General features: G+C 33.8%; 1 pseudogene; it reads left to right on the top strand.

Moving 5' to 3' along the window:
* The first annotated feature begins 40,023 nt into the window (after positions 1-40,023).
* Positions 40,024-42,809, top strand: LOC149564533 (uncharacterized; annotated as a pseudogene).
* The last annotated feature ends 29,280 nt before the right edge of the window (positions 42,810-72,089 follow it).

The raw sequence follows: 72,089 nt of genomic DNA, 5'->3' as shown, positions 1-72,089 counted from the left end.
ATGAGCATGATCATATCATCTGGGTATCTAGGAAGCTTCATAGGGAAGCCATCAAAGTTGCAAGACAAAGATAAGAAAAGGATGAGAATTGTATGAAATAGAAACCAAATTTGCTGATGGCTGCCATCGCTTCTGGGCTGAATCTCCATTCTGGGCATCCTTGAAGTTCTCTACAAATTCTCATAGTGAAAGCATCATTAACTCTGACAAATTTTGCATAACTATTCTGTAACTATAAGAATGGGTAAAACTCATAACTTTTAACATCATCAGGAAACTCTTCAACTCTAGGGAGTTTTGGCCATAATTGGAGGGAAGCCAACATGTATATTAGGAAAGAAGACATGTAAAAAGAATTGTAAAACTTAGCTATAGAAAGAGCTCTAGCAAGATGCTCACTGACCTCATGTGCCCAGTCTGTACATTGCGTATCCAAGCAGATAACTTGCACTAAAAAGAAAAATTGTTCTACAAAATTAAAGGCTTCTACCTCACCTTTGAGTCGATGCAATAGAACTAGGATGTCCACAATCTCTGGCTTGAGGTCAGTACCGAAAAGGGTTTTAGGAACCTTACTCTTTGCTCCCCTTGGTTTCTGGAACCAAGAACTCATGATCTCCCTCCTCCAGACCATCTTCATTAGAGAGAATTCTGACATGGCCCCTCCCATTGTTAAGTCAAAAAATTCTTCTCTCTCGAGAATTTTTAGACAATTCACGACTGCTTTCCTGTCAATTGAAATCAAAACTGATTGATCGGGCAAGAGAATCTGCTTTGTGTCCAAGTTGTAATGGTTGATGCACTCTAGAATCAACTCTGGGGCTTGTACTACTACAGGGAATCTGGCTGCTTCCACTAATCCACTTCCTTTAAGTTTCTCTATGATAGGATGAACGAGCTCTGTTCTCAATCTCCTTTGAAAGTCTTGCATGTCATAGAAATGGAGTGAAGTATCCGTGATGGTTGACCATGCAGACTTAATTCTGCCCAATCCATCGAAACTCGCGAACCTTACTGCCATTTTGCTTGATGCGTGGTAATAGATATCAACAATTGAAAATGATATAAGAAGCACACTCAGCAGTTTGAAAATTATTGGAAAAACTATTCAATCAAAATAGTATCATCATAAAGCGAGAGTTTGAAAGTTTGTTACATTGCTCTTTATAGCAAACCCTAGATTTTCTTGTTAAATTTCATAAATTGCACCACACGAGCGAATTTAAGGTTGAATCCGTTGGATCGGTGAAGGTAAAAATTCTAACAGACTTATCTTTGTCTTTTCACTATTCCCATTGGCTTCAACGGTAACTTTCATTAATTACAGTCTTACCTCCCATTTTAACCCTTCTGTAGAAAAATGGAAATGGAGTACTCCCTAGAGAAAAATCTGCACGATCTAATTCTACTTGAGATAACCCAGAGAATTTGATTGATCTGCTCTCAATTCATTCCGAAAAACAATCCACGATCAATCCACATACTCACCATGCTTACAGTTGCGATTTCTTACCCAATGCAGAAAATCGCCTATGAGGGTAGAAAACCCGCAATGGAGAAGCTGATTTCCAATTTTCCACTGATGCCTTTCCTTTGCTCACCTTACCTTAGTTGCTTTATTTATATCCTTTCAGAAAATCCCAAAGTGACTTCGTCGTGGAAAAGGTGGGACCCATCATGTCGATTTCCCTTCTTGTGAAAGCCTTTGTGGAGAATTGACTTCTGACTTCGAAACCTGCCGCATAGAGGTTCTCTCCTCATTTTTTTCCGATCATCCTTCCAATCATTTCATTGAATTCTGATCGATCCAGGTGATGAGATCATGATGATGTATGAAGGATGTTTCAAAAAAACACAAATTACTTCGCACCGATTAAGTTTTTGACTGCATATACAAGGCCTTGTGGAAAATAACCTCCGGGGTGCGAAATTCGCCAAGGAGAAGGCAATACTTGATTTTTTGCCAATCCAACTTTCTTTGTCCAGATTGGAATAGACTGCAAGTAGATCATATCAAATAGCACAATCTGAGAGTCTTCATCAGGTAAGGATCTAAACTACCCACATGACTCATGATAATCAAAGAAAACCCATCTAGCTATGCATCGCGAGGGAGAAGGCCAAAGGTTAAAACCTGATGAAGAAACTCATCACCTAAGAGAGTAAAGACTTATTGACCCAACTAAATAAAACAAGCCACAAGGTACTCCACTTTGTAAAATTGGTACAAGGTGAAAAAGTGGAGCAACAATACTTCATATGCACTTTTAGGCTCAACTTGAGATATTAGACATAAATCCTCATTTACTCTATTCCTTTTCATCACACATTTGTCTTTGCTTCAAATTATTTGCTTATTATGGTGATTCTTTGTCAAATTCTTGTTAGGGATAGGAGTTGACATCTCAATTCTTATCTCTTCTCTTAGTTCAAATCTCCACTCTCCTTTTTGCTCAACAACACCATTTTGTAAATCATTGATAGTTTGAAAGAAAACTTCAGCATTCTAGCTAACAATTCTATAATTATCTTCTTCTTCATCTAAATTATAATCTACCATCTTTTATTTAGTTCCAAACTTTTCATCTATTCTTACATTAGCACATTCAACTATTGTCTTAGTTCTATAGTTGAAACATCTGTAAGCCTTTCTTTTTAATGAATAACCAAGAAACATACCTTCATAACTTCTTGGATCAAACTTACCAATGGCATCATCTCTCTTAATGCGACATTTTCTCTCAAATATTCTAAAATACTTAATATATGGTGAATGACTAAACCATAGTTCATAAGTTGTCTTGTTCATACCTTTTTTGATTTATACTCTATTCAGAGCGTATACTGTTAAAGTGACTACTTCTCTCTAAAATGTCTTAGAAACATCATTCTCAAATAACATTGCTCTCATTACTTCTATTACTAACTTATTCCTTCTTTTACAAATCACATTCTACTCAAGAGTTCTAGGTTCAGATAGTTTCCTTTTGATTCCATTCTCTTCATAAAATATGTTAAACTCTCTAGTGGTGAATTATCCTCCTCTATGAGATCTCAAACACTTTATCTTAACACCAAATTCATTCTCAAGTCTATTCTTAAATATCTTAAACTTATCAAAAGCTTCAAATTTATCTTTAGGAAATGCTACCCACACCATTATAGTGAAATCATAAAATACCTTTCACCATAGAATCTTTTTATTCTAGAAGGACCACTAAGATCTGTGTGAACGATCTCTAGCTTCTTTGTGGTAGTGAACTTCTTGCTAGGAAATGATACATTCTTCTACTTAGCCAAAATGCATTCCTTACAGCATTAGTAGGCTTTTTAATCCTAGGAAAGTCTCTAACTACAAAAGTGCTACTAACCTTCACAATATTATCAAAGTTTATGTGACAGAACCTTCTACGCTACAACAAAATATTATCCACTTTAGCTAGCAAACATGTCATTTGAGTAGGATTCAACTCAAATACATTACCTCTAGATCTAGTGTTAGTTCTAATCATCTTACCATCTCTGCCTTTGATAATGTAGATCTTCTTAGTGAACTACAAAAAATAACCCTTGTCCACCAACTTTCCAACACTGAACAAGTTCTATTTCAATCCATCAACAAAATAAACATCATTAATGTTAGTTTTACCATCAAGAGTAATGGATCCAATTCATGTTATATGATAGGATGAATTGTTACCAACTCTAACCATACATCCATCATGATTCTTGTACTTAACAAACTTATTCATATCACTATTCATGTGATGTGAACAACCACTATCAATTATCCAATAAAATTTGTTTTCCATTTGGGAAATTAGATCTCTTTCTTTTCTAATTTCTTTATCAAGATCATCTTCCTTGATAGGCACAAATCCCAATTCATCATCACTTTAACTTTGACCCTTTTCATCAAATTCTTCATCTTCATTTGCATACAAACAATTTTTCTCTCTACCTCTTCAAGGCTTGAACTTTCCCTTATGATTTTTCTCTCTTTTAGGAAATTTAGATGCATAATGACCAAATTCATTACAAGTCCAATATGTAAAGGTTTTCTTTGCATCTTTTTCTCTTCTTACAAGAAGGGCTATTCCTTCCTCAATCTTCTTGTCTTCATCAGATCTATTTCTACCACAAAAATCTCCACGTGTGCTTGTACTCCTTATTAGACAAGGTTGAATTTTTAGGGCACTAAAAGCTATTTTAACTCTTGTTAGATCTCTAGATTGTCTCAGATATGATTTTTCTAATTCTAATCTTCCAAGAAACATTTCCATTGTGAAATCCTTAGTGCAGAGCATTACTAACTAAATCATTTGAGCTATTTCCTTTAATGGTGGTGTCAAACTTTTCAAGATCTTCCATATGACTTCATCATTGTCCTTGGTTCTACCATGAGACCAAATTCATGCAAAAATTTTTGATATTCTACCAATATAACTTCTTATAGATTCATCTTCCATCATTCTAGCATCTTGAAATGCACATATCCAATTCTATAATCTCATTTTCTTTGCATGGTCATCACCTTCAAAAGTAGATTCTAATGCTTTCCAAATTTCATAAGATGTTAGAAGTGACTTTACCTGACTGTATTCATTCTCTGGAAGAGATTTTAGTAGAGCTTCTCTTGATCTCATGTTACACATGAATATCTCTTTCTTCTTCACTGCATCCTTCAAGATTTTCTTCTCCAATGATTATATGCTTACCCTTTGTTAAGATCTAATATCTAGGACCCATGCACAATAGATGAGTCATCATCTTCTCCTTCCAACTATCATAGTTGGCTGAATAAAATCTAGGACTATCCTTTTTGAAAAGATTCAGTTGATCTTCCAAAGCTGTTAAACTTATCCTTCAACGGCCTAATTCTCTAATACCAATTGCTAGAATATATAGTCCATGATATAATTGAGGTGGGTGGTGGGGGGGGGGGGGGTGGGTGAGTATGAATAAGTTATCCAACTATTATCACAAATATCAACCTTAAAAAAACGTAACCATATAAACTGAAACCACAACAAGATACTCATACACAATAACACTAGATATGTTAACTAGGGAAACCATTGATTAGAGGGAAAACCTTGATGGGGATGGTACCCACAAGATGATGTACTAATATAAATGTTCCTTGTTAGAGGATAGAACCTATTAGGAATCTATGAATACATTCAGCACATATAAGTACTTGTTAGGATAATCTGGACTCCAGTTAGGAGATTCTAACCCTGTTAGGAGTTGCGGAAGACAACTAGACCCACTGCCCAAACAACTTCAAGGGAAAGACCAATGAACCCACTGTCCAAATGATCTTTGTTTTATTCTTTGCAAAATAATAGAAATGAAATGTACTTCCTTGCTCTTCTTTTTTCCTATCAATGAGACCTCTACTCCTTTTGATCTTGTAACCAGATCACAAAAATTGCATCTAATGATCCCTTGGATTTCTTACATGCATTCAGCAAGCACTCTACTCCTTTTGGCACTCTGCACTTCATACAATAGTCACAATACTTGAACACCCATTAAAATCAAGGAAAATATCTTTCCTTTATACCATATCTTCATAATAATTCCAAGAGATGGCCTTGAGGCTTTCCTAATTAATTATAATAAGATAATGAATGAATTACAATTATAATAGCATTGTCAGCTCACGGTCTATATAAAACTTCACACGTGTGATACTAGAGCTTGCACACTCACTGACATCATCAATTGAATGTCCTCTATCATTTCCTAGCTATGCATGTCTTCATTACATCTCAGATGTAAGATAGCCAACAAACATCAAGAACTACTTTCCCAATACTCTATCTTAGAATTTCTCTCTATAAATTAGGTACAACTTTCACACGTCTTCAACTCAGACTCTGCACACTTGACCATGCCATTAGGACACTATGCTAAATATGTCCATAACTAGGCATCACTAGATAATCAAACCATTGTCCATACCATTGAGATCTTTGTCTTCTAATCAACTAGTCTTTATAGAAACCATGCTATGAAAAACATAGTCATGAATGCAACATGTCAATACTCTCCAATACTTAGAATATTCCCCAAATGCAGTATGATCAACATTCATGCTAACAATGTTCTTTATGGAATTCAAAAATGATGAATGTAGTAGAATTATTCTAAGTCACATTCATGAAGGAATTTTTTAGGTTGTTGAGTTGTCATTTTGCATGATGTTGAATGACAAGGATCCTTTTGAATCCCTCTCTTGAAAAGCTAATCAAGGATTAACTCCAAGGTTTCAGGTGATCTTGCGACCTATGAAAATCTGCTCAATTGAAGATAAATGTGTATATTCCCGAGGAGGCCTTTGTTGGTTCAAACCAATTTTGGATAAGTTGTTTGATCTATTGCTAATTGAAAAGTAACCACAAAAGACATATAATTTTGGTATTCTCTATTTTATGATGAATGTAATTTATCAATGCAACTATATGAATTCCTATTTTAACCAAGCATTAGAAAAACAAATAAAAAAGATAGGTTAATGAGAAATTAAAGAAAGTAACTTGAAAGGAAAATTCCTAATGAACATAAACCACGGTAAAAATACATCTGCAAATATAATCATCAAAAAGATCAGGTAGAAAATCAATGAAATTAGGAGCAATGCTTCCTCAACTCCACTGATACAAAATATGTTACATGTTTCAGAAAATCACAAGGACATGGAAGGTGCACTCATATGAGATGATACACTATACAAGAATAATAGGTGATCTTTTCTTCAATTTGTTACTTAAGAAAAATTCATTAACACAAGGCAAATGCCTAAACTAAAAGGTCACAAAATCATAACAACACAATAAAACTATTGGCTCCATTATTATTCATGAATATGTATTGACAAAAATAACACACTCTAGAAAGAATAACTACACTCAGAAGGAGAGCACCAATAGCATATATTATTGAATCAAAATAATGGCCTTGAGTACATATTACATCCATGTATTTATAAGAAATCATCTCCTCCCTTTGTGTTAGGAGTGAGACTTCTTAAAATGAAAACTCATGCAAAAAACTAATAAAAGAAATCTGATTATATCCAAATTGACTCTCTAAATGGTGCTTAGTACACTCCTATATTTAGGTCCAAATTGTGATTGCCACCCATCACCCAAGCAATAATACCACAAATTGGCTCTTGTTAGATGGGTGTTGGACTTTTTCTATTGCAAATTATGATGACAAGGGCATTAGTTGCAATTGTAATGGATAAAGCTATCATAATTTGGAACAAGACAAGGGCAAGAGTTTATCTTCATGCTGTCCCAATTACGACAGTAGACCATTGCAATTATGATAGCTTAAGTTTTAAGTCTTCCATAGGACCAATGACTATCTATCAGAGTTGGTCATCACAAGTGTGAAAATAGTGTTGTGAAAGCGATGACTATCTATCGAAACAGTCTGTTGCAATTATGATGGGTATGTGACAACAATGTTGTGAGAGTGACGACTATCCATCAGAACAAGCTATTACCAATTGCAACAACTTGCTATTTTTTTTTTTTTAAAAATGGAGGTAAATAATGAATAAGTATTCCTAGATTCTCCACTAGGACATCACAAAGAGGTTCAAAGCCATCTATGATGGTCTAGGGAAGCAAGAGAAGGATATATTCTTGGATGTATCATGTTTCTTTATTGGAGAAAGAAGTGTGGCCATTGCAGCATGGGACATTGAGTTTTATAGAACACCTAGTTGGGGAACTCTTTTCAACAAATGTCTTGTTGAGGAGGACAAAGGTGGTTAGATTAAAATCCATGATCACTTGAGGGGCATGGGGAGGGACATTGCAAATGAAATTTGAGTTGTACATTTAGTTGTTATTATATAAATTAATGATGTCTTATAATATTTTTATTTTAATAATTTGTGTTAAAGGAGAATTAAAAATATTAAAAATTTAAAATATTATATTAATATGTAAAAATATGTATTTAACAATATACTATAAATATTATATTGTATAATATTATTATAATACTTTAAAAGCTAATTATTTACAAATGTACATAAAAATAGATAGATGGATGTGTGTTGTCATTTATGGCAACATATGTTTTTGATATTTCATGTTGTTATCAAAGTCAAAAAAATGTCTGAGTGTTAGATAGTTTATAGTAGTACAACAACAGTTACGGTCTATATGGACAATAGACTTCAAGTTAGCTCATGCTCAATTGAAGATCGATAGTTAATAGTGTCATCATGAAGTATATCAATGTGCATACATGTACAGACAATATGACACAAGTTAAATCCAAATTACCCATTCAGGTATTTAATAGAGAAGAACAAAGCATATAAGAAAATTGAATTGTACAACTTAAAGAATTATTTTGTTAACAAAATAATTACTAAGTCATGATGGGCCAACATCCTAGATGTTTACTCAAAGTTAATTTATAATTGGTCAAGCATGTGAAAGCATAAAGGCTAATTGAGCATAGATTTATTAATTTTTGAGATATAAGTAAAGATCATACCTTGCTTAGATAAAGTCCGAAGTGAATGTGATGCAAATAATTGTAAAGAAATCTTAAATGATATGTGAGTCATATGTGATGTGAAATCTGATGTATGATAAGATCAAGTGTGAGATAAAGTAGCAAAAAAGTATTGTATGTATACCCATACTTGTGAATAACTTAATTCTATATTGCATGTTAGTGTAGTGAGCTCTTCTTTCATACATTGTGTTTGGTTAAAGGAACTCCTAATAGGCTTGAGGATTTTCATAGGGCCTAGTCCTCTAAAAAGGACTCAAGACACTATATGTACTTTATAGACTCTTAACAAGGTTAATATCCTTAACATGATTCTTTTGTTTAGTGGATCATCTTGTGGGTATCATCCCCTCCAAGGTCTTCCCTTCTCCAGGGTTTTCCTTATTAACAAATAATGGTGTTATGATTTCTCTTTGTGTATGGTTATATTTACTATTCAACATTGTTATTTTACTTTCATATGCAAGTTACAAAGTAATTAACAATATTCAGTTGTGGGAAAAAGCTTGTAGAATACTCAGAAGAGGCTTAATAGCTTGAGTAACTTACCTATAGATATGTAATAGTTCAAGATAAATCTTGAAGAAGCTCTTGAGTAGATTGACCTTCTTATAGAGAAAAGAGATAACCTGAAAGATAGGTATACAGATGCAAAAGTTTACATTAGCAAACTGAAAGACAAGATTGATGATCTAAAATTTGATAAGGAATCAAATGTGTAGACTAGTGACAATGATGAAGTAGGAATTTTCAATAAAGAAAATGAGATTTTGAAACATGAGTTGAAAATTGTTGAACTTTAGTTAAGTCTTAAGAAAGGTGATAGTAAGAATGAACCAAATCTCAAAACTAAAAATGCAAATCTTAGATCCCAGTTGACTCAAGTAAAATCTGAATTAGACTCTATTTAGATAGAACATGCTGAGGTAGAAAAGTACAACATTATTGTGAAAGGATAATTGACACAGGATAAACAATAGTTAGAGAAGCTTTATTCAAGTAGTGAGAAAATTGATGAGATAATATTTTATCAAAGACCATCCTATGATAAGACAGGTCTTGGATATCTTATTAAGAAATCAGCCAAGAAAAATGAAGGTAAAAAGGAACCAAATCCAAATGTAGAAATCCTTAAGCCTAAAGAAAATTATCAAAGTAAGATCGAATCATCTAAAGGAGTTGAACTAGTTGATTTGTTTGATAAATCCGATGAACCAAAGATAATAGAGAAATTTGATGAACCTAAGCAAGTTGAATCATCCAAGGAAGCTAGACATGAATTTAGAGGTAGATGTTTCATATGAAATGAAGTTGGTCATATGAAGATAGATTTAACAGGTAAGTCTTTTAAACCTATTACTAAATTCTATTATTATAATTGTCATGATTATGGACATAAAGAAGTAGATTGCAAGAAACCTAAATTTGATGGTAAGAATGGCAATAGTAGAATTTTTAGGAATACAAACCCTCTATGTAATGAAAGATTGAAGATCACAAAGCATATCCAATGATGGTGAAAGATTTGTTGGTGTAGATAATTATTCACTATTTATACTTACTTAAGTTTACTTAGATTAATGCATATTTTTATTTATTTATTAGCCACCTAGGAGTATGTGTACTCTTGTGAGTTGTCATGTTGACAACACATGAGTCCACACCTCTTTTATGCACATGGTGTCTACAACACAAGAGTTAGCACACTAATTAAGCAAATGGTGTCTACAACCTTGTCATTCTTATCGATTCATCTAGAATGATGGATAAGGCATGTGCTTAGTTGTCATGATGCTTATATTATCTCCTAGTTCTTTCTAGAAATATTCTAGGTGCTTCCTGAGAGGCCTTTATATATAGGCACTCCTAGTGTGTTTATATATCATATATTGAACAGGGCAATGTATTAGTACATACTCTAATTAATTGATCATATCCATTTTTAGTCTATAGTTGTGCTTGTGTTTGAGTTCTTAGTTCTTAGGTGAATTTTCCCTTTAGGAAAATTCTTACATGGTATCAGAGCTTGGAGATTTTCTCATCACATAGCCATTTGAGACCATTTTTGCTTTAGCACCTCAACTTGAATTTAGAGTACTGGATAAATTAGGAGTGTCTATAGCTAGATCTAACCTCACCATTGCATTTTAAATGTTGATTTAGTGAAAATTGACTATAAAGTTGCCTACCCTAGGCCAAAGTTGATTGTGAGGCAAATGATTTTTGCAAATTGAAACTTGGACGCCCTGATTTGTAGCATTGGTGAATATTGAGGCTTGTTAGTGCAAATCAAATATTTCCATCGCATTTAGAAGGTCAAAAAACCTCCAGATTAGATTTTGTTTCATCCAAATTAGAAATCTAAGGCAAAATCTAGAGGCATTTGTTTTTTGGAGGTGCGACAGTGATTCTGAAAAAAATAATAGCAGTAGTAATTTTCAAATAGCAATATCTCCCTCATATAGACTCCTTTTTGTGAGCCATTTTTTTTTTTTTTGGGGTAGAATTTCATGATCTACACATTGGTGCAGGTGGTTTGATATCTCTATTCTTAAATTTTTTTGTAGCTCACAAATCCCATTTTTTGCCACTTAAAATGCTTAGTATGCACTCATCTGGACTCCAAATCAGGTTTCATTTTTTTTGAAAGTGTGTATTTTTTTGTCTACTCTCTAGATCTGAAATTAGATTATAGGTTCTATAGACAAAAATACTACTTTAAAAAATAGGCCCTAAATTGGCAAGTGGCTATCAAGTGCCTAAATCATACATTAATGGGGGTTCTTTGATTCATTATTCTTTGATTCTTTGGAGGTTCATTGATTGATCACATGGAGGAGTTTTTTTTCACATGTTAGCATGGAGTTAGACCTAGGTTGACAAAAAGAAACTATCACAAATGGAGTGATACACTCCTTTATCATCTAAGAAGAGAGCATAAGGAAGTATTCCTTATTGATATTCTAATGAATTGATCTCTAACATTAAAGAACAACCACTTGTTACCAAACTATTGGTTATCATTTGTACTAGTCTCTCATCTTCTGATTATTATAAGGTGGTTGTCAAGATATGGTATCCATATGATCTTTAGATGTATCTTTGGGAGAAGTATGGAGATCCAAACATTCCTCCATTCCCAAAAGATCTTTTACCTCTAGTTGTAGCTGACTACTCTTTAGATGAGATCACACTTCTAGCTCCTATTGCTCCTACTGATCCTATTCTAGTAACAAATGCTTCAGATTCAATGTAGCAGAACCCTTTATGTCGTCCTACTCTACCTTTATGTGATGACTTCCTTTCCACCCTTACAGACCTATTTGTGGAGTCTCATATTGAAGATTTGGGAGACATTATTGATGATATTCATCTTCTCTTTGAGGAAAATAATTCATTTATTGCCACAATGACAAATTCATGTACTTCAGCACAACAAGGTACACATGGTCTTCTAGCCTCAGGTGATGACTTCTTGCTAGACATTTCAGCTATGTTCTTGGAGTCAAACATAGCTGATTTGGAAGACTTCTTTGATGATCTACCACTTCTCTTTGCTAAGGATGATCCTTCTACAGTTGTTGTGAGGGCCCACTCTGAGCCTCATGTCCATTCTCTACATGATCAATCTTTTTGGGCTAATGTCATTGTGGATACTTATGTACAACATTTGTAGGAGGTCTCTTTATCATTTGAGAAGACTGTTGGTTCCTTGAAATAGGTTCTACATCACTCCTTGTTTGATCTACACTTCTTCTTAGCAGCTTTAGAGGAAGCCATCATCAACATCAACACAGGGACACTTGAATAGGTTTTAGAGACATCGTTCATCTTAGAGATTCCTTCTCCATACAAGGGACACATCTCCTTTATACCCTTAGCTTTGTTTCTTCCAAAGGGGAGGAACATCATTCAAAGGTCATGGATCAACTTCTACATTAGAGAAATTCTCACTAATTGGAACACTACCTTTAGCGGGGGGGGGGGATTACCTTGTCTCCTTCTTCCCTTTTTTGTGGGGGACTTTTTCCTCTTAGGGGGTTTTGTCCTTCTACATTTTTCTCTTGTATATACTAGATGTATGTTGTAATCGGGGGGGTCTTGATTACTCCATCCATCCATGCATCCCTTTTCATCTCTCTTTTTGGGGGAGGGTTTTTCCCATGAGGTTTTCCCTCTTTCTCCACTTTATGAGAGATTTTCATATCATTATATACATGGGTACCTAACATGGCCTAGTAGTCGAGACCCATTTTGCATTTCATCCTAGTTTTCATAAGCTTAAGGGAATTTGCCTAAGTTGCACTTAAGGGGGGGTGTTGGTGTAAATAATTCTTCACTATTTACATTTACTTAAGTTTACTTAGGTTAATGCATATTTTTATTTATTTATTAGCCACCTAGGAGTATGCATACTCTTGCAAGTTGTCATGTTGACAACACATGAGTCTGCACCTCTTTTATGGACATGGTGTCTACAACACAGGAGTTAGCACACTAATTAAGCACATGGTGTCTACAACCTTATCATTCTTATCCACTCATCTATAATTATGGATAAGGCATGTGCTTAGTTATCATGATTCTTATCTTATCTCCTAGTTCTTTCTAGAGATATTGTAGGTGCTTCCTAAGAGGCCTTTATATACAGGCACTCCTAGGGTGTTTATATATCATATACTAAACAAAGCAATGTATTAGGACATACTTTGATTAATTGATCATATCTATTTTTGGTCTATAGTTGTGTTTGTGTTTGAGTTCTTAGTTCCTAGGTGAATTTTTCCCTTAGGAAAATTCTTACAAGATCTAATGGTGAAAGGAAACACTTTGTATGTTACAAGTGTAACAATCCTAGACATATTGCAAGGAGCTATAAAGCACCTAAAAATTAGAATGGAACCAATCAAAGAAAGAATGAACATGTATGTCAATTATGTAATAACTTTGGACACATGTCAAGATTTTTTAGAATGGACAAAAAGAACTTCAACAAGAATCCTAATCACACAAGGAAAAATAATAGAAATGATAGAAGAAATAGTAATGGAAGGAACAATAGTTAGAAGGAAGCAATCAAAGAACATGTTGATGAATTCAAAGAGGCATTTGTGAAAGCATCTAATCCATAAAATTCTATAAAAAAATTGGAAGAGAAGTATTTGATGCACCTGATGGGAAATTGAAGTTAGAAATTATATCTGACTCATCCTATCTAAAATAAGCATTTCCAAAAGAGACAGAGTGTCACTTAATCAGAACTAATGAGCAATTGTGAATTAGAGGCTGTGCAGTTAATAGAAGGCAGTAGACATGGAGAGGAAGTTGTGGTCGAGTACCCAAGTATTGATATGATCATAGGAAGCTATGAGAAGGAAAATAGGTTTACTATTAATTAATGATAGTTTTTGAAAATATGGTAGATGTGCATTTAATGCAATGTTAGATTTGAAATTATTTAAGGTTTGGGAGAAATATTGTAGTACCATTTGATTTTGTGAAGAGTTTAGAGAAATTAGTGAGTGATTTGACAACAAATTCAAGTATGAAGTGAAGCATTTGGAGTGCAAAGTTGCAAAAGCCCTAAAAATAACATTAAAGGTATTTTACAAAGCTTGAATTGAACTTTTCAGTATCAGTAGTGAGCATTATGGAAAGCCAATCAGTATGTGATGTTAGTGATAGACCCAGATATAAGTTCAAACACCCATTTGTTTCTTTATTTGATGATTCGTTAGGAGCATTTTCTTAAATTTTTCCAAATGTACTTCACATAGAAGATGCCAAAGTTACATTCACTATAAATTTGAGAGTATTGGTGATGAAGATATACATAAAGATTTAGGAGTTGTGTGTAATGGAGATCTAACCATGAAATCTGAATATGCATACCTAAATGAGTTGAACCTAATTAAGCATATGTTCTACACAAAATTTGACAATCATAAATGGCCTAGATTTATCCTAAGTAGAATCCATGGAGAATTTCTTTCGGTAGGTGATGGACATGTCACAATTAACAATGACCTAATTCATAAGGTCACATTTTTGAGAAACAAAGGATGTAATCTAGTGAACAATAGGAATGTAAGAAAGGTTGTTAAAACAAACCTTAAAACTAAGTTTGATGGAATGAATATGAGAGTTGATTTGATTTTGGATCTTGGAATTAGAATACTAAGCAAGATTGTAGATTACAAGTTAAACCATAGTTGTAGAATTAACTTAGTGCTAATAGAATTTTTGCATTGACCATATGTCATGGAAGTTGAAAGAAAGAAAGTGAATATGTGTGAGATTCTCAAAGTACTGTTGTTAGATAATGTTCCTAACCTAAAGAAGTCCAAGAATGCAATCTTTAGATTTGAATCTCTACTAACACTTCTATTCTTCTATACAACCAACCTATTCCCTAGTATGACAAATTGGAATAGAAAGGAATGCTTAATGAAGTTAGTTAGACAGTGTTACAGGTCTAGATTAGAAAATTTCAGAGATAGTGATGTTGATAGATTGATGAAGAGTTTCCAATCTAAGATGAAGTTGAGATATATAATCCCTCCTTCTATGGTAGAGAAATATAAGGATGACATATGTTTCATGGTAGAAACTAATATTACATATATAGAGGTAGTAGATCCTAGGGTAAATTTTATTGAACCTATGGCATATGAAATGAGTGAAGAACTTGTTGAAGGCTATGCACATATCATATTACAGTTAGAGAAGGATACTAAATGTCCTAGATGGGGTACCTATGAGGAAAAGATAAGGGAAGTTCATTCTAAACTTCACAAAAAATATATTAAGAAGAATGTGGAGAAGAAAATTGAATCTATTCTTAAAGAATCTAGTATGACAAGAGATGAATTCAATGAGATCAAAGGTATTGTGATAGAGATGAAAGCTAGTGGGAAGACTGAGGTGTTGACAGTTACACCTATAGGCATTGTAGTGTCATCTATGGAAGTGATAGTAGCAAGATCCACTTCACAAATTCCCACCACACTATATGTAGTAGTTGCATCAGCCTAAAAGGAAATAAGAAGACGATACATTAGTTGCATAGAGGAAGTTAGAGAGACTAGTGAAGGCTAAATAAGAACCTACACCACCTTCAAGGAAAAGGGTCAAGCAAACCTCTAGTGAACCCAAAAAGAGAAGAAAGACTACAAATTAGTGATTCAAAGGAATCTGATGAAGAAATTGAAGAGAAGCCAGTTGAGCAAGTAGTTGGAGAATGAAGGGCACCAACAAAAAAGAAAGCTTAGAAACCAAAGGTAGAGAATCTAAACATGTAGATAATTAACAATGATAGTTTTGTTCAGTTGAATAAATATTATAGCTTGTATAATAATATGGATAGGAGACAATTAGAGAATGCTATACTAAGGAATATGATCTTGAGAAAAAAGATATTTGATAGCATTCAGAACAAGATTCCAGAAGATCTATACAATAGGTTACTAAATAGGAAGAAAAGAGTGGTAGAAGAAGATACGAAATTGAGAGAAAATATGATTCCAAAATTGTGTGAAGTTAGCACAAAGGAATATATGGATAGAATATTGAAAGGTATTGAACCTTTGCTAAGGAACAAAAGAAGATTAATTCTTCATATAGGAGGCAACTATGAAGAAGTTAAGAAGGAAATAAAAGAAGCCATAGTAAAATATATGACTTCTATGCCTAAGGTCACTAGGGAGAGTGTGTAGTTAGAAATAGATAGTCTAGTATATGTGGAGGCTAGTACTCCTACTGATGATGAAGAACAATTTGAAGAGACATAACATGTAGGATCACCTCCTAATATAGTTATTCATATTGAATCCATGCAAGTGAATAGTACTCACATATCTATAAATACTAACTAAAAATCCTTTTGTAGAATATGGGACCAACATTGTTGGCAATATTGTTGTTTACTCAAGCTTTGATGAAGGGGAAGACAAAGATGCAAAGGAAAGTGTAGAAAAGAAAATATTAGAAGCACAAGAAAAGAGGAAAGAAAATGAAAGAAGAAAAGAAAAAGAAGCTAAAAGAATTGAAAATGAGAAAAGGAATGAAGAGAAAAAAAAAGAAAAAGGAAGAGAGAAAAAGAGAAGAAAAGAACAAAGAAGAAGAAAGAAGAAAAGAAGAGGAGAAAAGAAAGGACGCAGAGAAAGAAAAAAAATAGAAAAGGAAAGAAAGACAACTGAGGAAGAAATAGAGAAAGAAGAAGATGAGAAAAGGAAACAAGAGGAAGAAAGAAGAGTATAGACTTGAAAGAAGTTGAATTAATCCTAACAACAACAGCAGCCATGAAAATATCTAATAATGATGATGACTAGAAAGGGTTAATGAGCTCCTTGAGAAAGTTACATAAAAGGAACAAATTAGTAAAGACCTTGGAAAGAACATTGACAGAAGTCTTGGAGAGAATGTAGAAGACAATTCACACTATTGGTGTAAATAAGTATTTACTATTTACACTTTACTTAAGTTTACTTAGGTTAATGCATTAAACTGAGGAAGAAATAGAGAAAGAAGAAGAGGAGAAAAGGAAACAAGAGGAAGAAAGAAGAGTATAGAGTTGAAAGAAGTTGCATTAATCCTAACAACAACTCCAGCAACAACAACAACAGCCATGAAAATATTTGATAATGATGATGACTAGAAAGGGTCAATGAGCTCCTTGAGCAAGTTACATAAAAGGAACAAATTAGTAAAGACCTTGGAAAGAACATTGACAGAAGTCTTGGAGAGAATGTAGAAGACAATTCACACTGTTGGTGTAAATAATTATTTACTATTTACACTTTACTTAAGTTTACTTAGGTTAATGCATTATTTTATTATTATGTATTATTTTATTATTTATTTGGTGAGATACTTAGGATTTTTCATACTCTTATAAGTTGTCATGTTGATAACACTTGAGTAAACAACTCTAAATCAACACATGGTGTCTACAACACTAGAGTTTGCATAATTAATTGAGTTGTCATGTAGACAACATAGTTCTTCGCACTCCTAATTTAGCACATGGTGTCTACAACATAAAAAAAAATTTGCTACACCTTTGTAGGCTTATCCTCTCATAATTGCACTTATTCCTGTGCTTAATGGAGGATAACCCATATCTGATGGACATGTGCCTAGTTGTATGACTTCTCATGTTGCTGATTTCTATGCATTCTAGAAGCATTCTAGAGGCCTTTATATATAGGTATTCCTAGTGTACATTAATAGATATTTAATGAATATATCATCACTCTGATCATACTCTCTTTGGTCTACTACTGTGCTTGTTCTTGAGTTCCTTGGTCTTGGGTGAATTTTTCCCTAAGGAAAATTCTTACATGGTATCAAAGCTAAGGGAGATTCTTTTCACATAGCCATTCGAGATCATTGTTACTTCAGCACCTCGACCTAAATTTGGAGAATCTACAAAAATTGGGAGCTTTTCGAGCTAAATCAAACCTCATGATTACATCTAGAATGTTGATTTAGTGAAAATTGGCTATAAATTCACCTATGCTAGGCCAAACTCAATTTCGAGGTAAAATGTTTTTGTAAACTGGCACCCAAAGGCCCTGATATGCAACTTAGGTATGGTCATTTATTCGATATGTTAATCTATTATTCAGATCTAAATTTTATTTATTCTCTACATTATTTTTGAATTAGGTATTTTTCAAAAACAAATTGGGCCTATAAGCCCCTGCAAAGAATTTTTTTGGTAGGAACTAGGTAGTGACACCTCGGCCCCTATGGAGAATATTCATGGAATATTTTATCTATTTAGATGGTTTAATCCAAATTCGGTGGACACATCAATATTTTTGGCATCGGGCTAGTTAATCAGTGGAAAGTCTACATTTTTTGGGATTTAAATCTAGGACTGACATATAAATTTTAGGCGAATCCAAACTTGTCATGCACTTGCATAATTTGGCAGGCTTCTTTTAAGACCCGACGACCTTTTTTGTCTAAGCCTTGTGGTTTGGCATCTTTAAACAGCACATAGTGTCAATTACCCATGAATGTGGGACTATTCTCATAATTTTTTGGCATGGAAAATCTAAAACCTAGCACCCACAAAACTTATCTTTGGTGGTGTTTGAAATTCGATGTGAAGATTCAACATCTGACACAAAATTTTTTTGGCCACTACAATAGTTCCTATCGAGAACCTAGCTCTAAGACATGCATCATCCTGTAGCCCCACCACACGTCGATGATATACAGGCCCACACAATGCTACCCTACCATAGTGGATACACATCATCAGCCACCAACCTGCCACATAGACCACCAAATTGAAATCCACATCAATGTGGTCCCATCTGCACAGTCAGTAATCTATGTGATAGCCATGTAGGCAAACACATAGGTCAAAGGCACATTGAGTTGTCTGTACTATTTGTATAATTTTGTACCACTAGCTTAGCTATTGCATCATCATTACATCATGTTGACATCATCAGGGGGCCAAAAATTATTGACATCATTATTTCATGTTCCTAAATTTGATGACCATCTTATCGTCATCTAGATAAAAATTTGAATTGCTATGACAACCATATAACTGTCAAATTTAACCCTATATTTTGCTGATCCAACCCCTCTCTAGATTGATTTTTGATTTGACAGTTCAACTTTGGGAGGCCATATCTCATTCATCTAGACTCCAAATTAGGTGTAATTATTTTTTATTTTGTGTAAAATTTTTGCGATGTAGTTCTTTTCTAGTTTGGGTGCACAAATTTGTCAGAAATTGCATCTTTTGGTGACTGTACCTATCTAATCCTACATTTTGCAACTTCAAATGCTTCGTATGGGCTCATCTAGACATAAAAATAGGTTCCATTTTTTTTTGAAAGTGCATTATTTTTTGTGTACTTTCCAGATCTACAATTAGGTTATAGGGTTGTGTGGACAAAAGTGTCACTTTCAAAATTAGGTTCTTTTTTGCATTATAATACTTTGATGTATCTTTAGAATTATTGTATATCTGAGATACATTGTAATGTGCTAGTTTTGAACTCAATAAGGAAGTTGTAAAAAGTAAAATCAAAAGTCCACTAAGGCCAAAATTGGCAAGTGGCCATTGTAAACACACTACAAATAAAGTGCCAAGTGCCAAAAGCATCTTTTTTGGGGGGTTTCTTGATTGAGTGAAAGATGGAGGATGTTCTTGGCGTTGTGTTCCTCTTTTCCTATTTTTTTTTTTCATTTTTTGCATCATGGAAAATTTTAAGTTTCCAAAATTAACTCCACATAACTACGCTACATGGTCCATTAAAATGCGGTGTCACTTAATGCATAAAGGATTTTCTCAATATGTAGATGGTACCATTCCTAAACCAAAAAGTGATCGAGTATTTGCCAATGAAATCACTGATTGGAAAATAATGGATAGGAAAGCCTTGGATGGTATTTGTTTGGGGGTTGAAGTCAAGATCATATATCAGATTCAGAAGTCTCGTACATCCAAGGAAGCTTGGGATACCCTCCAAAACCTATATGGTAAAGTGTTTGAGGAAGATCTTTTCAAAATTTAAGATAAGATTATCTCCTTAGATCCAAAGGCATTTGATTCCATGTAGGATTTTATCATAAAGGTGAATGCATTAAGAATGAAGCTAGATGATTGTGGGAGTCCTATTAAAGATGAAAGTTCAATCTATCTCATTCATAATAAGCTGCCATCTAAGTACTACACATTTGTTTCTACTTATAGCACCTCAAAGACTACATTAGTGTCTAACTATCAGAAAGTATCTTTTGATCATTATCCTAAACTATTGGATAAAGAAGAAAAGAAGTTGAAATAAATGAGGATTCTCAATTCATCCAATTCTACGGCTTTGGTGGAATATAATGAGGGTTCTCAAAATTCAGATAGTTAATCCTCAAATAAAGTAAAAGGAAAGAATAAGAAGTGAAAGAATAACAAATCAGAGGATGCAGTAAAGACAACACAAAAATCAAATCAACAAGGAAAGTCTTCAACAAATTCAAATAAGTAGGGAGACAATAATAAGGACAAGAAAAAGTGTGCTTATTGCAAGAAGTTGGAACATAATGAACATGAGTGTTATCATAAAAAGATTGATGAGTTGACCACTATCATGAAGAAACACAATGTTCCACTGCTTAATGCTTATAAGGAGAAAGCATCTTCTTTATATTCAAAGGGAAAAGGGAAAGCACTCATGGAAAATTTGAGTTCTTCATCGAAATAGATTCCTAACTCAGGTGCCTCATATCATATGGATTCTTCAAAAGGGGATTTTTCTTCATTGAAGCAGTCTAAGGTACTATACATCTTTATGGGAGATGATACAAAAATAAAAGTTGAAGGGAAAGGAAATGTGGAGATGGAAAATGGAGAGTTCAAATATGTTCTCTATGTTCCTAACCTAAGTTCAAATCTCCTCTCAATTTACCAAATCACTCACCTTAGAGATGGTCATAAAGTTGAGTTCCTTCCTAGCTTAATAAAGGTGCATAGTCTAAAAGATGATTCAGTGGCTGTAGTGGGGAAAGTTAACCATGAAAAAAGGTTGTATTCTTTCTCCCACTTTGTACCCCAGTCTCCTTAACAAACCTTGTTGACTCAATCCAATTCACAAATCAAATTATGGCATGAGTAGTATGGACATCTAGCCTTCTACTATCTTCAACAACTTTACACAAAAAAAATGGTCAAAGGTCTACCTACAATCAACTTTTCTATAGGTGAATGTTCACCATGTTCAGTGGATATCCATCTAGAGGAGAAGTTAGATAAAAGGAAGTCTTCAAGAGAACCAATTATTTTTCAATTGGTTAACATGGTACTAGTAGGTCTTTTGTAGTGACACTAGTCAGCTAGGGTCACTACATACTTACTTCATTGATGAATTTTCATGCTACACATGGGTCTACTTTCTTCATCACAAGAATGAAGTGTTGGACAAGTTTCTAGCCTTCAAGACTCATGTTGAATAGAAATCGAAGAAAGCTATCAAAGTTCTTTGAATAGACAACAAAATTAGATATGTGAAAAAAAGACTTAAATACTTTTGCAAACTTGAGGGTATTGATCTTTAGAATCCACCAGCATTTAGTCGACACAAGACATATGTTGTAGCATTAAGGATACAAACTCTTAAGTCTATGGAAAGTTGCATGATACAAGCCAAGTCCCTAGATCCATCACTTGAAGTTGAAGAAATCATTAGTTCCAATCACATACTTAACAAGTCTCCTCATCCTACCTTACATGGCAAGACTCCTTTTGAGGCATGGTGTGGCAAAAAACTAGTTGTGACACACTTTAGAGTCTTTGGTTTTCTAGCATGGAAAACATATCTTCCAGGGGATGCAAGGCACCATCACCTTGGCCTTGTACTTTCATTGGATATGAAGATGGTGTAAAGGAACACAAACTTATGGATCTAAGACTCATGGGATTTTCATAGAGAGGAATGTACACTTTGAGGAAATTTCACCTAGCTTATCCTCTACTCCTCTCTGCACTCCATACATTGTGGAAACTAATAGTGACACCATTGATAGTGCTTCAATAGATTTAGTTACATGGAGTTCTATTGATAGTTGCAGCAAGAGGTCATGACATCAACATACTCCACATGCATATATTGCCACAGTGATAGGTCTAGCACAATAGGGTACACCTAGTCTTCCAGCTCTAGCATCAGAGGATGACTACATAGCAAACATTTTAGGTTTGTTTCTAGAGTCATACATAGTAGATTTGGGGGACATCATTGATGATATACATCATCTCTTCAATGAGGAAGATCCTTCTTTAGTTTTTATGAGGGTTCACTCTGACCCTCATGTCCATTCTCTACATGATTGATCTTTACAGGTTGATGTGATTTTGGATACTTATGTACAATAGTTATAGGAGCTCTCTTTATCATTTGAGGAGACAATACATTCTTTGGGACAAGTTCTACATTCATCCTTCATAGGGATAGTTGAGCAGGTTTTGGAGACATCATCCTTCATTGGGATTCTTTCTACACACAAGGGAAGCATCTCTTATGTACCTTTGCCATTGTTTCTTCTAAAGGGGAGGAATAATATTCAGCATTCCTAGATTAGCTTCTACATCAGAGAAACTATCACTGATCGACACTCTTCATTTGGGGGGTGGACTACCTTGTCTCTCTTCTTCTTCTCTCTTATGGGGGGACCTTTTCCTCTTTTGGGATAGTGTTCTTCTTACATTTCTCTATTGTATATATTTGGTGTCTGTCGTAATGGGGGGTCCTTGATTACTTCATCCATCCATTCATCTAATATTTTCATCTCTCTTTTTTTGGGAGGATTTTTTCCATGAAGTTTTTCCTCTTTCTTCACTTTATGAGAGATTGCATTTCATTATGTACATGGGTACCTAACATGTCCAAGTAGCTGGGAGATTGCATTTCATTATGTACATGGGTACCTAACATGTCCTAGTAGTTGGGACCCATCATGCATTTCATTCTAGCTTTCATAAGCTTAAGTGCATTCCCCTAAGTTGCACTTAAGGGGGGTGTTGGTGTAAATAAGTATTTACTATTTACACTTTACTTAAGTTTACTTAGGTTAATGCATTGTTTTATTATTTATTTGGTGAGACACTTAGGAGTTTGCATACTCTTATGAGTTGTCATGTTGACAACACTAGAGTAAGAAAATCTAAATCAACACATGGTGTCTACAACACTAGAGTTTGCATAATTAACTAAGTTGTTATATAGAAAACATAGTTATTTGCACTCCAAATTTAGCATGTGGTGTCTACAACATAAATTTTTATGCTACACCTTTGTAGGCTTATCCTCTCATCATTGCACTTATTCCTGTGCTTAATGGAGGATAACCTATATCTGGTGGACATGTGCTTGGTTGTATGACTTATCATGTTGTTGATTCCTATGCACTCTAGAAGCATTCTAGAGGCCTTTATATACAAGCACTCCTAGTGTACATTAATGGATATTGAATGAATATATCATCATTCTGATCATACTCTCTTTGGTCTACTATTGTGCTTGTGCTTGAGTTCCTTGGTCTTGGACAATTTTTTCCCTAAGGAAAATTCTTACACACAACTATCACAAATCCAAACTTGTAGGCCAAAGAAAAAGATTTGGTGAAATATTTTCATGAAGAGTTCACAACCTTGTTAGAAATTGCTTTAGTTCATGCACAAACGAAGCATGATGCATCACTATTTGATATAGTATGCATGAATGTCAAGAATGATTTGAAAAATCTAGATGTGTGGACCAAATAATTGAGGAAGTGCATGATGAAGATAAGAAGTTTTATGGACAGTGTGCAATGTCACACAGTTACCTGTCAAATTTTGATAATTAGATTAAAGGCCAAATAAGTGAGCTTCATACACTCACTACAAGATTGCAGCGACCAGAGACAAGAATTGAAGATTTTGAAACAAAGATGGAGAAGATCCACAATGATGTCAAATACATTGAATCCAATAAGGAGATGGTAATAAAGAGATTCTCTATCCTCAAAGAATACTTATCACCAAAAATTGTCATTTTGTAGAGGCAATCAGAGGAGTGTCTTGTAGGTAAGGCATCTTATGATAAATTTTCCTATACTGACTTGAGAGCAATAGAAGTAGCATCTTATGCACTTTGTACACTTATCAGTATATCTAATATAGTCATAGAAAATTGGAAGAAGGACTTTGACAAGCTAAAACATGACTTTGTAGATTGCATATCTAGAATGTCCAACTAATCAATAGAAGGCAACACAGTTTTGTGGATACAATTTTTGACACCTTTGCCATTGTTGTCACAGTGGGAGAAGTATACATAAAGAAAATTGTATATATTTTTAAAACTAAAGTATGTGTATGTAAGAGGGAGCTTAGCTACATATCAGTGTAAATTAGTGATAAGGAATGTAATGCTTCATCAAGACATGAATAAAATCTTATGTTTCGAAGGCATTTATTTTTGTATTTACTTTTTTTTTTGTATGACATCATTTTGGAATTATAGCCAATTTTTCAAAATGTTTCCATTAATTTTAAAGGGGGGCAAGATTTTTGGAAATATGGTCAGATAGATGTATAAGTGTTGTCATTTATGGAAACATATTTTTTGATATTTCATGTTGTTATCTAAGTTAGAAATTTGTCTAAGTGTTAGATAGTTTACAATAGTATAGAGACAGTTTGTATGGATGAAAGTCTTCAAGTTAGCTCATGCATAGTTGAGGATTGATAGTTGATAGTGTCATGATGATGCATCAGTGTGTAGACATGTACAAATGGTATGACAAATGCTATAGTCAAATTACCAGTTTAGGTATTTAATAGAGCATAATAGAGCATATCATAAAATTGGATTGTATGACTTAAGGAATTATTTTGGTAACAAAATAACTACTAAATCATGATGGGAGGACATCTGAGATGTTTACCCAAAGTTATTTTATTATTGGTCAAGTGTGTGAAAGCATAAAGGCTGACTTAGAAGAGATTTATTAATTTGCAAGATATAAGTAAAGATCATACCTTGTGTAGATAAAGTGTCAAGTGAATATGATGCGAACAATTCTCAAAAAAGCTTAAATGATATGTGAGCCATATGTGATGCAAAATTTGATGTATGAACAAATCCAATGTGAGATAAAGTAATAAGAAAGTATTGTATGTATACCTATACTTGTGAAGAATTTAAATGTATACGGCATGTTAGGGTAGTGGGCTCTTCTTGCATACATTGTGTTTGATCTTGATCTATGAACTCCTAACAAGGTTGAGGATTTTAATAGGGCTTAGTCCTCTAACAAGGACTTGGGACACTATATGTACTTCATAAACTCCTAATAGGGTCAATATCCTTAACAGGATTATTATGTTTAGTGGATCATATTGTGGGTATCATCCCCACCAGGGTTTTCCCTTGGCTAGGGTTTCCCTACTTCACAAATAATGGTGTTTTGAGTACTCTTTGTGTATGGTTATATTTACTATTCAATATTGTTGTTTTACTTTCATATGCAAGTTATAAAGTAAGTAACAGTATTCAATTGTGGGAAAAAATTGTAGAATACTAATTCACCCCCCACCCTTAGTATTATCTATTTCTAGTCGTAACATAATTTCTATAATTAAATAAAAATATATATAATTATTTAATAATTGACATTTATTATTTCTCTAACTTTGCATCAAAATATAGATAAAATAAAATAAAATGTATCACATGTCATTAATAGACTAGAAAGTAATCCAAATGACATAAGTAGTTTTATTCTTATGAATTAGAGTCAAATGTAATTCAAAAGAGAGTTGACATATTTTAGGGTTGTTGATGTAGAGAGAATCCAAGGGTACCCCCATTGGAGGTAATCTGAATCCATGAAAATAACCATACAGTAGAAACACAACAACAAAGCAAGATCTAATACCAAATCACAATACTTTATTCATAAATATAATTTTTTACATGTAATATGCCTAGTTGTAAGGCCTTCTAGGTTAGGACCAAATACAATAGTAATTACAAAACAATTTTGCAAGATCCCACAAGATCCAATTCACAATTCTAATCCCAGCTAGTCTAGATCCACACTTTGGTAGAAAACCTCAAGGAAATATCAACTTGTGCTTGTAAGCCCACCAAGTAATCTCCTGGTTTACTAAGCCTTTAGCTACTAGCCCTTCAAAATTTTCTTCTACACTTTATCCTCTTTTCCAAGCTAGATGATCCTCAATTCACTCCCGAAATGAATATACCTAAAAGACTCCACAAGATCACTTACTTATACCCAACTAAGCCATAGGTTGGCCTAGTCCATTAGACATCAAAATAAACCCTTATATTAAATATTTTCATCAGCAACAAGTTGACTACAACACAAATTAAATACCCATACATAAATTAAATGCCAAAAGTTAAATTACTGACAAATCAACACCAGAGAAACCAAGACCAAACTGAGTGTCAAATAGACTAGGCCAAGCATTAGCCTTCCACACCAACCAAAACTAAATTTCTTCACCGACTAAGCTAACTTGGGCATCACTACAACCCAAACTATGCAGACCAAGCCAAGCTTGCTAGTGCAAACCGAGCCATAGACCACACCAAGCTTGCCAAAAGTAACCTAAGAAAAAAAACTTGTCAAGTCCTCCAGAAGCAACTGAATAACTTGGGCAACACTATAACCAAGCTTCATCGAGCTCCCAATGTGTGTCAAGTTACCACAACCATTGTCAAGCACCTTTGACTATCGAGTTCCCCAAGCTATGCTGAGATCCCTCAACAATAGAGCACCCCTTCTTCATCCAAGTAACACTCCAAATACTCTCCAAATCAACTACCAAGCCTCCTCCCATGAACTCCAAAGTAGCCATCAAGAAAACCCAAGATGCTCTTGCATCAGACTCCCTAGGTAAATAGAAAAGTGTGTCACACACTTTGATGCCCAAAGAAAGATCAACAACCATCTTCATCTTCACCAAAGGTTTCCACTCCAACAAGGACAAGAAAACCAATATGAAAATCATCCACATCTACATCCATCTAATAAATACTAGAATCTCAACCATCCAATCAACATGCTCACTCCTAAGAACAAACTAAACATAATGCTTCATCAGCAAATCCTCATCCATAGTAGCAACTAGAGAATCCACACCAGGACAAACAAACTCCATATGAGCAACAATATGTAATCCCTTGGGAACATATGCCAAAATCTCAACACCAACAATCTCATTGCTAATAACAAGATGCTCTACAACATTTAACTCATCACCAACAATGTCTTTGTCCTCCACGATCAAGCATTCTACAATTTCCATGTCAGACACAACTGACTGATCATGAAAACAATTCTCAACCTCAACATCAACAAGATTAAGAATATCCTCAACAATAGCTTTAGGTTTATCTATAGGTTTTGCATCAGAATCCACAAACTAATTAGCACAATCAATCTCTTCAACCTCGACCTTGCTATGCCATGTTCTCTCATGAACAAGTCTTCTATCTAGCTAGACAACCCTCTTCTCGATCGGTAGACTCCAACTCCACAAACATCTATGAAATTCCCTCCTCATCTAGTTAATAACTCAATAAAAAAAACTAGCTTCAACATGAGAAGACACCTCAAAAAGCCTCTTCTCCACCACATCATGAAGATTTGCAATCATCCTAGGGTCCAATCTTCTTGGATACATCTTCCAAGATCTTCAAAAACCCTATGCAAAAAATTCTTCCCACGCTCCTTATGAAAAACTCAAATTATTTGTAAATCAAATCACAACTTACCACCTGAAAAGAACAACCAAGAATACATCACAAGTCTAGGAAGATGGATCTGCAATACACATCACACAAACTCTCAACAATCATGCTCCATCAAGATCAACCCTCCATCTTTGCATCCATCAATCCATCTACAAGTTCTCTACAATTGTAAGTTAGAACCATAATTTGCCACCTCACAACCAAGAGATCTAGGACTCTAGAAAGAAAATTCCACCACAACATCAAGATATGCTCATATCAACTTCTCCAACCCAAGGTCCTAGTGCAAAGTGCCTCAACTTGAACACTCGGTCTACACACTTTGGAACAACTGGGATCTGATACCACCTAATGTAGTGAGAAACCAAGGGTACCCCCATTGAAGGTAATATGGATCCTTGCAAATAACCACATAGTGAAAACACAACAATAAAGAAATATCTGATACCAAATCACATTACTTTATTCATAAATATAATTTTTTACATGCAATATGCCCGACCGTAAGGCCTTCTAGGTTAGGACCAAATACAACAACAATTACAAAATAGTTCTACAAGATTCAACTCACAATTCTAAGCCCAACTAGTCAAGATCCACACTCTAGTAGAAAACCTCAAGTAAATCTCAACTTGCACTTGCAAGCCAACCAAGTAATATCCTGATTTACCAAGCCTTAGCTACTAGCCCTTCAAAATTTACTCCCACACTTCATCCTCTTCTCCAAGTTGGATGATCCTCAATTTACTCCTTGAATGAATATGCCTAAAAGACTCCACAAGACCCCTTACTTATACTCAACTAAGCCACAAGTTAGCCTAGTTCATTACAAATTAAAATAAATCCTTACATTAAATATTTGCATAAGCCTCAAGTCTATTGCAACACAAATTAAATGCCAAAATTTGGCTCACTAACAACTCAGCACCACATGCAAGACCAAACCAAGTGTTAGAGAAACCAAGTTGAGCATCAACCTTCCACACCAAGCATAACTGAGTTCCTTCACTGACCAAGCTAACTCGGGCATCACTATAACCCAAACTATGCTGACCAAGCTGAGCTCACTAGTGCAAACCAAGCCATAGACCATGTCAAGCTTGATAGAAGCAACTGAGCAACACAGGCAACATTGTAACCAAGATTCATTGGGTTCCCAGTGTGTGCAAAGTTCTTGCAAGCATTTTCAAGCACCTTCAACAACTAAGTGCCCCAAGCTATGCTGAGCTCCTTTGACAATCGAGCACCCCTTCTTCAAGTGAGTAACACTCCAAATACTCTCCAAAGTAACTATTGGGCCTCCTCTCATGAACTCCAAAGTAGCCACCAAAAAAACCCAAGATACTCCTACATTGGTTATTAACATGAAATGTGGTCAAATATAATTTAATATGAATACTTTAAAACTTTCATCAAACTAAATTAGGTTTTCAACTATAGAACATATGATAAAATGAATTTCAAAATTAATATACTACAACTCATCTTGTATTATTAATATTCATAACATGCCTCACAATCAAATGTAGTTCACAATTAATTAGAAAATTACTCTAAATTCCTAATCAATAAAAGATCCTCATTATTTTTTTTAAATCTATTTTCATCCATAGATAAAATACATTAATTATATTAATGAAAATAGAGAAGAAAACACAATATTTTCTGTTACTCCTAGAATTGTTTTGACACTTGAGTGTCAACACACTTAACCACTTTCTACATTGAAGCTGAGTACACTATGTATGCCGAGCCACAGCTTGTGCCGAGTCAGGAAATCCTTCAGGTGCCAAGTGAAGATCAAGTGCCAAGTCACTACAGGTGCCAAGCATGATCCAAGTGTTGAGCAATATTTAGGTGTCGAGTCATAAACGATGCTGAGCAAGATAGGAATGATACAGGATCCGAGTTACAGAAGGTGTCGAGCATCAGGAATCAGTAAGTGCCGAGTAACTCAGAATCAACATATGAGTTTGTAACTTCACAAACTCAAATGTAAACCATTTTCATGGCTGACATATGATGAATCTCGAAGGATTTAAGTGATAAGATCAAATCATTTATATTTCCTATGCAATATACATGCAGTCAATAAGAAAAATGGAGAAGGCATGCAACCAATGATAAAAATGCAAGGAATGAGTAGGAATCAGAGATTCAATATGGATCGTAGATCCATGTCTATCCCTAAGTCTTCGAATGTCTTTATAAGGAAGACAAAATCTCATTGAATCATGTAGATGGATGAAGTGAAAAAAAACTCTAGTGGAGTTCAGAGTTCAGAGTAAAAGACTTAGAGGAAGAGATTGGCAATTAAATATCCAGTTAATTAGAACAAAGTAGGGGATACAAACGAGTATCAGATCTTAGAGGATCAAAGTCAGAAGAAAGTAGATCAAGTGCTTGTATTCAGCAATCAAGGATTGTAAGCTATCAAATTTATTATACCTAATACTCTTTAGCCATTGTATTAGAAAGGAAATCCTATGATGATAGGTTAGCTTAACAGCTATTTTGTAGATCCTTTAAATAGGTCATTAAAGCCTTTGACAGGGTAACAATTCATGTAAAGTGTTTGTAAATCCTTTAACTAGGTCACTATTGATACAGTGTAAAGCCTTTAACAGGGAAGGCCTTTAACAAGGCAGACCATCAGAAGTGGTCAAACATTATTACTGCAGTGATTATCATCCCCACCCCAATTTTACCTTCTTATTCCTAGAGGGTTTCTGGGTTAACAAAATCTCAAGCGTTATGTGGTGATGTATATTTGTTTCTCATGATTGCTTAATGTTTATATGCATGCATGTTCATTTTAAAGATATGTTATTAGGGATTGAAAAATAGGTCAAAATCTAGTACTTTTGATTCACCCCCCTCTCAGAAGCACTCTTTCCAATAAGATATTCCAACAATTGGTATCAGAGTAGAGTTCTCTCAAGAAGGAGCCTAAAAACTTGGAGGAAAAGATCTAAAGATGGAAGTTTTCAAACTTGGAAAGATCATTGAGAACCAGGTGATAGATGCATCTCGCTCTACAAAAAGTAGAGGAAGCTAGAGTGGAATTAAGAAAATCTTTGAAAAGAAGAAAGGAGATAGCCATAGCTGAAAATGATATACACTACAAGGAGATTGATACCACACAAGTGTTTGCCAATGGAGACACTAAAGAGTTTGATGCAGCAATAGTAGAACTGATGGAGAAAAACAAAGCTCAAGCAAATGAGATAAGATCTCTCAAGATGGAACATGAATCATAGGCCATAATGTTATCTGAAATCATTGAACAAAAGAAAAGAGCAATTGAGGATAGAGTCATGATGGAAGATGACAAAAGGAATCTTGCAAACAGACTAGAAGAAAAATGTACTGAATTAACAAGGATCTCAAACATGCAGATGGATACACTTGCCCAAATGATGAACCTTCATCATGAACTTAATATGAAAGATATTAAGATCTCTACTTTAAGGATGCAGAATGAACAACTGCAGAATGAATTGAACAGAGAAAAAGAGATAGCAGAGAATCTCAACAAGTCAAGTGAAGCTATAAAGTACTTTGAACAGTTACTAAAATCCCCAATATCAACCCATGATACATCAGGACTTGGATACAACAACACTGAAGCTGGTGAATAATAAAAAAGTGTTGAGCAAAGAAGTGACAAAGATAAGGATTCTAAACCCACTTGTCATTACTATAATAAAAAGGGGCATACTGCTAATGTTTGCAAGAGTAGAAGAATCAATCAGCCAAACACACCCAAAATAAAGAGTTATTGTCACAAGTGCAACATGCAAGGACATATGACACAAGATTGCAGACCCAAAGTCTCAAGGACACAAAGATTTGATGGAAATTGTCATAATTGCAAGAAATATGGACATAGAGCATTTGAATGCAAATCAAAGGCTATGTGGACATCAAATCAGCTAGCAAAAGGGAATGAAAGTCACTACCATTGGGATTACAACACTAGGTATAGTTGTCATTATTGTCAGGAATATGGACATATACCATAGAACTACATAAGAACACATTTCAAGGGGAACTATAAAAGATGGTTGAGCCAAACCACATATTTCAGTTGCTTGAAAATTGGTCATATCAGCAAAAACTCTCCTACAAGGTCCAAAGCACCAAATACTGAAGCCAACAGAGGAAAAGAAAAGATTGATGTTGAGAAAATAAGAGGACAAATGAATAAGACTTGGAAGAAGAAAGATGAGTGTAGTACATCAAGTAAAGGGATCACTTTACCCAACAGGTCAAGTGATCACACTTCATCAAACTAAGCATAAGAGAGATATATGGGACTGATATACAAAGTTATATCATACATTAGTCCCAAGACAAAGAAGTACTAAAAAGAAGAAATAAGCATAAGATAAGATGTTAAGACTAAACTTGACTAATGATGCCGAGTGAAACAATTTTGAATGCCGAGTTATTAACAAAGTAAGTAGATGCCAAGTAAGTATAGCTGCCAAGTGGATGCTGAGTTGAAAAACATTTGGAAGCTGAGTGACAGGTGTAGGTACTAAAATGCATTAAATGCAAAGTTCCTTTTGTTGCTTAAAGGTAAAAATTGATTCATTTTTGAGCCATTCAAATGAAGAGCGATTACCTTGATCATGACTAAGCAACTTTTAAGCTTTCAACTAGTGATTTGTAGCAATTCAGCATCTACCCAAGCGATCTAAGTATTTATCCAGGTATTTCCTTCTGGTGCTGAGTTTTACTGTTTGTGAAGTTTTCTTTAATCATCAAACCCTAGTTCAGTTATAAATGGCATCTAGTTCTAAAACAACCCAAGGGAAAGTGAGCCATGAGATTCAACTTGTCAGCAATGAGGTTAAGCAACTTGAGTCTAGACCTATACCAGAAGTTGCATATAAAAATGATCCTGTTGGTGCCCTATCCGCCATCCCTGAAAAAGTTGTTATGGTTCAGGATGTGTGAAAGTGTTATAATTGCAAAATAGGAGCCATAAGAGACTTGGAAATCTTTAATGCATATTACAAACTCTGTGAAAATGGTATCTTGAAAAATGAGTTTTCTATCATAGAAAAGAAGGGTTTAACCAAAGCCCTAGCTTTTCCAATCGTATTCAAAACTGAGTGGATACACATAATACTTAGTAGAATTCATGATGGATCATTCTAGTTAGAACAAGGACAAGTCAAGATTACCAGGAAGATGGTTCATAGGGTTACAAGTTTTCCAACCCTAGATCGGCCGAAGACACTGAGAAGTGAAAAGAAGGAAACAATTGAGAAGAACATAGGTGCAAAATGGAACAATGGAGGCATGACCATAGATACCATAACTGATACCCTTCTAGACTTTGCTGTAAGGATCATATCACATAAGTTTTATTAATCTAGTAGGTTAAATAGTGTACCTTGCATAGTAGTGGATGTGGCACATAAGCTTGTAAAGAAAGACCACACGTATGACCTTGCAGAGCTCTTATTGCAATAGATCAATAAAAATCTTGGAGCTATTAGAAAATCCAAGGGAGCACAGTGTAAATTTGGTTCAGTACTGGTTTGTATGTTCTTCTATGTAATGAAGGAATTCCCTTCATTTGGAAAAATCAACTGGAGTTAAAATAAAACCATTGTTGATCAAATAAATGATTACATTTCACAAATGGGAGATAGCTTCGATGATCAAATGTCTATCTATTTTGATGATTTCAAAAATGCAATGAAAAAGAGAATGAGAATACCAGTTCCACTGGTAGAAAAGCATGTAAATGACATATGTTTTCTGATTGACATTGATTATACTTACATTCAAGCAGTCCTTCCAACAACAAGATGGCTTAGACCATTGGGATATGAGCTTGATGTTGACCAAGCTTTTGCAGTCATCACAAAATTATTTGTCGAGGAAATGGACAAAACTGCAAAGGCATTTGGAACATATGACACTGTCAAATCAAGAGTTGTTACAGAACTCAAGATAGCCACAGCAGTAAAGAAAAAGGACAAGCTGGTAAAGAAGATAAAGAAGAAATTTGGTGTTGAAGAATCAAGTGGAGTAGGCAAACCAAAAGAGATTAGTGAAGGAGAAGAAGAAGGTGAGCCAAAACAAGAGTCACTTGAATTGTCACAAAACCAAGGTGAAGACAAAAATGAGAGTGCTGAGAAAGCAGAAACCAAGGAAGCACCCATTAGAGGTAGAGTCATCAAAAGGAAGACAAAGACACCTCCTGCTTCTCAGCCTTCACCAAAGAAAGCTGCCATGCAAATACCCAAGAAGCCAACAACTAGAGCTAAAACAAGAGCCTCTACACAAAGGACCAAAGAGGAAGCCACAAAGAAGAAGAAAGTAGTCAAAAAGGCACAGGAAGAGCCAAGGAAAATGAAAAGATATGTGGCCCAACCTGATACTAATGAAGAAGATCAGATTGAAAAGGTAATTAATCCTCCTAAATCTTCAGCTGATATATTATGTGAGAAGATTAGGAATGGAGACTTAAGTAAAATGAAAAAGATTGATTTCAATAAGTTCAATAGAGAGGAACAAAATAGCATAGAAGAATTAGTCTATACATTAATGGCACAGTTCAAGTATACACCTCTTGAGCTAGATGGAAAATTGCCAAAGGAATTGTCTAAAACTATAGAAGACAGATGGCATTTTTGTCTAATGATGGAGAAAGAGATGAGGGAATCAACCCTAGCAAGCATACTACCTAATTTAACCAAAGAACAGATATCTCAAGTAGTCAAACGTCATAGTAAAAGGTTTACAACTAAATATAGGACATTCTCCATCTTACAAAACAAAATTGAAGAAGTTGTACAAAGAACTACAAGAATTTGGAAAAACTTGTACAAGACAACTGAAGATGTCCTTGAAGAGGAATACAAATAAGAAGCTACTACTGAACCTGAGGAAAGAAGGAAGAGGAGAGAAGAGAAGATAGAAGAAGAGAAAAAGGTTGAAGAAGAGGAAAACAAGAAAGAAAGAGAGGAGGAAGGAAAATATGAAGACAAAGCTACTGATGAGCAGCAAAGTGTGCAAGCCACACAACTTTCACCTCCTAGTCCTCCTCACTTGCCTACCACACTTGTATAAATCATAAAGATTAAGGATGTTGTTGACACCTCATGTCAAAACACAAATCCATTAACTGTAGAGGATCTTACTAAGATCTTTGACCAAACAACTCTAGAAGTGCAATTGTGTACAAGTCCCATATTGGTCAGTGTGGATATTCTCCAAAAGTCAGTAGACAAACTCAAAGAAGCCAAGGTGTCACCATAAGAACCACCTCAAATCATTCAAACTACTAGGCTTACATCTCTCTCACCTCCATCTCCACCAAGAATAGCCATTCAGGCTCATTAGGAGCTGAGTGCAATAGCAGAGGAAGTCATAGGTACAACAGTACAGATAGCAAGTATACCTCCAAAAGCAGTGACACAAGAAGAAGAAGCCAAGCAAGGAGAAGAGGATAAAGAAGAAACACAAGATAAAGAGGAGTTTTCAATACAAACTTTGGTTGAATTACCAAAAATAGGAACTCCTACCAAACCTATTCAGAAGCTGAGTACTAAAACAATGACCTTACATGTCAGTACACCAAGCTCAAGTTCTACTAGGGTAGCCAGGATGATTCATTATGGTATTCCTGAGCTTGATGAAGAAATTAAAATACCCTATTATGATTTAAGCACTCTAAATGAGAAAAAGATGAATGAAACACATAGTGCATTGGATAAGAGAAGGAGGCAAGAGGCAATGAGGAAAGACTACAAATACAAGCTTGCAATGAATGAGATAAAAGATATATTCATGGATGATTTTAGCCTTCAACCTCCAGATGCAAATAGGCCAATACTTGAGCAACTATCTGATATAGTTGACCAAGTGAATAATGAAGGCCATGATACTAATGTAAAACTAATGGAATGGTCAGAAAAGAAGTTTCAAGGCAAAGTCAACCAAAAAATAGCTAATAACATAATTTTGGGATAGGTTGACCTAGCTAAGAAATTGGAAAATGTAAAGAGTGTATTACCCTCAGATCTTGCACAGAGTGAAAATCAATTTTCTCAAACACTTCACACTAAGAGGGAATTGGTTGCATTATCAACATAAGAGGCCACTATCAAAGAAAAGTTGATACAAATCCAAGCCTCAATCACTCCTCACTTGGAAGTGTTACACAAGGAGCAAATGTATGTAGAAATAGTTCTGAAGAAGGATCCAAATATTTATACACATGAAGGACTTGTTGATCTAGCAATAGAGCTTGCAATCCAACAAAGTCATTGGATATTGCCTTAAATAACTGGGATGCAACTCTCCAAATACTCCTTGAGGTAAATAAGACATTTTTGGCGAAGCATGGCATTACTATTTAGGACCATTTGACATCAGTATCAAAAAAGGGGAGATAATATTCTAAGGGGGAGATAATATTGTGAAGATATATTAAAGAGAACATTAGGCATAATGGCACAAGACATCAAAATTCATGACATGACAAGGCATGATCAACTTAGGGGGAGTTATAATAATTTTGAGGTATATATTGCAAGATACAATATTTTGATCAAGTTTTTTAAAAACCTCTATATATATACCAAGCATATTAGTGAACGTACTCATAAGATCAGATAAATAATGCTTAGTTAAGTGTTTTTGACACTCATGTCAAAGGGGGAGATTGTTAGTCCCAGAATGGTTTTGAAACTGGAGTGCCAACACACTTAACCACTTTCTACATTAAAGCCGAGTACACTATGTATGCCAAGCCACAGCTTGTGCTGAGTCAGGAAATCCTTCAGGTGCTAAGTGACTACAAGCACCGAGCATGATCTAAGTGTCGAGCAATATTTAGGTGTCAAGTCATAAACAATGCCGAGCAAGATATGAACGATATAGGAGCCGAGTTACAGAAGGTGCCGAGCATGAGGAATCATTAAGTGCCGAGTAACTTAGAATCAACATATGAGTTTGTAACTTCACAAACTCAGATGTAAATCATTTTCATGGCTAACATATTATGAATCTCAAAGGATTTAAGTGATAAGATCAAATCATTTATATTTCCTATGCAATCTACATATAGCCAATAAGAAAAATGGAGAAGGCATGCAACCAATGATAAAAATGCAAGGAATGAGCGGGAATCAGAGATTCAATATGGATCGTAGATCCATGTCTAACCCTAAGTCTTCGAATGTCTTTATAAGGAAGATGAAATCTCATTGAATCATGTAGATGGATGAAGAAGTGAACAACAACTTTAGTGGAGTTAATAGTGAAGAGTAAAAGACTTAGAGGAAGAGATTGGCAGTTAAATATCTAGTTAATTAGAACAAAGCAGGGGATACAAATGAGTATCAGATCTCAGAGGATCAAAGTTGGAAGAAAGTAGATCAAGTTCCTGTATTCAACAATCAAGGATTGTAAGCTATTAGGTTTATTATACCTAATACTCTTTAGCCATTGTATTAGAAAGGAAATCCTATGATGATAGGTTAGCTTAACAGCTATTTTGTAGATCCTTTAAATAGGTCATTAAATCCTTTGACAGGGTAACAATTCATGTAAAGTGTTTGTAAATCCTTTAACCAGGTCACTATTGATACAGTGTAAAGCCTTTAACAGGGTAGGCCTTTAACAGGGCAGACCATCAAAAGTGGTCAAACATTATTACTATAGTGATTTTGTGGGTATCATCCCCACCCCAAGTTTACCTTCTTATTCGTGGAGGGTTTATGGGTTACCAAAATCTCAATTGTTATGTAGTGATGCATATTTGTTTCTCATGATTGCTTAATGTTTATATGCATGCATGTTCATTTCAAAGATATTTTTATTAAGGATTGAAAAAAAGGTCAAAAGCTAGTACTTTTGATTCACCCCCCCCTCTCAGAAGCACTCTTTCCAATAAGATATTCCAACAATTTTCATACTTTTCATAAGGAGATTTAATACAAAGGAGCACTCTCTTTATTTTCAATAAAATACTAATGATTTGTTACACAAAAAATTGATAAATATATAAATTAAATATGAAAATAAGAACTAATAAAATATGATAATATAAAACAAAATAATAGGTTGAGCAAAGGTAAAAATATGTATGATTAACAATAAATGTAAAAAGAAAAAGCATAGAAAAGTAAAATCAACCAAGAATACATACAAATACTACTATACAATTATATGTAGATACAATTCTTCTATAATAAATCTAAAACTACCTAAGAATTGACACACTCTCTCTATTGCAAAATATGATATAAGTTTGTCACTTCTTTATTAAGATATTTGTTATAAAACATAACATCAACTTGTAATTAGACTATTAAAAAAAATTAATCTACCTTCCACACCTTTTAGATGTACCTATTGCACAACTAGATGAAATTGCTATTATCTAACACATACACAAACAAATAAAATTGATACAAGTAGGGATGATACAAAATATTGTTAGTGGTTAATCATCCAGATAGAAGACAAAACTAATCTATCAGTTGTATGCTAAAGGAGAAAAGTAAAATAAAGTGAGATTACAATTTTGTCCCCACAAACTTTTCCCCAATTTTCTAGGAAATTCCACAACTCTATAATATTTTTTCATCACCCATAAAGTTAACAGTCCAAAAGAAGAATAGCTAAATTTACAATGTTATTGTTTTACATGATTGACTCTAGACTTATATTTGAGGGTTGTAATTAAGTGGGTCAAGATACTAGAAGAAAGCTTGATTAACCTAACTTTTCTTTTTGCATGTGAGAAAAAACCTTTTATACCTAACACGATTCTTGACTTTGCAAATAAAAGACAAAATATTTTAAGTTTGAAAGATCCCATAAAATTGCGTATTAATTTGATACCTAACACGATTCTTGACTTTGCAAATAAAAGACAAAAGATTTTAAGTTTGAAAGGTCCCATAAAATTGCATATTAATTTTATACCTAACATGATTCTTGACTCTACAAATAAAAGACAAAAGATTTTAAGTTTGAAAGATCCCATAAAATTGTGTATTAATTTTATACCTAACATGATTCTTGACTCTGCAAATAAAAGAAAAAAGATTTTGAGTTTGAAAGATCCCATAAAATTGCGTATTAATTTTATACCTAACACAATTCTTGACTCTGCAAATAAAAGACAAAAGATTTTGAGTTTGAAAGATCCCATAAAATTGCATATTGATTTTATACCTAACACAATTCTTGACTCTGCAAATAAAAGACAAAAGATTTTAAGTCTGAAAGATCCCATAAAATTGTGTATTAATTTTATACCTAACATGATTTTTGACTATGCAAATAAGCATGACTTTAGGGCCCATTTGGTTGCTGGAATAGGACAGTAATAGGAAAAGAAAATTAGAATATGTTTTATATTCATTGTCTGGTACGCTCAATTAGAATTGGGAATAGGAAGACATATTCCAATTTTGCCCCTAAAATGAGCATATGTCTATGCCAAAAAAAAGTTATAATTGGAATAGGCCATTCTTATTCCCAATCTGACTTTTGAAAAAAAAAATTCATAATTTTATATTTTTGATTTTTTTTTTATTTTTAAATTTTTAAATTTTTTTGAATTTTTTTTTTATTTCTTTTGATTTTTTTAAAACAAATTTCAACATTTTTTTTAATAACATTTTTTTATATATCTATTTGTTTAAAAAAATGAAAATGAAAATAAATTAGCCTTTTTACCATTATTGAAAAAATTAATCAAAAAACAATAAATTAAAACCAAAAAAAATTAAGGGAAATATTTTTTAAATACAAAACTTAACCTTATTCCTATTCCATTTTTGTATAACCAAACAATGGATTAACATATTCTCAATCAAATTCCGAGTGAACCAAACAAGATTAGAATTGCCCTTTTCTATTCTCATTCCCCATTTCCATTGCCATTCCATTTTTAATTCCTACGCTAGCAACCAAATAGGCCACATTCATGTACGTAAAATCATGAAAATTTTGAATGGAGGGGACTACTCCCTACTTTCACTCTGAGCAGAGACACTACTATAAATCAGTTGAGTTTACCATCATTTTCCTCCACACACACACAGAGAGAGAGAGAGAGAGAGAGAGAGAGAGAGAGAGAGAGAGAGAGAGAGATGTTTGAAGTAACAATAGATAAAGTGTAGAGCAATCTGCAATGAAGGCTATGATGATGATCATGATGATGTTGGTAGTAATTTTTATGAGAGGAATTCCTTGTTCATCTAAATCATGTCATGTAGATGACATGAATTCCCTACTAGATTAGAAAGAGGGCCTCAACTTCACTTCCTCTTTCAACACTTTGCAATAATGGAAGGGATTTAACTGCTGCAAATGGGAGGGAGTGACATGCCACCCAATCACTCCTAATGTCATCTCCCTAGATCTCATTCCTCAGTCCCTCAATGAGTCATGGGATCCTGATGAGTTCTAGCCATTCATGTCATGGACGGAACTCCATGGAGGACTATTCCAACTGCAACATCTCCAACACTTGAACTTGACTTTGAATGATTTCTCCCCTTCTCTTGTAATCCCTTCCCAGTTATACAAGCTCAACAACTTGAGGTATTTAAGCTTGTATGACTCTAACTTTGTTGGTCAAATTCCAAAAGAGATCACCAATCTCTCTAACTTAACATATCTTGACCTATATTTCAATTATTTGAATGGTACAATTCCTACATTTTTGGGTGATCTTTCCAAACTCAATACCTTGATCTCTCTCAGAACTATTTGAGTGGCACTATTCCAATATCTTTGGGTAAGATGTCAAAGATCACATATCTTAAGCTGAGTTTTAATTCTTTGAATGGTACAATTCCAACATTTCTAGGAAATCTATCAAAGCTCACACACTTTGATATCTCTAAAACCTCTTTGAGTGGCACCATTCCATCATCTATGTGTAAGCTATCAAAGCTCACATATCTTGACCTCAGTTACGATTCTATAAGTGGCCACATCTTAACATTTTTAGGTAAGCTATCAAAGCTCACATATCTTTCCCTAGGATATAACACTTTGAATGGCACAATCCCAACCTTCTTAGGTAAGCTCATTAAATTATCGACACTTGATCTTAGCCATAACCAACTAAATGGAACTTTGACACTTTCTATTTTTGATAAACTCCATAATATTCAAGAGTTATCTCTTTCTAGGAATATGCTGATTGTAAAAGTGAATGCCACTTATATTCCTAATTTTCAACTTGAATACATGGATTTAGGATCTTGTAATCTACAAGGAAATTTTCTAGCTTTCATTCCAACTCAATACTTCTTACGCACACTAGATTTGTCTAAGAACTCTCTTAGTGGAAATATTCCTGATTGGATATGGGATTCTAGGCATCTTTATTATCTTAACCTCTCTTCTAATCAATTTTTAGATAATTTACCCTTCAAGTTGCTTGGATTTGAGCATAGTGATCATGAAGGCTCAACTATTAATTTGCATAATAATAAGTTGTAGGGAAATATTCCCTTTTCAATACAAAATGAAAACTTCTTAGATCTTTCAGAGAATCTATTTCATGGACCCATCCCAACAAGAATTGGTAAAACTAGACAAGGTCTAGAATTTTTGTCACCAGCAAAAAATAATTTGATTGGTGTCATTCCACATTCTATCTGCAAGTCAAATAATTTAGAAGTTTTGGATTTGTCACATAACATGCTTATAGGTAACATTCCCTCAAGTTTGTACCAATGCTCCATGTTGTCCATGCTTAATCTGGAAAAAAATGATCTTAAGGGCACAATTCCAAATATATTTGGCAACATGACTCATCTTAAAACATTGAAGTTGGGTTTCAATGGACTAAACAGGGACATCCCACCTGTCCCTTAGAAATTGTACCTCTTTGGAAATCTTAGATTTGAGGGACAACAATATGCACCGGGGTATTTCTACATGGATTGAAAGCTTGCAAAGGCTTCACATCTTGATATTGAAATCAAATAGATTTTTCAGATAGATACCCTCAAAATTATCAAAACTACAAACTCTTCAAATATTAGATTTGGAAAGAAAAAAAATTTAGGCATTATTCCAAATGGCTTTATGAACTCGATTGCAATAGAAAATTAGACAGAAAACACAAAAACTCTTGAATTGATAGGTGGTGGTATCATTTACATAGATAGTATAATCATCAAAAACAAAGGACGAGACATGGAGTATGTGAGATTATTGACATTAGTAAAATGTCTTGATCTATAAGAAAACAATTTAATAGGCAAAATTCCTTGGGATATTCAATCCCTCAAAGGATTGATAACTCTCAATGTTTCATGGAATCATTTCAATGGTGAGATTCCAAAATCTTTGGGAAGCATGGTATGGCTAGAATCACTTGACCTTTCCAAAAATGAATTTTTTGGGATGTTTTCTATTGAGCTAATACATCTTACATATTTGACCTACTTTGATGTCTCTCATAATAACCTATTAGGAGTGTTACCGCAAGGAGGACAAATGATGACATTTAATGCTTCATCATTTTCCAACAATTTAGATCTATGTGGCCTACAAATCAATGTGTCATGTTCAAGAAATCATCTTGTTTCTTCATTGATGATGATGAAGAAAATGAAGAAATGTTGGAAGAAGATATGTGGTGGGATGTGGGGTTGGGTATGGGCAATGCACTTGGATTTTTAGGTGTAATTTGGATGTTGTGTTTCAATGAATCTTTTAGAGCAAAATGTTTCAGAGTAATGGATGACACTATTGACTGCCTTTTAAACATTCAAAAAGAGATTTTACAATACAATATATTGATTTTATCTTTTGATCTTGATCTCCTTTATGTCTATATATTCAACATGAAGACAAGGTAAGTTTAATTCACAAATTTTATTTGTATGGTTAATGATTTTCCAAGTAAATCACATATTTTCTTTATATTGAAAATGCTTTTGTAGAGTTGCTTAAGACCACATTGTACAACTATAATAAATGTAATCTTATGTGTATTATGTCAAGTTCCAATTGCAAGTCTACACTATTATGTTGGATATATAGATCAATCACCATCATTCACAAATGGAGCATGTTTTGTTCCTCAATAAATGCATTTTCCTCTTGCTAAAAATAGAAATTTACACAAAAAATTCCTTCATATCTTTCTACCATCATTAGTTCTATAACTGCCAAGTTTTAGAATTACTTAGGTATGGAGAACAAACTCAATTCTCATTTTTCATTGCTTTTCTCCACAACAATCATTGCTCTACATAATGAATGCTAAAATGGACTTGCAAACATTCACCATACAAAAGGTTATCATACAATTTCAAAGATTTGACAAACATTCTTAGTAGTTTTGACCTATTATGTTCATTCAATAAATAATGTCTTTGAGATTTTAATTTTTTTATTAAAGCATTCAATTTGAAACAATTATATCTCTCCTTGATGTTGCATGATTAATTGCAGGACGATGAGCATAATGGAAAGAATAATTGATTGAATCATTTCATAAACTTGAAGAATTTGTTTCTGATCCACTTTAGGGAGCATTGTAGTTCAACTAGAGTTGTGTTTAATTTGAGTGACTATGTTGTTTCTTGCCTCCAGCTAGATTATTCCTAACTGCTAAAGTTTCATATGATTTCAGTGTGCACATTTTCTATTCAAATTTCTCAAATTGTTAGCAAATTTTAAGCAGAGCTTAGGAGAATCATGTATTGGTATATGCTACCATAGCCCCTCTACCAGAAAGACATGGTACTCACTTTGCATTGGATAATTACTTACTATAGTTTTGATTAACAAGAAATTTGTATGAATCTTATTTGTTCTATAATAGTTAAAGGCATTTATTCAAGGTTGAAATTGTTAAAAGGGATTTCTAGGGATGTGCAAGGAAGGTAGTTTATAATTGACCACTTAGTTCAAAGTTTATGAGGTATGAATCATAAACAAAGTATTTCCTTTCTACATTATCATTCGATTATTAGAAATTCAAATGAGGTTGTCTTCAAAGTGAAAAATATGCTTGAAGTTAAATAGAGTTTAAAGAAATAATTATTTTATGAATAGTCTTTTTTATTAATTAAAATATTAAAGTTACATATTTTGTGGACAATTGTAGCATCTCTAATTTTTTGCCAGTGTATTGTATTTTATATGTTGAAAATATTTGATATCTTAAATTAGCAGATTTTGCTAAGAAGTTAAAAATAGGTCATTGCTAAATGTTTAACATTGCATTGCCAAGAAAGCAATTTTTGTGAGGAAAGTACACAATTAATTTCAGAGCCAATTTGAATGGTGTAACACCCCACTCAGGAACCCAAAACAAATAAACCTAATATGTTACAAATTTCACTGAACTAATTCTTTTATTTTTTTAAAAAGTATAAACAACTTCAAAGTAACAATAATGTGGAAGCAATATATACATACACATCAAGAACACGTAACCAATTACAAATACAGTTTCAATTCCTTAAGGGTTCCTTCATGTTGAGTCACATTTAAGAAAGTTCTATTAATAAGTTTAAGTCTCAATTAGAATGCCCATAATCATAAAATGAATAAACACATACATAGTCATATAGAAAAATGCATAGATATAACTAATAATATGAAAGCACATCTAATGAATAACATCCACTATACATATTATAGGGTATGTGAAAATGGATACAAGTACATCAATATACAATACAATATCCTGTAGGATCTCAAAACACATGATACATAGATACATCAAATGAATAGAAGTCTTCAAGATTTGAGGAAGAATGATAATGGTACCACTGTATCAATGAGAATCCAATATCTGTCAATCTGAGGGAGACCCAAATGGTAAGAATACACTACCTCTCAACCACATGGTCACCTAATCAAGCTCCTACTCCCATTGTGTAGGAGAGATAATGTACGATCCACACATAGATAGTCAAATTATATAATAATCCTAAGCAAGGAATCCAAATAGCCAAAACTACCTCAAGCATAACACAAACTACTCAAGAATAAGAGATAATCAAAATTGAAAGGACACTCATTCCAATACTAACATCTCATACCAAGTCAACATACAAATACCAAGACCAAAAATATACAACCACCTTTAAATCAATGTCAAGTATCACAAGCACAATGACCAATAGATAACAACTGTCATCAATAAAAGTAAACTATCGATCACTACAACAATAAAAACACCACCAATGAATAGCTGATCATTCATTAATAAAATTCAACTATCAAGAATAAATGACATCCAATCAATGAGTAACAACTCACAATAAATACATCAAAAAAATTAATATCCAACAAGTACAACACTAGAGGCAATTATTTTAAAAAATCATGAAGGAGACTTAGGCTACATACTATGGAGTGTCATCACATGAGCCAACTCTAAGATTACCTTGGCAGTCTCTCAAGACCTCGCCCCCTAGTGACTCTATGTGGAACTAGGATACCCTCTTGTGAAGGATCTTCATCTCATCCTTAGTCTATAAAAGCACTGAAGGCATGGACGAGGAAAAATCTCTAACTTATGTTTTTAATGTACCTCAAGGAAAAGGGCTAGGCAAGATATTTAAATTACTATGTTATCACTTGTTACACAACTTATAATGAGTTACCCTAGCAGCCACTTTGGTCCCCGACCTCCATTTCAAGCCACTCCCATAGACATGCAACCAGACTACCTTCCCAAAAATCACAAACCACAATAGTGTCCCATACCACAAGAGTAATATTGATTGAATTTGGTTCCTTAATAGGCAACCCAAAAATAACATTAGTTCTCAAAACCCAAATTTTCATAAATGTTCAATGGCATAACACTCATAAAACATAAATCTCAATTCAAATCATAAAGTTCATCATGATATCCAGTCAAATAATCATAAAAGAAATCTCAAAAATGCTTCTAGTGCACATTCTAACTTGGCCAACTAAACAACCCACAAAGAAAAACTATCAAGAAAATAAACATCACAAGACTATAATTTGAATATTAGAAAACACATAGTTTTCAGCCACATGATTTAATTCCATCAATTTCTCTTGTTTAGTTTGGGCCATAAGAATGTGTTTAGAAATAAAGTAAAAATATATATGTTAATATAAATTGTTATACTAATATACTTATTTAAAATAATAAATAATTAAATATCCAATCTCCTTGTGCATAAATATCATGCAACATTATCATATTTTTAATTTAAATAATCTTAAATCATAAATGATTTAATTTAAAAAAATATAAATGTATATTAATAGATTTAAATATTGATATCAATTTCAATTTCTAAAATATTTATACAACTTCTATTTAAGTCTAATATTAATATTTATTTTTTCTTTAATTTATAATGCAACTAGAGATAAAATTAAAAATTGAATTGAATTATTTATAATTTCTCTCATAAAGTCAAATAGTTATTAACTAAATAATTACAATGTGAACTCCACCACAACTTCTCTTAAAATATAATAAAATTATAAATATTTATTTTTTAACTTTTGTCTTGCATTAATAATTATAAAATATTTATATGCAACTCAGAGTTTAATTAGACTTAAATAATCACTAATACTAACATTCACTTTATAACTAAATGGATAATTTAGCCGATAGGCTATTTGTGGAAACTTTGTTTCTTGAAATTGAATTTTTCATAGAAAAGTTGTCATTGACTGGAAAGGTTGTAAGTTTGGCTAGAAAATTGTAATTCCTTCCCATTAATTATTTACCGGCCATTTTTTTAATCTCACTCCACTTTTAACTATGGTTTTACATTTTCTATTTATTTAAAAAAATTAGCTGTGATCTCCACATTAGCTCATGTTGTGATATGTATTTATTTAACTTGTCAATTTTAAAATTGATTTAGATTTTAGTTTGAATTTTTTTTTTAAAAAAAAATTATTAGTTTAGTTTTTTTTCTAATATTTTTTTTTAGTTTCTAGAATTTTTTTAGTCAATAGAATATTTCTTAGAGACTTGTTATTTTTTCATATTATTTTTTTGTATTTCTCTTATTAATTTTTCATAATAGATTTTTAATGGGATTTTTTTAAATGATTTTTTTTTCATATTTGATAAATTGAATTTTAAAAATAATATTCATTAATCTATTTAAAATATTTTAATAAATATTATGTTATTTTTAAATTTAAAACTATTAATAATCTAATTTATTCACATAAGATTATATTTTAAATCTTCACTTTTAACTATTATTTTTCTTTTCCTATTTATTTAGAAAATAACTACTTGTGATCTCCACATTAGCTCATGTTGCAATCTCTATTTATTTAACTTTTTATTTTTAAAATTGATTTAGGTTTTAGTTTTTAAATTATTTAAATTTAATTTTTTATATTAGTTTATTTTTTTTCTTTAAATGTTATTTTTCAGTTTCTATAATTTATTTAGTCAATAGAATATTTGCTAGAGACATTATTTTTTTATATTACTTTTTTGTATTTCTCTTATTAATTTTTCAAAATAGATTTTTTGATGGATTTGTTTTGATATTTTTTTTTCATATTTGATAAATTGGATTTAAATAAATAATATTTATTAATTTATTTTAAAAAAATTAGTAAATATTATGTTATTTAAATAAAAAATTATTAAAAATCTAATTTGATCATATAAGATTATATTTTAGCTGATAGGCTATTTGTGGGAGCTTTGCTCCCAAAATTAAAATTTTGACCAAAAAATTTGTTAGTAATTCCAATAAATTTTAATTTTTTGATATCTGATTTGTTCAGCTGGCAACTATCCTTGAACTGTAGTTATCCATGTCTACATTTTCATCATGATTTATGATCATCATGCATGTTCATGCAATTCTTAGGGTGCCATAGAATTCCACCTTTAATTCTACAAAACTGAGGATAATCTCACTTAAAATGTTTATTTAGTTCAGAATACTGAAGATAATCTCACAATAATTTTGCAAATATTATTTGAGACATTTTTTTTATATTAGAAATAAGAGTTTCAGAACCAAAAAAAAAAAAACACCAGAGTATCAATACGAATATACATAAGGAGGCCAAGCCTCACCTAGAAGAGAAAGTATCAGCTGAACATACAAAGCAACAAAAGGAGGAAAAGCAAAACTATCTAGCTGAGAAGATCATAGTGGTTGTCAACCCAAGCAGTCCAGCCTAAGGGACCTTCCATCCAAACTATACTTTTATGCCCTTGAATCTGCACCAACATAAATAACTCTTCTTTTCTAGCATTCCCTTTTTCTCTAATATCTTTGTTCAATCTATTGCAAGCTTGCTCAAAAACATGCAGATCATCCAAAGTACTACGCCACTGGTACCCACGCTTAAGCTCAAGGTAGTAAAGAGCAGCATGCCCATCACGAAGGAACCTCCTCATTTTGTCTCGTTCAATCATCATAGTAGTCTGCACCTGCAAGAAGATTTTAAAGTGAGTTTTTGAAAAAACTCAGTAAGATCCCTATGCTTACCTAGATACCTTTCCTCATTCCTGCACTTCCAGATTTGCCAGAGAATGTTAGATGACAATATATTCCAAAATAAATTGGTATCCTTAGGAAGACCATTAATATGACCAGAAATAATATCAAAAATATTAACATTAATAGGATAAAAAATGCCAAACATTTTTCATATTTCTTTAGCAAAAATACAATCAAGAAGGATATGTCTACTAGTTTCAGGAACTCTACACAAGTTACAAATATCAAAATTAACAAAATCTCTCTGTATAGGAAGCTTGTCCAACAAAACTAACCATTTAAAACATCTAATCTTGGGTTCCACAGGATTCTTCCACAAGATATCAAAATACTTTTTCAAAGCATCAACATCATAAGAAGAGTACCAAACATCATTAATATGATTGATAATATCAATATTACAATCAATGATTTTATAAATATTCTTAGCTTTGAGCAGAGTAGTAATGATACCACCAGGCCATTTGCACTTCAGGAACTTGAGAGAATCAGTGTGACAAACAGTGGGAAGACCAACAGAAGCTTGCACAATCATGTTATAAGTTCTTCTATGGGAATCCGGGATAGCATATTTGTCCTTAAGAACATCCCAAGACATAATTTGATCATACTCAAAGAGATCCATAAATTGTTTAATACCTTTATTAGCCCACTACTTGGCAGAACACCCTTGGGTAACGGCCAAAGGTTTACCATTTAGGCGGAGATTCCACCAAATGGATCTTTCACCATGGAGTTGAATATTGGAATGAAACTCCTTGTTAGTGATGAATTTCCTAACATGATCCCAAGCCTTCCAAATAGACCTGAAAACCACGAAGCCTTGAACCATGACAGTAAAATTACCAAGAATGAGGTCACAAAAGGGGAGGCTAGTCCAAGACTTAGCTTTTCTAGGAACACCCCTCTCAATATTGCTCCTAACTAGCACTTTCCAAGGAGAATCACCCTCCATGGACTGAAAAATTCATTTGGCAGACAAGGCTATACCCTGAGTTCTTAAATCCTTCAGCCCAAGTCCCCCAAGGGTCTTGTCAGTGTGGCATAAAGCCCACTTAACAGAATGGATCTTTCTATTCCCTTTGCCATCAGACCAAAGGAATTGTCTGATGGACTTCTGGATTTCAAAAATCTGATAGTTATTAAAACACCAAGCAGAAGAATAATATATGGTGTATGAGGACAATATCTTTTGGCAAACCTGAATTCTGCCTGCCAATGATAACGCCCTGTTATGCCATTTGTTCAGCTTTTTATCAATCTTCTCTTTCACCCAAGACCACATGTCTTTGAGATCAGGCTCCACCGAGAAAGGGATGCCAAGATATCTAATGATCCTATTAGGACCACCCCATTTAAAATTGTATTGGAGAAACCAGTCCAGGGGCCGCTCATCCCAACCTAAACAAATTGATTTAGCTCGAGATATCTTAGCCCCAGAAATAGAACAAAAAAGATTGATTTTAGCTTGCATGTTCCTGAAATTATTTTTTGAAAGTTCAAGGAATAAAGCAGTATCATCTGCAAAATGATAATTGATGAGCTCTTCATTATTAGGTAGATAAATACCTCTGACCTCCAGAGATAAGGAATTATCTCTGAGGATATAATAAAGAGCTTCCGAAGCTATGACATTTTTGTTTTGAGGACCATCATTTTAGACATCTTTCGGTTTGTGGATAAATTAGTTTTGGCCATGGGAGTTGTGGGGGAGACTAACTTTTGTACACCTCTAGCAAGTTTTTTTTATGTCTTATTTTTATTATAGTGGCATTAGAATATATTAATATGACAAATATTCTAATTATAATTATTAAATTTATATAGATGTTTTATTTTATCATATTTTCACACTATTCTCTAATTAATAATTTAAAAGTAAATGAAATCAAATAAATTTTAAGAATTAGACTTTATTTTTTGACCTATTATAAATGTGTGAAATTGTTTGAACTTTAGATTTTTATTTTTATTTATTTTAATATTCATTTTACATTTAAAAAAAAACTGCATCTCCTATCAGTGCAATCGTTGCATGCACAAAAGCATGCAACTACTAGTATTTATTTCATTTTAGAAATTAATAAATTATTATTATTAAATAATAAATAAATCTAAAAATTAAATTATATAAAATAAAATACACATGCAATTAGTATTTTCACATGTCTTTGACTCTCAAATCATGCAACCATACTATACGTAGTTTTCTATTTTTAGCATATTTGTTTTCACATGCATGTAACCATATTATACGTAGCTTTCTATTTTTAGCATATTTATTTTCACATGCATGTAACCATACTATACTTAGCTTTCTATTTTTTTAGCATATTTGTTTTCACATGCATGTATATGTTTAGTTACAATGTGCTTTCCCTTCAATTAATCTTTTTCTTTCTAAATAAATATTGCAATTAAATTATTTTAGATATAAGAAGAATATTCATCTATATTTAGAAAATTCATGATAGTCACATCGTTCTAATGAAAAATTTAAGTTGAAACCTAACTGTTCAATTTGTTGTTTTCTTCCAATTTTCTATAATCAATTTTTTTCTATATTATCTAAAGGGGTTTAAAAGAATACAATCATAATAATTTTCTACAATTTTTGTATAATTTTCTTTAGTTAATTTTTATTCATTAATAATTTTTCCTTTTAAAAAATCTACAACATAATTCCTTATTCAACAATCACTACAGTAAATTAATAAGCAATATGCAAACACCTAGGAAGACATGAAGTAGACAGATCTTTCAATAAAATTCTACAATGAGTTTTCAAACCCTACCTCAAAACCATAGCTAAAATTTGAGACAATCTATAAATGCATGTAAATCCAAACCCTCTAAAACTTTCAACAATTCTTTTGATCCAAATCTAAATTTTTACTCCCCAAAACTTGTGTGTGAAAATGAGCTTGAATCTCTTAATAAAGAGTTTAACTCTACCTAGGGTTTCTAGTTTTTAAACATGCAAAAGACTCTCATTAAAATAAACTTTTACTATTTAATCATTTCATGCAAACTTAAAGAACTTTTTAATTAATATATGTTTTATATTTTATTTTCCTCCAATCTGTTAATTAGTGCAAGCACTAATTAAAGCATAGTTTATTATTTAAATTAATAATAATCAAAGCTCATTGCTTAAATGCAACTCTAATTTAATTATTATTAAATAAACAATTATAATAAAACAATATTAAATCTTTAATATTTTACTATTTTAATTCTCTTTTTGTCAAACTTCTTAAATTAAATCTTTTAAATTGAAGAATATATTTAATTAATTTATAATTAATTAAATATCATCATATTCTAATTACTCTTTAACCAATTTTCTAAATTAAGACTTTTAAATTAAGCACATATTTAATTAGTTTTTTTTATCAATTAAATATTCTCATACTTTTTTTGTGTTCATAATGTTGAAAATTGGCAATTTATACTATTCAATCAAATATACTACCATATTCAGAATCTGACCATTTCCCTATTCAATTGTCCATTCTTCCATCAAATTGTCCTCTTACTAGTTTTCCTAGACCAACTTTTAAGTTTGAAAGTGTATGGTATCATCATCCCCACTTTGATGGCCTCTTTAAAAAATGGTGGAAGAATGCTCCACTAGAGCCAGGAACCAAAATGCTTCAATTTCACAAGGAAATTCAATATGTCAAAGGGCTTATTGTCATGTCCCCTATTCAAATAATTAAAAAATAAATAAACTTTGTTAAGGCAGGCAGGCTCCAAAAGGGTGAAATTTCATAAAAAGAGGCTAATCTTTGGAAACTAATGGACTAATGAATAAAAATTATTATTAAATTATATATTATTAACCCCTCTTGGATGTGAGTTAGGGTTATGCCCTCTTTAAAAGGGGTTTGGAGGCATTTTGGGCTCATTCTACATCTTGATTCTTGCTAATTTTCTTTTTGTTCTTCAGAGGCTGCCAAACTTGTGGAGAAGGAGACCCAAGAACAGGAGTTTGCAGGTTTTTAGGAAGGCTAAGGACGGGAGTTTGAAGCCATTCCATGTGCATGCTCATACAGAGTTTTCTTTTGTGCTGAATAGTGCCGATTTGGGTGTTTTCGGGGTTATTTTTGGTTTGAGTTTGGGTTTTCAGTTGAGTGTTTCATATCAGTTTGGTTTGCTGCTATATTTTAGACTTTATGATGTTAAAATAGAGCTGAATATATGTATTGGGTCGTGATTAAACTTCTGAGATAGTTTATGAGTGTTTTGTGGTGTTTCCGAGCATTTTTGTGTTAATTTGGGGAGCCCGACTGAGCATAGTTTTGCCCTACATTTGTGAGCTGTTGTGTAAAGGCTATACAAATCTAGAAATGTCATTTTGTAAGCTATTATGCTGCTGAAATTTCTATAAAAATGTCCATTTTCAGATTTATTAATAATTTGTGAAGTTGTGAAGTTTTTGGCACTAATTTGGACATACCCGATTTGGGTTTTATTGGGAAATTGGCAGATCTTTGTAATATTGGTTTTTGATTTTAAAGTTCTGATTTGAGGCTAGAAATATCATAAAAGATCAGTAAAGGGACATTTCAGTGGTATTAGAGCCGTGATCTTGCTAGCCTGAGGGTTTGTAGAAGTTGCATGTCAGTTTTAACAACTACCCAGATCTTGCATGTCAAGTTTTGATAACTACCCAGATCTTGCATGTCATATTTTATGATTGCATGCAACTAAGTGAAAGAGAAAAAAGATATTTGCAGTGAGAAAATAATAAATAAATTTTGATCAAACCCCCAGTTGAAAGGAAAAGTACAAAATCCAAGGAAGAAAAAGTATGGCTGATCCAGATGAGATGGCAAAGAAATTCTTCCAAGACATCCAAAATACTTAGAAGCAAACAGTGGATGGTTTGGCAGAAACTAGAGAGGCTTTGCGAATATTGACAGAAAAATTATAAGGAATTGCATCTATTAATGAGAAAGGGAGCACTTTAGAGGAGCCAAGAAATGGGAGATCCACACCATCTAAATCAACCAAATCTATTTTCTTGCTTGCAGATGAGCCACCAGTACCAAATCCAGCCATTAATCCAGTGGAAGAGGTTACAGGTAATTTGATTACATTAAGAGCTACTTACAATGGCTTAGATGATGACTTTCGTAGTTCAGTTCCTTTTAGAGAATATGTGGATATGATGAACGCTTTGATGCCCAAGAAAGAGAACAAGAGGGAGCATGACACAAGTGGAAGAGAGCTCAAAAATAAAATAAGCAAGTTTACAGCACCTACTTTTGATGGGACAAATAAAATTTCAGCTATAGCATGGCTACAAAAATTAAAAACTTTCTTCACACTTAACCCCATGAAAGAGAGTGATGCTATTCAATTTGCAAGTCTACACTTGGAAGATGCAGCCTATGATTGGTGGTATCATGGAATGACTACTCAAGGTCATGATCAGGTAACTACATTTGAAGATTTTAGTCAAAGGGTGAGAGATAGATTTGACCTCAAGGATGATGAAGAGTACTTTAAAGAATTGTCAAAGTTGAAGCAAACCAAATCAGTTAATGAGTATATAGAAGAATTTCAAAAAGTGGCTGTTATGTTACCTGATATGAGTGAAAAGAGGATCATTTATCTTTTTCTTGATGGTTTAGAAGATTTTGTTAAGGGTTTGGTTAAGGCTTTCTCACCCTCAACCTTACAGGAAGCTATCAAAAGAAGCTTGCAACTTGAAACTTGCGTGCCTATGAAATCAATCACTAATCAAAAACCCTCAAATCTTTGGCAACATAAGGGAAATTTTTAGAAAAAGACTTTCCCAACACTACCACCAAAAGATGTGACAAATGTGGCAAAAAAGAAGGTAGATGAAGAGACTAGGAGTGAATTACGAAGGAAAAAGCTTTGTTTTACTTGTAGAGAACCATGGGTTCTAGGACACAGATGTTTGGGGAAAGGTCAAGTGCACTATATTGAAGTTGCTTCAGAATCTGATTCAGATGAGCATGAGGAATTTCATGATACTAAGGAGGAGGTAGAAGAAGAGAAAGTAAAAGAAATCAGCAAGGATGGCACTTTAGCATCATTATCAGGAGTCCCAAGATATCATCCCTTCCGAAGTCGAGGGGTATTAGCAGGGAAAAGGTTGACTATTCTTCTTGATAGTGGGGCAACTCACAATTTTATTGATGAGGGATTTGTCATGAAAAGAGGGCTTAAAGAAGAAGATTTTGAGGGATTCAATGTTACTGTAGCTGATGGATTCACTATGCCTTGCACACAGGTGGTGAAACAACTCAAGATGACCTTAGGAGATTATGAGTTATGTGATGACTTCTATGTGGTTGGTATTGGGGAGACAGATCTTGTATTGGGTGTTCAATGGTTGCACTCTATCGGAGGCTATTACATGAACCATCAAACTATGGAGTTTAAATTTCATTCCAATGGGAAAGAAGTCATATTGAGAGGGTTATCGAATGGAGCACCTAAGGCGGTCTCTGCAAAGAGGATGGAGAGGACTTTTCGAAAAGGAGAAGTAACATGGGCAGCAGGAGTCATAATCCAACCAACAAGCTCTCCAAAGAATCAAGGTAATTTCCATTTTTAAATTCAAAATATTCTTGATAAACATAGTATAGTTTTCAATGATTTGCCTCCAGGATTACCACCAGATAGAGGTTTTGAGCATGTTATAGAGTTAGAACAGGGTGCCAAACCAGTTATAACAACCCCATACCGCCATCCAAGAGGTTATAAGGAAGAAATTGAAAAAACTATTAAAGAACTCCTGGACATGGGATTCATAAGGCCTAGCTCTAGTCCATTTGCATCATCTGTGGTACTTGTCAAGAAAAAGGATGGTACAATGAGAATGTGTATAGACTACAGGGCTCTAAACAAGAAGACCATAAAAAATAGGTATCACATACCATGCATAGATGAACTCATTGATGAGTTACATGGTGCTGTATACTTCTCAAAAATTGACTTAAGATCAGGCTACCATCAAATCCGAATGAGGAGTGAAGATGTGGAAAAGACTGCTTTCAGATGTCACTATGGGCACTTTGAATTTCTTGTTATGCCATTTGGACTCACTAATGCACCTGCAACATTCCAATCTTGTATGAATAAGGTATTCAGTCAGCATCTTCGAAAATTTGTTTTGGTATTTTTTGATGATATCTTGATATATAGTAAAACATGGGAAGAGCATCTAAAGCACATAGACACTGTTTTAGGAATCTTGGAGCAGCAATCCTTCTATGCTAAGCTATCTAAATGTGAGTTTGGTTTGACAGAGATCCTATATTTGGGACATATTATAAGCTCTAAAGGAGTACAGGTTGATCAACAAAAAATCCAGGCAATTTTGGATTGGCCTCCACCCACTAATCTTACACAGTTGAGAGGTTTCTTCGGGTTGTGTAGCTACTATAGGAGATTTGCCAAGGAATTTTTTCAGCTTTCTGCCCCCTTGACTGATTTGACAAAGAAAGAAGCTTTTGTTTGGACAGAAGAGGCACAAAAAACTTTTGATAAGCTTAAGGAGGTAATGAGTTCATGCCCTGTGCTTACAATTCTAGATTTCTCTTTACCTTTTGTTGTTGAATGTGATGCTTCTGGAGAAGGTATAGGGGCTGTCCTAACTCAAAGGGGACATCCAATAGCATTTGAGAGTCGAAAATTAAATCAAACAGAGAAAGGGTACTCCATCTATGATAAGGAAATGTTGGCAATCATGCATGCACTTCATAAGTTTAGACAATATTTGGTATGTGGGAGATTCATTGTAAAGACAGACCATAATAGCCTCAGGTTCTTCTTGAACCAAAGGGATTTGAATGATCGTCAACAAAAATGGGTAAGCAAATTGCAAGCTTATGATTTTGATATTGAATACATGAAAGGAAAGAATAATGTGGTTGTTGATGCTCTCTCAAGAAAGCCCACTTTGTGTTCCTTATCATCTATCTCTGCTGATTGGAAAGTCTCCATAATTTTAGAGTATGCTAAAGATTCATTTGCCACCAAGATTTTGGATAAGTTAGTGGATGATAATAGGTACAAGGTTGTTGATGAATTGATTTATTACAAGGACAGGGTCTTCTTAGTGCTAGGGTCAAAAACTAAGGAGAGGATATTGAGGGCCTTTCATGACACACCTTTGGCTGGTCACCAGGGATACTTCAAGACATACAGGAAAATTTGAGAGTGGTTTTCATGGAAGGGTATGAAGGAGGATGTCCTTAAACACATTAAGGAATGTATGGTATGCCAACAAAGCAAGAGTGAGCAAAATTTTCCTGCAGGGTTGTTGCAGCCACTTCCTATTCCTGAACAAAAATGGAAAAGTATTTCCATGGATTACATCACTGGGTTGCCCAAGGTTCAAGGTAAGGATTGTATATATGTGGTGGTAGATAGACTAACTAAGTATGCACATTTCTTTCCTATCACATCTGATTTCAAGGCATCACAAGTGGTCAAATTGTTCTTCAAGGAAATTTTTAGATTACATGGTTTGCCTAGAAACATTGTTAGTGACTGGGACAGTAGATTCCTCAGCTCTTTTTGGAAGGAGCTCTTTCATTTGGCAGGAACTGAACTCACTCCCAGTACTAGATATCACCCTCAAACAGATGGACAAACAGAGATAGTTAATAAATGGATAGAAGGATATTTGAGGAACTATGTTTCAAATCAACAACATGCTTGGGTGAAATGGTTACACCTAGGAGAGTATTGTTACAATACATCTGATCACATGTCTATTGGTATGCCTCCTTTTCATGCTCTTTATGGTTATGATGCCCTTTCCTTTGTTGATCTAATACTTTTCGATAGCAGAGTACCCGCAGCAAGTGATTTCATCAAGCAAAGCCAAGACATAATAAGGTCCCTCAAGGATAATCTACAACATGCACAAAACCAACAAAAGATATATGCTGATAGGAAAAGGATTGAAAGATCTTTTGAGGTGGGAGATTTGGTATTTGTTAGGTTGCAGCCATATAAGCAAAGCACCTTGAAGAGAAGTGGGGTAGAGAAACTCAAGCCAAGGTTCTATGGGCCTTATAAAATCATCAAGAAGGTAGGAGAGGTAGCTTATGAATTGGAGCTCCCACCAAACAGCAAAATACATAATATTTTTCATGTATCTTGCTTAAAGAAGGTTCTAGTCCAGCAAACCATAGTATCTACAGAATTACCACCTCTTGATGATGAAGGGAAATTAGTTTTGATACCAGAAGAGATTTTGGATACAAGAGAGAAAAGGTTGAGAAATAGGAGCATCATAGAGCATTTGGTCAAATGGAGAGGATTACCACTAGAGGATGCAACTTGGGAAGGAGCACATATTCTTGAGAATTCCAACCTTCATTTCTTGAGGACAAGCAATATTTGGGAGGGGAGGACTTGTCATGTCCCCTATTCAAATAATTTATAAAAAAATAAACTTTGTTAAGGCAAGCAGGCTCCAAAAAGGTGAAATTTCAGAAAAAGGGGCTAATCTTTGGAAACTAATGGACTAATAAATAAAAATTATTATTAAATTATATTTTATTAACCCCTCTTGGACGTGAGTTAGGGTTATGCCCTCTTTAAAAGGGGTTTGGAGGCATTTTGGGCTCATTCTACATCTTGATTCTTGCTAATTTTCTTGTTGTTCTTCAGAGGCTGCCAAACCTGTGGAGGAGGAGACCCAAGAACGGGAGTTTGCAAGTTTCCAAGAAGGCTAAGGATGAGAGTTTGAAGCCATTCCATGTGCATGCTCATACAGAGTTTGTCTTTGTGCTGAATAGTGCCGATTTGGGTGTTTTCGGGGTTATTTTTGGTTTGAGTTTGAGTTTTCAGTTGAGTGTTTCATATCAGTTTGGTTTGCTGCTGTATTTCAAACTTTATGATGTTAAAATAGAGTTGAATATATGTATTGGGTCATGATTAAACTTTTGAAATATTTTATGAGTGTTTTGTGGTGTTTTCGGGCATTTTTGTGTTAATTTCGGGAGCCCGATTGAGCATAGTTTTGCTCTACATTTGTGAGCTATTGTGTAAAGGCTATACAAATCTAGAAATGTCATTTTGTAGGCTGTTATGCTGCTGAAATTTCTGTAAAAATGTCCATTTTCAGATTTATTAATAATTTGTGAAGTTGTGAAGTTTTTGGCACTAATTTGGACATACCCGATTTGGGTTTTATTGGGAAATTGGCAGATCTTTGTAATATTGGTTGTTTGATTTTAAAGTTCTGATTTGAGGCTGGAAATATCATAAAAGATCAGTAAAGGGAAATTTCACTTATATCAAGATTTTGAATATACATATTTTTAAAAATATTTTTGAGGAGGAAAAAGTGCTAGAAGAAAAACTAGTTGAGATTAATGAACATATTTTACTCCATGGTTTAAATGTTGATATGCATTCAAGATAGAAGAATTTGCAAGAGTAGTGGTCTGAATTATGTAAGTGAGAAGAAGAGTATTGGAGACAAAAGTCTAGACAATTTTGGCTTCAACAAGGGGACAAGAATAGTAATTTTTTTCATACATCTACCAAACAAAAGAAGGCTAATAACATAGTCTTTATAATTCATGACCATCCAGAAAATTTGATTTCTAACACTAAGGGCATTCAAACTTAGAGTGTAAGGTTCTTCTCTAATCTACTTTCCCCTCCACCATAGGATCCCCCCTCTTCTCACCTTGTGGATGAGATTTTAGATTCCATTCCTTCTTCGATTATGCAACAAGACAATCTGATTCTTATGGTCCCATTTACTCTTTCTAAGATTCATGTTGGAGGTTTTTCTATGTCTACTGAAAAGGCACCAAGCCCTAATGGGTTAACTACATTATTTTTAAAAAAATGTTGGGATGTCATTTGTTTTGAATTGCTTGAGGTTCTTGAAGAATCCAAAAAAAATGTTTCCATTTTGAAGAACTTTAATACCACCTATATTGCTCTCATCCCAAAGGTTAATGATCCCTATTCTATTGTTTATTTCCATTCTATTTCTTTATATAATACTATCTATAAGATTATCACAAAGGCTATTTATTTGTGTCTTAAGCCCATTATTCCAAAAATTATATTGACATAGCAAGGGGTTTTGTTCCTAGTCAAAAAACAACTAAGGGAGCTATAATAGCCCATGAGACCCTTCATTCCATCAAAGAACATAATATTTTATCCTTTTTTTCCAAATTAGATATGATGAAGGCTTATGATAAAATGAATTGGTCTTCTCTTCTTCTAGTCCTTCATCAATTTGGTTTTTCTTCTAGGTGGTGTAAATGGATTAAAGTTTGTGTTTCATGTGCACATTTTTCTATTCTCATTAATGGTGCACTAGCAAGTTTCTTTGCCTCTTCCCAAGGAGTTCATCAAGGTGACCCTCTTTCTTCATTCTTGTTTATCATTATGGCAGAGGCCTTCAGCCGACTTATTAACTCTTTTAATAAAAAAGGGTTGTGGAAGGTATCAATATTGTAGGTACATCTTTGTCCATAACCTATTCTCTTTTTGTTGACAATACTTTACTTTTTGGATCATCTACATATCAAGACGCACAAAGTATGAAAAAAGTCATTGACCTACATACACAAGTTTCAAATCAATGTATCAATGCAACTAAATCTAAAATTTAAGTTTTTAATACATCCCAATTGGTTACTCAAAGAATAATCCATCTTCTTGGTTTTCCCCATGATCATTTACCTTCTACTTATCTTGGTGTTCCCTTTTTAATGGGATTAAACAAACCCTCTTATTGGAAATCTATGATTGATCATATCAATAGTAGAATTAGTGCTTGGAAGGTTCACTGGTTATCCCTCTCGGGTAGAATTTTTCTTATCAAAACTATTCTTTTTGCCATTCCTAATTATTACTTCTCCATTCTACAAGCCCCCAAAGGTATCATCTCTCAAATTGGAACTTTAATCTGCACTTTTCTTTGGTATGATAATATGAATGGTCAGAAGAAAATACTGCTAATTTCTATTCATGCCATGTCAACCTCTTATGGAATAGGAGGTGTTAGACTTCCCAACATTACCAATAGGAATAGGGATTTTGGTGCTAAACATGTTTGACAAATGTATGAAAAATCCTTTGCCAAATGGTGTCGCCTTTTACAGGAGAAATATTTAGATAACTTGGAACCTTCCAGAGTTCTTACTATGCTAGATCTTCCAAAGGGGTCTATCATTTGGGATTTCATGATGGCTTCTTGATAAGTTATTACTTCATTCATATCATGGCAAGTGAACAACTTAGATGGTGTCAATTTTTGGTTTGATACATGGAATGGTTCCCCCCCCTACAACTATTGGTTCTCTAAAGGATTTTTCAAACATAGTGATTCAAGCTTGGGGGACATCTTTTTCGGTAAAAGCAAAGATTTGTGTCACCTTTTAGGATATCAAAACCTATTTTGGTCAAATCTCATTTCTCAATCAAAACTCAATTTTTTTCAAAAACTAAAAATATGTTTTTATAGATGTTAGATTTAATATCATCAGTATATAAATTTATGAGTGTTTTGATTAGTTATAATATGTTATAATTTTAAATTATTATAAGTCAATATTTCGAGTCCTCTTCAAAAATATGCATTTTTTTAAAAAAAAGTTGTAGATTTAATAGACAAGTTTTGACGGGAGGAAAAAACTATTGGATTTTGATAAGATCACCCTTGAGTACTTATGAATAAGAAAATATACATCAAAAATAATTATTTCTTTTTTTGTTCCCTAGCTATACATTTCATCTATAAGATATTTTCAAATCAGAACAAAAAAAGATGATTTTCATATACTTGTTTGATGTGAACTACACCCTATATTTTTTACATTTAAAGAAGGGACTTCAAAAAATTTAAAAATTAATAAATTCTTACTAAAAAATTTATAATAATTATAAGCATAAAATTAGTTTGATTCTACACATTTCATTAGTTTACATCGTCTTCAAATTCTAAACATAAATACCATTTTTTTTGTCATTAAAGTTGAATAGTCGCATTTTGATATCATTTTTCTTTATAAAAGGTGATACAAGTTTGTGCTTTTACCCTTTTCTACTTATGTCTTAGCTATTCATAGATTCATAGGGCTAGTCATTTGGCAAGACCCCTCAATTCTTCCTATACCCCACAATCAGGCTACTTCTTTCAAACAAGTACTAGTTGAAAGGAATGTCTTTATGTCTAATCAACCGGATTGCCCCTTTTGGGTTCCAACTAAAGATGGTAAATACTCTAGTAAACTAGGATACTTGGCTCTTCAACACAACCAATATAATTAGACCACATATCATGCTTTTCAATTTTGCTAGAATAGCTCAGTTCTACTAAGAGCAAGATGCTTTGGATGGCTTACACTAAAGAATTGAATTTTAGCTACTGATCATTTTCATAGATTGAACATTTATTATCCCTTTAACTGTGTGCTTTGTTTGCAAGTTATGGAGACAACAAATAACCTCATCTTAAACTGCCCTTTTGCCTAAGATTGTTGGCATTTTGTCCTTAATAAGCTTAATTTCCATATGCCATTACTTAATTCTCTATGGGATTTATTCCAAGCATGGCCAATCTTATACTCTAAATCAATATTTTCATGTCTGCATATGTAGTATGGGAAATTTGGTGGGAAAGAAACAAGAGAATTTTTAGACAGATGTCATCTCCAATCCCTCTATTTTTGGAAGGATTAGAGAGATCAATTGTTGAGCTTTTTATGCTTCAATAAGTAAATATAAGGGTAAGCATGTTTTTTCTCCTTGGGATGGCTATGTTATTCATTGGTGGAAGGGTTTACTTTTTCCTCATCTTCTTACTCCATTGTGTCCATTCAAGATTCCTCTTATCTAAGCACAAACCAAGTGGATTCCTCCAAGTGAGGGTTATTTCAAACTCAATTTTGATGGGACCTCTAGAGGAAATGCAAGCAACTCTAGCTATGGCATAGTCATTAGAGATTTAAAGTTCATGTGATTGTAGAAAAATCATCTTCACTCCCTTAGTGTATTAATAACAAAGCTAATGCCTTGGCCTTGCTTTTTGGTTTGGAACTTGCAAAATCACTTTCTATAAATCTAAGTTACATGTTGAAGGGGATTGACAGGTATATAATTGGTCTATATAGTATATATTACATCAAGTATGGTCTCTTCTTGATTCAATCTCTAAATATTTCATCATGCATACTTATAGAGAAAGAAATCTTTTAGCTGATTGTCTGGCTAATTTCTATACTGACAAGGTTTATATTAACTATTTAATTTCCCCACTTAACCTCCTTGATTCCCCAACTTGGTTAATATTATGATAAAAAAGTATGTTTAAAATAAGGTTGAGTCCTACTATTATTTTATTTGATAGTAAATCACAACTACTCTATGATTTTGCATGTTTTTTCTTTTATGGATCTCACTTGTTCTTTTGAGCTATTGTATGTAGGTTAGGGTCTTGGATTGCACTTGCATCAAATAGCTTTCTAATATCATGGTCCTAATTGGAGTTTTGGATGTAGATTAGTGATGGTAATCTTTTTGACAGTTGTTGGCTATGCTCTTGGTCTTGTCTTTGGCACCAAATAATGAATTGTATTGATATGAGTTTTGGGCTCTTTGTAATCACTATATTCTCAATTTGGAAATCTCTAGGACAAGATTCATTAGTGTTGATAGATACTTTCTCTTGATGCAGTATTTTTTCTTCTGCGTCCTTTTTTGTATCAAACAATGACCAGAGTTTTTCTTTTCTGGTTCTTTTCTCTAGGAGCTTTTTTGACCAATTATTATTAATAAAAATATAATGTTTCACCAAAAAAAAATTTCTCATACTTTAATATTTTCTTTTTAATCAAATAATATTTAATTATATGATTAACCCAAATCTTATAATTAAATCATTTACCAAATAAATCACATGGAAAAATCCACATAAAAGCAACATTACCAAAACAAACCAAAACTCAAAATCAAACAAGATAGACAAAGATAAACTCACAAGTTTTAAAATGGGTGGAAAGTCAAATACATGTACTCCTTCTCAGGACAAGTAATTAGGCAATGGCTAGGATTGGACATGAACATTATCTACCCATTCTTACCATTGAGTTATAGGGCACACTCATCTTGGCAATTCAGGGAAGTTGATGCCTAGTACTTGTAATCTTGCATAAAATCCAAATATGTACATATGCATATATATCTAAACTAAATAGGCAATGGTGAGGAGTGGTACATCATGTAGATCCTGACTAGCAAGTGACTACGACTCCTCACTTAACCACATCAAACATGACAAACATAAAGATAAAAAAAACACATGCAAGTATGGGATAACTACCATAATAATTATAAGTCTAACATCAAATGCTTAGATAAAATAATGCATCATTACAAATATGAAGTAATCATCATTAAAGAATCATTAATGTAATAGTAACCATAATCATTAAATAACACATGAAATACACTCAACTAAATAATCATCGTTGATATATCTCTAGTCCAAGTTATGAAATAATATCCTTGAAACTAACACATCCATGAAATAGGCATAAAAGAGGTTGGTAAATATAATGGAAAAACAAACTATGGGTAGGCATTACAACTGGTAATAAGAATAATTTCAATTTTTATATAAGCCTCAATATGTTTAAAAAATAGCCTTGTTTCAAATATTAGATAGTGTTACCCCTAATAAAATGCTAATTATTATCCAATTGGCATTAGACAATCAGTAGCAAAAAGTACAATAGATAGAAAGATTGTTGAGAACAAGAGGATGGATATTCACTTCATTGTCTTCAATTACTTAGCTAGAATAATTGTTCACATAGAACATATGAAAGGTATAGACATCTTCTCTTCATAGTAATAATTTGTAATACAGGTGATAAAACTCATAAAAGCTTAAATTCCAACAATAGTTCTATGGATTAATTCTAACTGCCAAATTTCAATATGATTTTAGTGTCCAAGTTTCCTATTCAATTTTATCAATTTTAATTAGTAGAAAATCAAACAGGTTTTTGCCAAATGCTAAAGATTGTGTGACCTAGAGTGCATTTTTAGTGCTGATTTGGAAGGTAAGAATAATTCCACTTTTTATTTCAAGCATCAATATTTTTAAACATTAGCCTTATTTCAGGTATTAGATGGTGCTACCCCTATTCAAATGCTAATTATTGTTTGGTTGGCCATATAGAATGAACAACAGAAAGTAATGCTAATGATGATGGAAAGATTGTTCAGAACAAAAGGAACAACATCGTTCCCATTGTCTTCAAATTTTTGCCTATGATAGGAACTGTATTAGAGCATATGAAAGGGAAAGACAAAGCCTTCTCTTTACAACACCAATTTGGAATGCAGGTGAAAAAAGCTTGAATTCCACCAACTATTCTAATACAGAGCATGGGATTTTAGATTTTCATTGAAAAAAGATGATTTGATTTCATCAAAATACTAAAGATTTTGTCTTAAAAGACAAATGAAATGGCAAACTCAAGGGAAGAGAAAGAGTAGCCCTTACAAATTTAGTGTCATTGGATGTCTTGATATGCTCAAGAACACAATATACTATTTCCAATCACAAGTGGAGTCTGGGCCGACATATATCTAGAAATAGCAAGCAAGAATCTTTATGGTTTAGGAATTTCCAAGGTAGTAGAGGCATAGTTCACAACTTTGGTATTTTTTTTAACATGTTCAATTTTTTTAATGATTATATTCTATTGAAAAACTTAAAAACTATGAATATTCATTTTAGAGTTTTCTTAACTACCATAACCATTGTGGCAACACAAGATCTAATATCAACTCATTCATATTATTTGAATCAGTTTCCCTAACATTCTTGAATGTGTATAGAGCCATGACTAGAGCAAATAGGTTGCAGAGTGCTAAAGAGCAATCTTATATTTGAATCTGTTGGTTTCCTACACTTTCTCAAATGAAGGAAGATTGTTTAAACCTTCTGAACAAATAAATCTTAATAAGAGAAAGCCAAAGAGAATTTGCCTTATTTTCAATGTATCAATTTCAAAATTTCTTTACTTTTGACTATCCTTACATTTTGCATATTTGATTGCAATTTGGTTGTAGGTATTGCCTTATTTATGAGGTTTCCATCCCTACTATGTTGAGGGTAGCAAACCCAAGCATATGTTGTACAAGGAAGATTTCCCATATTTTCCTTCCCAAGTGGATGAGGGGGACAATTCCTTTTGCTCCTTGAAATGAGCAGAGTAGCATTGATAGATGTTTGCACAGTGAAGCTCACATTGTCTTTTTCATTATTTGACAGTCACATCCTCTATTTGGCTTTTACTCTGTTTAAAGAGTAAAAACCAAAGTTGGCTAATTTATTGTAATTCTATTTATAAAATTTTGTTTATAACTTGCCACTTCTTTAAACATGTTTTATTTACGTGGTAGTGTATTGCAAACCTATTATGTGATTATGAAAATCAATGGTTTTTGATGATATTAGTTTTCTTTTGTGCTATTTTTATTTTATTTTATTGATGTGTACATTATTTAATCCAATATAAAAAAATATTGATTTAAAATTATTCTAAAAAATTGTTGTTCTATTTTTGTTTAATATCTAATTTTATCTTTTTTTTATTTTATTTTATTATTTTATTTCCTTTAATCTATCTTTAGTTTTTAAAATAAAATTCATTTGTTTTTCGGATGAAAATTCTAAGATTATTTTGGGTAAGTTTCTAATTCCAATATAATGTTATCTTAGTCTAATGAGAATGAGACTGATTATTTCAATGACAAGTGTCTAATTTATTGAATATCTCTACATGGATGTCATTTTTTCTGATGAATCCATTTTCTTGATCTATTTGATCCAATTCTTGGTTGTGTTGTCTCAAAGGTAGTCATAGTTCTTTAAAATTGTCAATCTTTCCCTTGCTTTTTATTTTCCAATAAGATTTTATCTTCCTTTCTATATTTTATATTTTTAGTCTATTATTTCAATCCCTTTAACCTATCTTTATTTTTAAAAATAAAATTAAGGTGTTTCCCTAATGAGAATAATATTATTTTTGGTAAGTTTCTTATGAATACAATGTTCTTTGGGTTCGATGAGGATAGGATTGTTTCAATGATAAGTTTCTAATTGATTGAATATCTCTAGATTCATATTAAAAAAATCAACGAATCCATTTTTAAGTCATATACTTGGTGTATATTGATGGAAATCTTAGTTGTGTTGTCTTCTTTAATAACAAAGGCGGTCATAGTTTTTGTTTTGTTTTCTAACAAAGAGTTTGGTATGGAGTTGCTAGATCATATTATTTTTCATTGCAAAATTTTATGAATATTTAATGTCTATTGTAGAAGATAAATTTTTTTTAATGTGGATTAAGTTTTATTTATTTAATTTTTTTAGAGTTGTAGAATCTTATCTCACAAATGATTGTTGCATGTTGACAATACTTAATAAGGTATGTGCAAGATCATGGTGTGCCAAAAAGTGGCAATGTGAAAAAAATAGAGTTTGAACACGTCTAAAAGCACTTCAAAATCCGCTCTGACTTTTTTTAACCTATCCACGTACCAAACCTGGAAACTAAGGCCCAAGCCTTATCGGATATACGATATGAGATCGGATATCGGATCTCATATCGGATATCGGATCTCATATCGGATATCCGATATGAGATCCGATATCCAATATCGGCGGCATAAAAATTGGAGGGAAAAGGGACAAAAATTAGAGGGAAAAAAAAATTGTAAGTGATATAACTAATTTGATTTATGAAATATGTAAAGATATAATATATAATCTATTAATATATAATAATATATTATGTTATTATTATTATTATTATCTATAAATATAATATATATTATTATAATATATTATTATTATATTTACTATATTTTTATTAAATATAATAACGTAATATATTATATATATGTTATTAATACATATTATTATTATTATCATATATAAATTATAATCTATAATATATTATTATTATTATTATCATATGTAAATTATAATATATAATATATTATGTTATTATTATTATAATCTATAAATTATATATATATATATCTGATTGTTATACTATATTATTATTATTTTTACTATATTATTTCTAGTGGAGTCATTTATATGGGTCAAAAGGGCTCACAGGATGACCTATGATCCCTTTCGACACATTCCATGATGACATATGTCCCTAAGGGATCCTAGGACCCCTAGGGACATATTAGAATAGTTTATATGGGTCGAAGGGGGTCATAGGATGACCTATGAACCCTTTCGACATATTACAAGATGACATTTGTCCCTAGGGGTTCTAGGACCCTTAGGGACATATTAGAATCATTCATATGGGTCGAAGGGGGTCATAGGGTGACCAATGACCACCTTCAACACATTCCATGATGACATATGTCCTTAGGGGTCCTAAGACCCCTAGGGACATATTAGAATCATTCATATGGATCGAAGGGAATCATAGGGTGACATATGACCCCCTTCGACACATTCCACGATGACATATGTCCCCAAGGGTCCTAAGACCCCTAGGGACATATTAGAATCTTTCATATGGTTTGAAGGGGGTCATAGGGTGAACTATGACCCCCTTCGACACATTACATGATGACATATGTCCCTAGGGGTCCTAAGACACCTAGGGACATATTAGAATGCTTCATATGGGTCAAAGGGGGTCATAGGTTGACCTATGACCCTCTTTGACCCATTAAATGATGACATTTGTCTGTAGGGGTCCTAAGACCCCTAGGGACATATTAGAATCATTCTTATGGGTCAAAGGGGCTCATAGGGTGACCTATGACCCCCTTCGACCCATTAGATGATGACAAATGTCCCTAGGGGTCCTAGGACCCCTAAGGACATATTAGAATCGTTCTTATGGGTCAAAGTGGGTCATACGTTGATATATGACCCTCTTCGACACATTACATGATGACATATGTCCCTAGGGGTCCTAGGACACCTAGGGACATATTAGAATGCTTCATTTGGGTCAAACGGTGTCATAGGTTAACCTATGACCCCCTTTGACCCATTAAATGATGACATATATAGCTAGGGGTCCTAGGACCCCTAGGGACATATTACAATCATTCTTATGGGTCACAGGGGGTCATAGGTTGACCTCTAACCCCCTCTGACCCATTACATGACGACATATGTCCCTAGGGGTCCTAGGACCCCGAGGGACATATTAGAATGTTTCATATGGTTCAAAGGGGGTCATAGGTTGACCTATGACCCCCTTCGACCCATCAAATGACAACATATATCCCTAGGGGTCCTAGGACCACTAGGGACATATTAGAATCTTCAACCCATTATATGACGACATATGTCCCCAGGGGTCCTAGGATCTCTAGGGACATATTAGAATTATTCATATGGGTTAAAGGGGGTCATAGATTGACCTATGACCTTGTTCGACCCATTACATGATGACATATGTCCCCAGGGGTCTTAGGATCGCTCGGGACATATTAGAATCGTTCATATGGGTCAAAGGAGGTCATAGGTTTACCAATGACCCCCTTTGACCGATTAAATGACAGCATATGTCCCTACCGATCCTAGGACCCCTAGGGACATATTAGAATTGTTCTTATGGATCAACGGGGGTCATAGGTTGACCTATGACCCCCTTCAACCCATTAAATGATGACATTTGTCCCTAGGGGTGCTAGGACCCCTAAGGACATATTACAATCATTCTTATGGGTCATAGGGGGTCATAGGTTGACCTATAACCCCCTTTGACCCATTACATGACTACATATGTCCCTAGGGGTCCTAATACCCCTAGGGACATATTATAATCCTTCTAATTGGTCAAAGGGAGTCATAGGGTGACCTATGACCCCCTTCGACCCATTACCTGATGACATATGTCCATAGGGGTCCTAGGACCCCTAGGGACATATTAGAATACTTCATATGGGTCAAAGCGGGTCATAGGTTGACATATGACCCTCTTCAACCCATCAAATGATGACATATCTCCCTAGGGGTCCTAGGACCCCTAGGGACATATTAGAATCATTTTTATGGCTAAAAGGAGGTCACAGGTTAACCTCTAACCCCCTTCGACATATTACATTACGACATAGGAACATATTAGATTCGTTCATATGGGTCAAAGGGGGTCATAGGTTGACCTATGACCCCCTTCGAACCATTAAATGATGGCATATGTCCCTAGGGGTCCTAGGAGCCCTAGGGACATATTAGAATCATTCTTATGAGTCAAAGGGGGTCATAGGTTGACCTATGACCCCCTTTGACCAATTACATAATGACATATTTTCCTAGGGGTCCTAGGACCCCTAGGAATGTCTTAGAATTGTTCACGACCCATTACATGATGACATAGTCCCTAGGGGTCCTAGGACCCCTAGGGACATATTAGAATCTTTCATATGGGTCTAAGGGGGTCATAGGTTGACCTATGACCCCCTTCGACCCATTATATGACGACATATGTCCCTAGGAGTCCTAGGACCCGTAGGGACATATTAGAATCATTCATATGGATCAAAGGGGGTCATAGGTTGACCTATGACCCCCTTCGACCCATTAAATGATGACATATGTTCTTAGGGGTCTTAGGACCCCTAGGAACATATTAGAATCGTTCATATGGGTCAAAGGGAGTCATAGGTTGACCTATGACCACCTTCGACACATTACATGATGACATATGTCCCTAGGGGTCCTAAGACCCTTAGGGACATATTAGAATGCTTCATATGGGTCAAATGGGGTCATATGATGACCTATGACCCCCTTTTACCCATTAAATGACAAAATATGTCCCTAGGGGTCTTAGGACCCCTAGGGACATATTAGAATTGTTCTTATGGGTCAAAGGGGGTCATAGGGTGACCTATGACCCCCTTCGAACCATTACATGATGACATATGTCCTTAGGGATCCTAAGACCCCTACGAACATATTAGAATGCTTCATATGGGTCAAAGGGGGTCATAGGTTGACCTATGACCCCCTCCGACCCATTAAATGATGACATATGTCCCTAGGGGTCCTAAGACCCCTAGGGACATATTAGAATCATTCTTATAGGTCAAAGGGGGTCATAGGTTGACCTCTGACCCCCTTCGACCAATTACATGACGACATATGTCCCTAGGGGTCCTAAGACCTCCAGGGAGATATTAAAATCATTCTTATGGGTCAAAGGGGGTCATAGGGTGACCTATGACCCTCATCAACCCATTAAATGATGACATATGTCCCTAGGGGTCCTAGGACACCTAGGGACATATTAGAATGCTTCATATGGGTCAAAGGGTGTCATAAGTTGACCTATGACCCCCTTCGACCCATTAAATGACAACATATATCCCTAGGGGTCCTAGGACCCCTAGGGACATATTAGAATCATTCTTATAGGTCAAAGTGGGTCATAGGTTGACCTATGACCACCTTCAACACATTACATGATGACATATGTCTCTAGGGGTCCTAAAGACCCTTAGGGACATATTAGAATGCTTCATATGGATCAAATGGGGCCATATGATGACCTATGACCCCCTTTTACCCATTAAATGACAAGATATGTCCCTAGGGGTCCTAGGACCCTTAGGAAAATATTAAAATTGTTCTTATGGGTCAAAGGGGGTCATAGGGTGACCCATGACCCCCTTCGAACCATTACATGATGACATATGTCCTTAGGGATCGTAGGACCCCTACGAACATATTAGAATGCTTCATATGGGTCAAAGGGGGTCATAGGTTGACCTATGACCCCCTTTGACCCATTAAATGATGACATATGTACCTAGTGGTCCTAGGACCCCTAGGGACATATTAGAATCATTCTTATGGGTCAAAGGGGGTCATACGTTGTCCTATGACCCCCTTTGACCCTTTAAATGACGACATATGTCCCTAGCGGTCCTAGGACCCCTAGAGACATATTAGAATCATTCTTATGGGTTCAAGGGTGTCATAGGTTGAACTATGACCCCTATGACCCCCTTCGACATATTACATGATGACATATGTCCCTAAGTGTCCTAGGACCCCTAGAGACATATTAGAATTGTTCATATGGGTCAAATGGGGTCATAGTTTGACCTATGACCCCCTTTGACCCATTACATGAACAATTCTAATATGTCCCTAGGGGTCCTAGGACACCTAGGGACATATTAGAATCGTTCATATGGGTCAAAGTGGCTCATAGGTTGATTTATGACCCTCTTCGACCCATAAAAATGATTCTAATATCTATCTAAGGGTCCTAGGACTCCTAAGAACATATGTCATCATTTAATAGGTCAAAGGGGATCATAGGTACCCCTATGGGCCCCTTTGACCCATAAGAATGATTCTAATATGTCCCTAGGGTTCCTAGGACCCCTTAGGGACATATGTCATCATGTAATGGATTGAAGGGGGTCATAGGTCAACCTATGACCCCCTTAGACCCATAAGAACAATTCTTACATGTCCCTAGGGGTCCTAGGAACCCTAGGGACATATGTCGTCATGTAATTGGTCGAAGGGGGTGATAGGTCACCCTATGACCCCCTTTGACCCATATGAACGATTCTAATACATGATGACATATGTCCCTAGGGGTCCTACGATCCCTAGGGACATATTAGAATCGTTCATATGGGTCAAAGTGGCTCATAGGTTGATTTATGACCCTCTTCG

The sequence above is a fragment of the Cupressus sempervirens genome, chromosome 3, assembly GCF_028749045.1.
Source record: "Cupressus sempervirens isolate cs-2001-9-10 chromosome 3, ASM2874904v1, whole genome shotgun sequence".
In the NCBI taxonomy this organism is placed as follows: Eukaryota; Viridiplantae; Streptophyta; class Pinopsida; order Cupressales; family Cupressaceae; genus Cupressus; species Cupressus sempervirens.
This window is presented reverse-complemented; position numbering and strand designations above follow the sequence as displayed.